The sequence below is a fragment of the Nicotiana tomentosiformis genome, chromosome 4 (genome assembly GCF_000390325.3).
Source record: "Nicotiana tomentosiformis chromosome 4, ASM39032v3, whole genome shotgun sequence".
In the NCBI taxonomy this organism is placed as follows: Eukaryota; Viridiplantae; Streptophyta; class Magnoliopsida; order Solanales; family Solanaceae; genus Nicotiana; species Nicotiana tomentosiformis.
In genome coordinates, this window is record NC_090815.1 from 106,260,685 (window position 1) to 106,331,934 (window position 71,250).

Genomic DNA, 71,250 nt, shown 5'->3' on the forward strand with positions numbered 1-71,250 from the left:
ATTCTGCAAACCTTTGGCAAAATTTCTAGAATTTGCCGGTCATTTGTTCTTTCTAAACAATTGATTTTGTGTAAAGACTAAAGGAAGTGTAGGTGTAGAGATATTACTAACATTTATTAGATTGTTGTTGTACATTTATTGTAACAAATATGTATTATATAATATATAATTTTGTTGATTATAGTTTGACTTGGTAATTAAAATATTGAAATTTATCACTAGAATTTGTCTAAATTTAGCTCAATCCAACTTCTTTGATTGACCTTACGTAACTTCCACAAGGAAATGATGGAAGTTGCGTAAGGAGACCCCAAGATCTTGGACATGCATCTTTTACTCCTAATTTTTCCTAAAATATATAGTACTCCCATTACGTTACTTCCAACACCTTTCTATATATAGAAATCCGGTCCCTTTCGAATAGAAAATTTTATACGAAAATGCATGTCTTTGTTGTTCACGTTTTTATAAAATTTAGTTTGTTACATTTTGCTATTCAAACACATAATCTTTTACGGTAAGATTTCAACAACTGGCCTTCATGTCCTAACAACATCAAAATATTAATGGAGTTTAACATAGTTAAATAGTTTCTTTGGTACTTTTGGAAAGAGTTAGGACTTCCCAAATAAATTTGCCAACTTCGTTACTATTTTTTCATTTAATACGGCTTGCATTAATTCATATGGTCCATATTAGAAGTGGTATTGGCGAAAAATACGTTTCCAATTTGTGCGACACTAACAAGAAGAATACTAAACCACTAGGTTATTATTTTTTCTCTTATTGTGATGTTCATGACAACCTTCTAGACTGACAAGTAAAAATACGATGTATATGTGTCACGACCCCAAATTCCCTCCGTAGGATCTCGTGATAGCACCTAGTCTCTAAGACTAGGTAAGCCTATCAATGCGGAATAATCATAAATATCTGAAATAAATAAACTACAATTCAAATAATTACAATTCCCAAAACCCGATAGAAATAAGTCACAAGCTTCTAAAAATTTATTTCCAATATTTCTATGTATCAAGGTCTAAAGAAAAATAAGGAAGCAACATAAAATGATAGAAGGGGACTCCGGAGTCTGCGGACGCTGGCAGATATACCTCGAAGTCTCCATGCGCAGGTAACTCACTGACGTCTAGACTGGTAAAATGTACCTGGATCTGCATAAAAAGATGTGCAGAAGCATAGTATAAGTACACCACAGCGGTACCCAATAAGTGCCAAGCCTAACCTCGGTAAAGTAGTGACGAGGTCAGGTCAGGCGCTACTGGAGAATAGATAATGACATGAAAAAAAATATTTAAACAATTTAATAAGATAAAATGATAATGGAAATGAATCAGGTAGTATGTCACATTTAATTACACCAAATAATGGTAAATAAATACCTTGTGAAAAATAAAACAGAATTTCTTTTCAACTTTAAGAAAAATCACAATAAAAATCAAAGGCAACTACGGCCATAAATCAATATCAACAAGGGCACTACCGAGGTACTGTCTCGTAGTCCCAAATTATAATTAAATTCACAATATCTCATTTTCTTATCTCACCGCGGGAGCCTTCAGAATTTATTTGAAAGAAAATATTTTTTCCGAAATAACATCCCGCGTTTTAGCCATCTTTATCACACCGCATGACTTCTAGTAGTTCCCCCTACTAGCCACGCGTATCAAGCCACCCTTATCTCACCGCATGCGTTTCAATACCCAAACCTTATACCACCGCATGCGTATCAATATCACAATATATCACAATCTGCACCTCGGCTGCTCAAATAATTTAACTTGCCAAAATAATTCAACAACAATATTTTTTCACAATAAAGAGCTCACGGCTCATGTCAAAATAATTGAACAATAATATTTTTCCACAATAAAGAGCTCACGACTCATGTCAAAATAATTGAACAATAATATTTTTTCTCAATAAAGAGCTCACGGCTCATGTCAAAATAATTCAACAATAATATTTTTTCACAATAAAGAGCTCGCGGCTCATGTCAAAATAATTCAACAATAATATTTTTTCACAATAAAGAGCTCAAGGCTCATGTCAAAATAATTCAACAATAATATTTTTTTCTCAATAAAGAGCTCACGGCTCATGTCAAAATAATTCAACAATAATATTTTTCCACAATAAAGAGCTCAAGGCTCATGTCAAAATAATTCAACAATAATATTTTTTCACAATAAAGAGCTCAAGGCTCATATCAAAATAATTCAACAATAATATTTAGGAATAAATAATTCAGAAAAATAATATTTCAAAATCTTTAATACGTTGCTTCAATATCAAGTTTAAAAATGTCAAATACTTCATATTAATAATATTTAATTTAAAGAAAATCAGCCTTCAAATAATGCACAGAATAAAAGAAACCAAGTTTCAACTAAACAAATAAAATAATTAGCAGGAAAAGGTCAAGAAAATTTAAAATATAAACATTAAATCAATAATGAAGAATATAACAAAATAAAATAATTTAATTAATGCGCAACAGTGATCTACACAATTTAAATATAATCTTTTACATTTAGCCTGTGTACACACTCGTCACCTCGTGTACACGATTTTTCACATATTACAATTATCAATCCTAGGAGAAATTTCCCCCACACAAGGTTAGACAAGTCACTTACCTCGACTTGCTCTAATTTAACCAAGTATTATATTTTTTCCTCGATTTTTCGACTCCGATCGACTCATATCTAGTCATAATTAATTCGATACAGTCAACATAAATTATAGTAATTAATTTCATAAGAAAATATTACATTTTCAATAAAATCTGAAATTAGCTCAAAATTTGCCCGTAGAGCCCATATCTCGAAATCCGGCGAAACTTACAAAATCCGATAACCCATTCAATTACGAGTCCACCCATATCAATTTTACCAAAATCCGATAACAACTCGACCTCCAAATCTTAAATTTTCATTTTTGGAAGATTTTGCAAAAATCTTGATTTTTCTTCCATAAATTCACGGATTCATGATGTAAATGAGTATGGAATCATGAAATATAATCAATATAGGATAAGGAACACTTACCCCAATGTTTTTCCGTAAAAATTGCCCAAAAATCGCCAAAGAACCGTGCTCCAAAAATCCAAACGAAATGAATGAAATGACCATTTTTGGTCCTTAAGTTTCTGTCAATCCGTCACTAAAAGTCCATTTTTCGTCAATAAAAGTCCATCAGAAACTGTTCTACCAGCCTTCCTTCAATCGATCATAACTTTATGTACAAATGTCCAAATAATGAATGGTTTAACTTTCTGGAAACTAGAATCAAACGACTACAACTTTTATGTTTTGAAAATTTTCCGATTCCTTATGAATTTAGAGATATAAGCTTCCAAAGTCGGCTCCACGCATCAGAAATTTCTGGTGAAACTGCTCTACTAGCCTTCATTCAATCTATCATAACTTTCTTTACAAATGTTCAAATAATGAATGGTTTAATTTTCTGAAAACTAGAATCAAAGGGCTACAACTTTTATGTTTTAAAAAATTTCCGATTCCTTATAGATTACGAGATATTAGCTTCCAAATTTGGCTCCACGCACCAGAAATTTCTGCAATAGAAATTTCCAGCAGCCTTCTTTGTCCGAAATCCATTTCGTTTACCTTCCGAAATCCACCTGAGACCCTCGAGACCTTAACCAATAATACCAACATGTCCCAGAATACAATAAGAACTTATTCGAGGCTCCAAACAACATCAAAACGACGAATCGCACCTCAAATCAAAATCTATGAACTTTGAACTTTCAAATTCTATATCTTGTGCCGAAACACATCAAATCAATTCAAAATGATTTTAAATTTTTCATACAAGTCATAAATGATATAAAAGACCTATTCCAATTACCAGAATCGGATTTCGACCTCGATATCAAAAAGTCAACCCCCCGGTCAAACTTCCCAAAAATTTAACTTTTGGCATTTCAAGCCTAATTCTACTACGTACTTTCAAATAAAATTTCAATCATGCTCCTAAGTCCAAAATCACCATACGGAACTGTTGGAATCATCAAAATTCTTTTCCGAGGTCGTTTGCACATAATTTGATATCCGGTCACTATTTAAACTTAAACTTTTAATTTTTCATCAAAATTCCATATCTCGGGCTAGGGACCTCGGAATTTGATTCCGGGCATATGCCTAAGTCCCAAATCACGATACGGACCTATCGAAACTGTCAAAACGCTGATCCGAATCCGTTTTACTCAAAATATTGACCAAAGTCAACTTAGTTGAGTTTTAAAGCTCTAATTCACATTTTAATCCATTTTTTTACCTGAAAACTTTCCGAAAAATTTTACGGACTGCGCACGCAAGTCGAGGAATGTAAATAGTGATTTTTAATTTGTTAGAACACAAAATTAATTATTAAATTTAAAAATAACATTTTAGGTCATCACAATATGATTAGGCAACGAGACAAGAAAGTAAAGCGTTTTATAAATCATAACATAAATTCATATGATATGCGTGCGTTTGGGCCCAATAATAACATAGTTCGAAGAACAAATACGTAAGATTTATTGGACTTAAATGAACAATACATGATGTGACCTTAGATCGTAACAATCATAGGCGTGGGTTGAGATTTGAACCTTATGGGTTTGAGATTATAATCTTTTTAAGTTATTGGGTTCTAAATTAATAATTTAGACATATTCATTGAATTTTCTAATACAAATACAGGGTTTCAATAGAAGCTACTGGATTCGACCAAACCTACAAATAATAATGTGGCTCCCCCTAGTGACAATTATTCTTTCATTTTTTTATTAGGAAAAGGAAAACGTCAATAATTGACCGCCTTGACTTTAATAAGCAAACATCGAAATGATATCCCTATTGAGGTGACAATTACAATCGCGAAAATAATGGTTAAAAATGGAGTTGTCATCTCATCGAAAGCTCCATAAAAGGCACATTTTTACTTCATATTTTAAGTGTTACTATTATTAGCACCCGCGCGAATGTGCGGACATTAATCATGTCAATTATTTAAATTATTTAGATTATATGTAAATAATCTTAAAATTTAAACATCCTCGATAAATATAGATAATCATTGAATATTAATTAAGAAACACTACGTGAAAAAGATTAATCATTTCTCAAATCTACTAGTTATAATTCTATTATCGTTTTTGGTACCATTCTCGCCGGTGTTATTGGATCATAAAAATAGTCATTAAGCAAAATAATAACTCATATTTATGGCAAAACAATCAAAGGTTGAGACTATGAAGGACTCTTTGGATACGACTTGACTCTTTCACTAATACATGAACTCTTATTTGGTATGTTGATATCTTTCAAAAAATATTTTTATTTTAAATTTCAGTTTCTAAAATTTTATTTTTTAATAATTATTATTTTTATAATAATGTAAGTGAAAATATTATTCTTAATTCAAAACTTATTTTAGCCAACTATCTAAAAATTTAAATAATTTTTTAGCCCGTGAATTTGTTTTCCAGTATAACTCCATTTTTATATATGACACTAACCATATTAAATAACTAATTTATTTGAATTATATTTAAATAAACTTAAGCTTTAAACCTTCTAGATAATTATAGATAATCGTTAGATATTAATTAAGAAACTGTGATGACCCAAAATATCATCTTTAAATTTAATAAGTAATTTTGTGTTCTAAGACCTCAAAAAGCGCCATTTATCAATTCTCGACGTGCGTGCGCAGTCCGTACAATTTTCTGAAAAAATTTTATGTGAAAAATGGATTAAAATGTAAAATAGAGTTTTAAAACTCAACTGAGTTGACTTTAGTCAATATTTTGAGCAAACGGACCCGGATCAGTATTTTGACAATTCCAATAGGTCCGTATCGTGATTTGGGACTTGGGCGTATGTCTGGAATCGAATTCCGAGGTCCCTAGCTCTAGATATGGAATTTTGATGAAAAATCAAAAGCTTGAAAGCTTAATGATTTTTAAAAAAATACTGATGTTGGATTAATTGACCTCGGGTCCGTATTTTGATTCCGAAATCCGGTGTAGGTTCACTATAATATTTATGACTTGTCTGTCGAATTTGGTGAGAATCGGAGTTGATTTAACGTGATTCGGACGTCCGGTTGTAAAAATATAAGTTTTAAAGTGTTCTTGAGAATTTCATTTAATTTGGTACTAAATTCGTAGTTCTATGTGTTATTTTGGCGATTTGATTGCGCGAGCAAGTTCGTACGATATTTTTAGACTTGTGTGCATGTTTGGTTTGGAGCCCCAAGGGCTCGGGTGAGTTTCGGATAGGCCATGGGATGTTTTGGACTTTGGAAATCTCGTATTTTGCTGCAGCAGCTGTTCTAGCATGTCCTTCGTCGCGTTCGCAAAGGTACTCTCGCGAACGCGAAGAGTAAACTGGGCAGCTGAAGATTTTTTCTTCACGAACGCGAAAGCTTGGTTGTGAACGCGAAGCAATGGGGGCGTTACCCTTCGCGAACGCGACAAGCCCATCGCAAACGCGTAGTGTTAGGCACTGGGGAGGGGGAGTCAGCCGTTCTTTCATCTCGAAGACGAGCAATGCCTCGCGAACGCGAAGGCCAGGGGGAGTAACCATCGCGAACGCGAGCTGGGTCTCGCGAATGCGTAGGCTTGGCAGCCAGTACCCTTCGCGAACGCGATGAACACTGTCGCCCAGCACTTAAAACATAACCAAAACGGAATTTTTCTTATTTTTCACAAACCCTCAATTAGAACTCGGTTTAGGAGCGATTTCAAAGGAGTTTTTTTACGATTTCGAACTGGGTAAGTGTTCTTCATCATATAGTGATTGTATTTCATAGATCTAAATCTATATTCATCATTTATTTCGGATTTAGATGGAAGAAATTGGAATTTTTATAAAATCTTCCAAAAATAAAAATTTAAGATTTGAAGGTCCATTTGACATCGGAATTTGATAAATTTTATATGGTTGGACTCGTCTCGGAATGAGTGTTCGAATTTCGTAAGTTTTTTCAGAATTTGAGATGTGGGTCCCACTACCAAATATTTTAATGAATTTTGAATTTTTATCCGAAAAATTTATAAATTCATATGAAATTAATTCTTATGATTAGTATTGAATATATCGAATTGTTTGTGAATAGATTTGAAACGTTTGGAGATAAATTTAGAAGGAAAAGTTGTGGTTGAGTAATTGATTGGAATTTGCAAAGCGAGGTAAGTATCGTGGTTAACCTTGACTTGAGGGAATAGAACCCTTAAATTATTTGTTATGTGAAATGCATGTGAACGACCAATAGGCGAGGTGACGAGTGTCTATACGTCGTCAAATTAATTGTTTGCATAATCACTTGAAAAATCATAAATTGTTTTAAATCATGAATTAGTTATTATAGTAATTATTGCTCTCCTATTCTTTGCCAAGTATTAATTCTTGAATTCCTGCATTAATTGTTACATGCTACTTGAATTATGTATCTTAATTGTTATTTGACATTTAGCATATCAAATATTAAAATGCCTATTTTCACCCTGATTTCTATAATAATTTGCTATTTGACATTGTCTGGTTCATGATTAAATCATAATTATTGTATGCTTGTTGTTTTATAATTTCATATTAATTGTTGCATTTATTTGGAAAATTTCTTCTATAAGAATTGGTAAAAGAATATACTGGAGGAGCGGGTTGTACGCCGCAACAGAATTGATTGAAATGAATATATTGGAGGATCGGGTTGCACGCCGCAACAGACTTATTAAAAGTCCATGTTGGAGGATCCGGTTGCACGACGCAACAGACTTATTTAAAAGTCGATATATATATATATATATTGGTGGATCGGGTTGCACGCCGCAACAGACTTGATTAAAATGAATATATTGGAGGAGCGGGTTGCACGCCGCAACAGAACCGAATGTGAATATATTGTGAGAGCGGGTTGCACGCTGCAACAAAATTGATGGAAATGATAATTGGTTATAATTGCTGAATTGACTTCAATTATTATAAATGAGTTACCTGATTTATTTCTATTATTGTTGTTGTTACTAATATTGCGTACAGGTAATGTAAGTGACCCGCATTAGCCTCGTCACTACTTCGTCGAGGTTAGGCTCAGCACTTACCAGTACATGGGGTCGGTTGTACTGATACTACACTCTGCACTTCTTGTGCAGATTTTGGAGTTGGTCCCAGCGGCGTTCCATCGAGTTGCTCGGATTTCAGCTATCACAGAAGACATGAGGTATAACTGCATGGCGTCCGCAGTTCTGAAGTCCCCGTCTATTTTACTTTAGCTGTGTGTTTATTTTCAGACAACTTTATTTTATTCAGACTTTATTTGTATTTATTCTAGAAGCACGTGCACTTGTGACACCAATTCTGGGATAGTATTTAGACACCGTTATTTTTATGGGTTATTTCACCATATTTCAAACTTTGCTTCCGCATTTGTTTCTTTGATTATTAATAATTTAAAGATTTTTTAAAAATTGGTTAATATTATTCTAACGTTGGCTTGCCTAGCAAGTGAAATATTATGCTCCATCACGGTCCGAAGGTGGAAATTTCGGGTCGTGACAGAAACACTATATGAAAAAAGACTAACATTTTCTCAAATCTTGTAGTGATAACATTTTTTTGCATAATTTTCATTGGTGTCAACGGAATCTAAAAATAGTCACGAAACGAAATAATAACTCGTATTTATGGAAAAACACAAAGGTTGACAAAATATGAACGACTCTTTGGTTACGACATGACTCTTTTACTACGACTTGAACTCTTATTTGGTATGTTGTTATCTTTTAAAAAATATTTCTATTTTGAAATTCCAATTTCTAAAACTTTATATATATTTCAATAATGATTATCTTTATAATGATGCAATGAAGATATTATCCTTAATTTAAAATTCACTTTAATCGGCTATCTAAAAATTTAAATAATTTTATTGCCGGTGAAATTTTATTTCAGTATGACTCTATTTTGAGCTTATCGATATTTTTACCCACGGATTTGAATTTTGAATACCCTATATATACATATTTTTTGTTCTTTGAATCATTAAATGTTAATTTAGGTGATTTTTTTTATATAACATTGCGCATATTGTCTTAAGATTACCAAGTAAATTTCTCTCGACACCACACTTGGCTTAACCTCAATGCAAACAACTCAAATTGCATTTAAATTCATATTCGAATATCATATCAGTTTGTTAGTAATAGTGATTTTTGAAAAACGACACACAATATAAATTAAAAAAAAAAGCCTTATCTTATAATCTATGTATTCGAGTTGAAAAAATATATATTTAAAATCAATAAGATCAGCTTCTAAATTTTTGAGAAATTTATTGTCATCTCTTATTTATGATTTTTAGATTTTCCATACATTCTTTTCTATATTTATCTTTTATCTTATTTGTTATGTTTTTTTTTCTGTTACAAAAAATTAATTTATTTCGCTATAAAAGGATGAGTTATAATAGAAATTATCTACATAATAAATTTATTTATATTTTTTGTCTTTCGTTGAAATTCTTTCATATTTTCCTTTTTGATTTATCTAATCAACCTAAATAGGTGCTACAACTACTTAAATTTAAAAATTGAAGGATATGTATTTTATATATAATTCATATGTAATAAGTATATAATCACGTTTTTCGTTATATCATCTATGTATATCAGCTATAAAAAGTAAAATATAAATCTGGCCAGATATTTATGAATTATTCCATAAGATCTTGGTTACTTGATTTTATCTATGATATGTATAATAATTAAAAAAACTCTACTAAAATTCAAAAGTATCTTATCCTTTTTTTTTAAAAAATTACATTATATTTTAAAAAACAATCCCATTTCGAAATAATTTATTTAATTTTTTTGAAAAAATATTTCACGTCATACCAATTTTATTAAAATATATATTTTGTTATACTTGAAGATCGATATAGAAACTATCAGTTAGAAAGCCAATATTCCTCTTGTTGAAATTCGAAAAAAAATATTTTTTATATAATATAATTATTCAAAATTAATATTCTTCAACAAAAAAATATTATACCATTGCAGTGTTGACTGCAGCTAAATGAAGAGATTTCAGCTTATACCCTTCAATTCCTAGAAGGTGCTAAATTAAAATTAATTATAACAATTGTACAGCCAAAGTTTTGTTATTTGTTTGACATCCATTTATACAAATTGACTCTTCAAACAAGCATTCTTCAAAAAGAAAAAAAATAACTTTTTTTGAATATTGACTGATTTTTGTGATGTTTCTTTCTCTGGCATGTAGGTTTACTTCATTATATATGTAAGTAAACTTGTAATTGACTTTTTTATTATATGGATAAATATAGACGTGTACCCTATATAGTTTGTTACTAATAGTGATTTTTGAAAAACAACACACAATGTAAATTAAAAAATTCTTATCTTATAATATAGGTATTTGAGTTGAAAAAAAATATATATATTTGAAATCGATGTGATCAACTTCCAAAATTTAGATTTCCCATCTATTTTTTTCTAAATTTATTTTCTTTTATCTTATTTTTTTTGTTTTTCTTTATTTTGTTTCAAAAATTAATTTATTTCACTATAAAAGGATGAGTTATAATAGAAATTGTCTACATAAGAAATTTATTTATATTTTTAGTATTTGGTTGAAATTCTTTCATATTTTTGTTTTTGCTTTATCTAATCAACCTAAATAGGTACTCACCCAACTACTTAAATTAAAAAATTAAAAGATATTTAATTTATATATAATTCATATGTAATATGTGTATAATCACGTGTTGTCGGCATATCATCTATGTATATCAACTATAAAAAGTAAAATATAAATCTGGTCAGATATGTATGTAAATATTCCATAAGATCTTGGTTACTTGATTTTATCCATGATATGACTTCTATTATAATAATTTTAAAAACTCTCTACTAAAATTCAAAAATATCTTATCCTTTTATTTTTAAAATTATGTTATATTTTAAAAAATATTTCCATTTCAAAATAATTTATTTACATTTAAAAAAAAAATCACGTCATACCAATTTTATTTTTTAAAATATATATTTTATTACACTTGAAAATCGATATAGAAACTGTCAATTAGAAACTAATACCCCTCTTGTTAAAATTCGAGAAAAAAACCTTTCATATAATCTAATGATTCACAACTAATATTCTTCAACGAAAAAAGTATTATACCCTTACAATGTTGGCTTGACTGCAGCTAAATGAAGAGATTTCAGCTTATATCATTCAATTCCTAGAATGTGTTAAATTGAAATTAATGATAGCAATTGTATAGCCAAAGGTTTGCTATTTTTTGGGTGGCCTTTTATACAAATTGACTTGTCAAACAAACATTCTTCAAAAAGAAAAAAAATAACTTTTTTGAATATTGACTTATTTTTGTGATGTTTCTTTCTCTAGCATGTAGGTTTATTTCATTATATATATAAGTAAACTTTTATTTGATTTTTAAACTCTTTTTTGTTATCTCGATAAACATAGACGTGTACTCTATATATTATATTTATTTTAAAAAAATTCCCTTTATTCAAATCTAGTTATAGTATTTTAAAGAACTTTAATTATATGGTTTTAGATGTGAAAGAGTTTTATAGTTATATGAGTAGTTTTATTATTATTATTTTTTGCGAGAGGCGAAGTAATATTTAAATAATGAGAAAAGATAACAAAAGTTCCTAACATAATTGCATATGATCATTAACCGAATTAAGTATGATTCCAAAAGATAAATTTATTTTTTATTTTAATTCAAATTTAAAAATTTTATCTATCAATTAAAAATTATCCTTTAATTTAAATTTAGTTATATATATATGACTAACATAGCCAAATATAGAATAAAGTTACCATATATTATTGGCATTTATTAGCTTGCCACTTGGTTTAACCACAATGACAATTATATATGGTAACTTTATTCCTTTATATATATATATATATATATATATATATATATATATATATATATATATATATATATATATATATAGATAGATATAGATTAACCTGCCACTTGACTTAACTACAATGCCAATTATATATGGTAACTTTATTCCTTTAATATATATATATAGATTAAGGTGCAACATTTCTATACATAAACGCACTCTGGTTTTTCTTCTTCCATTATATATTCACAAGTTCCCTCCTACTCATGAAAAAATATATAAACATTTTTTTTGAAAAAAAATAAAATAAACTTAAGGAAGAGTAAGTAAATGTACATTTTTTTAATTCTGAGAAATTTCTACGTAATAAACTTATGGGCCGAGTTTAATTGAGTACAAGTTTAAAACTTGAATATTGTAGATTTTATTCACAACAATCAAATTAATGAAATGTTTAGCTCACACGTATCAAGACTAAGACTTAGTAATTAACACTCCATTTATCTTAATTTTTGTGTCTATCCCAATAAAAATTATTTCGAAAATAATTTAATTTTAAATTTTTTATTTTACTCTTGGGGAGATGATTAAAAATTATATAAATATTTATAACTTGATTTAGACAATAAATTTTAAAAAATAATTCTTATTTAAATTTTGTGTCTAGTCAAACATCGTGACGAAGTGAATATTGCGCGAATCCGTGAATGTAGTTTTGACACGTCTAAAAGGAAGTTGAGGCATTCTCTTTGCCTTGGAATTGGAGTAGCAGAAAGGCACCACATATGCCATTTCCGATAACTAATTACTCACGCTTCTATGAATGCCTTTCCTTTACTTTTTAGAAATTGAAATGTGGATTTCACCATACTTTTTCTTTAACTACTTCTTCTCAACTTCTTATTGCAGCGATTTAATAGTCTGTTTGGCCAAATTTTTAAAATTAAATTATTTTGAAAATTATTTTTAAAAAAAATATTTTTCTCAAAATTAATTTTGCTAAGAAGCAGTTTGTGTTTGATTAATTAGTTTAAAAATTACTTTTGAGCAACAATTTATGTTTGGTCACTCTTTTAAAAAGTGCTTCTAAGTGTATTTTTCTCAAAAATATTTTTTAAAAAGTACTTTTGGGGAAAAACTGTTTTTTTCTGCTTCTTCAAAACTGTTTTTGCTTCTACTCAAAATTATTTTTTTATTCTAAAAATTTGGCCAAATACTTCAATTTTAAAAAGACATTTAAAAAAAAAAAAAAACTAAATACTTTTTGACTTGGAGAAGCTTGAACAAATATGCTTATAAGTCTAAAAAGAAAAGATAGGGAGTTGATTTTTGTACAATGCAGATTGCAAGCATCATAATATTTGTAACGAGCAATTAGAGTTGATGTTCACTCTTAGAATAGAAAACTATAATTTATTACTTTTGATTATTACCTACTTTTTACGTCAGACAAACAAATAATAATGTATTGATCGATATTAAACAGTATATACTATTTAAAAACTTAATCGAGTGCAAGGTCATCTTTTTTATTATTATTATAGAAAAATACTCTTGTTATCATTGCTACTATTATGAAGCATTTCTGATATTATATCAAACAGAGATTAGAATTATAATTAATGTAGATGTGTGCTCCATCTTCACATAAATAATGCAGAGCATAATCCTACAAAAACTTCTGTCCTCTCCCATGTTTGTGAGTCAACTTCATCAAAAGAATTCGAAAAGGATATATATGGTTAAAATCATTGCAAATTTAGAAATATAATAATAGGTACGTGTAAGTTGAAACAAGTTGATACTAAAAGTTTGTAGTATATTGCAAAAAGACAAAAAAAGCCAATTACGTGAAAAACTCAACAATTATTACCAGCACATATAGTATAAATATAATGCGTGTTAAATTGTTATGACATGATAAAAAGCAATTTCAGATCCTAACAAAATAAAGGTAGTACTATTTATTTTAAAAATTATAATTTGAAAAGAGATATAAATATTTATACGGCTGTTAATTATCTAGTTAAAAATAAAAAGAAAAGTCTAAGTTAAATTATTTTAAATATTATAAAATTTATATTTTTTGAAATAGACAAAAAAACAAAAAACAAATGTAATACTTATTACTAAAATCATTTGAAAAAGTTGTTTTTCAATATTATTAGTGAAAAATCCAATAATAATCACTTTTCTTTAAAAAAAAAAAAACACAAAGAAGTGATTAGAAGCTTCTCATTTGTCAACTACCCCAACCCCCGACCCCACAAAAAGTACAGCTTGTTTTTTCTTCTCTTTTCAGACAAGTCACAACAAAAATTCAGCAAGTACTATTTTTCCTTTTCTTTTCTCTCTTTATTTATTAATCAAAAAGTCTTCTCCTTTTTCCCCTTTATTTTTTCTTTTTCTTTTTCTCCTTGTTTCGATTTAAGATCCACCCAAACAGAGCATTAAGAAAACTTCTGGTCAAAATCTCACACAACATAAAACCCACCACCACAACCAACCAGAACCTCCTCCTTCCTCCTCCGTCTCCTCCGCCGTCCTCCTCCACTCGAAAACCCTACTATTATGGACTCGAGTTCGGAGTTAGTGAGATCAATTGAATCGGCGTTAGGAGTGTCGTTGGGGAGCGATACGGTGTTGGTGCTACTGACGACGTCGTTTGCAGTCATCGTTGGGTTAGTGGTGTTGTTTTTGAAGAGATCAAGTGATCGGAGTAAAGAAGTGAAGCCTATCGTGTTCCCCAAGTCCTTACATGTGGAGTCGGAGGAGGAGATTGAGCTAGAACCTGGAAAAGTTAAGGTCACCGTATTTTTCGGTACTCAAACTGGTACTGCTGAGGGTTTTGCAAAGGTATATATATTCATTTTATGAAGAAAAGTAAAGATCTTTGCCTTTTTACTTGCGCTGTGTATATATAGAATTAGAAAGTTGTAGTAGATATATAGTTATACTAAATTCACATCCAGTATCACATATGAGTATATGAGTAGCAGAGTCGGATCCAGGATTTGAACGTTCGAGTTCGGAATTCTATGACTGTTACATTTGATTTACTTTTCTGAAATTTTAACACATATATAAAGTTTGAGCCGAAAGCTACTGGGTTCAAACGTTATCCCTTAAGTTGAGTAGTGGGTGCTGTGGTTACTTAAAGTTTTAGATCCCCTTTAAGCTTTGTTGGGTGGAGTTACCTGCCCTGTGTTTGGTGTGCGGGCGAGAGGTAGCAGGTATTTGGTGGAACAGTGGGAAGCTGGTCCAGACGACACTTTTATTTTAAAAAATAATGTAGAAAAAACTGTTATTTAAAAACGAAAAGAGAAGCTCCTAGATTCCCCTGCTGATTGGTTCATTTTATTGCTTCTTTGATGTTTATCTATATAGTGATTCTTGGTTTTTTAACTTGAGAAAGAGGGGAATGGATCATGTAGAAAGTTACTTATATTCTTAACTTTCTCATTAAAGTTCAACAGATTATGAGGTCTAGACAGAGGTTCAAGTCGGTTCATGTACAGTAGTCCAGAAGTTCTTCTCCAGAGTTGGCTAATCCATAGATATCTTTCTTGTTTCTTCTCCTGGGAATGATAATAATGTGTTTTCTGTAATCTCAGTGTTTCTGTTGCATTTCTCTTAACTTCCATTTTCTGATCACGGTATAATGGCTATGGAGATTCTGCTGGACACTGAACTTGTTGATCGGATTATTCATTCCCTCCCCCTCCCCCCCCCCCCCTTTTTCTACAATTAAACGTGATTCGGTTTCTTAATGAGCAAATTGCTGCTGCTTAAGTTTGAATTCTCATCCTTAATGCACGTTGCATAACCAAGATGAAGTTATGTAACTGAGTCTGCCACTGGCCTTGTCTACTGCAGCAAGGCCTTTAAAAATCCTGGTCTTTCTGCATGACGGAAATATCAAATTGCTTGCTTGAAAGTTTGAATTCTCATCCCTAAGGCACATAGCAGTAGCAACATAAGTTATGTAACTAAGATGTGGCACAGTCATGTATCCACTTCAAGAGGCTTTCCAAAAATCTCATCTTTTCTGCATGCTCATTTCAGTCTAAAGACTGGTGGTCTGCATGTTCTTGATCAATAATTTAGTATTATGTTTCCGGTCAGGCTTTATCAGAGGAGATAAAAGCAAGTTATGAGAAGGCAGTAGTGAAAGTTGTAGACATGGTAAGTCGAATTGAGTGATATATCTTGAATTCCTTGCTTTGTGTCTCCTTTCTCTGATAACATAACCTTCAACCATAGGATGATTATGCTGCCGATGATGATCTGTATGAGGAGAAACTGAAGAAAGAGACAGTAGCATTTTTCATGGTGGCAACGTAAGAGATATGTTCATTTGGCATCTGTCAATTTTGGTTTTCTATTTGCTTTAACTTAAGAAGACAGTTCATGCAAACCCTTACATTCTTACACCTGATACTTTAGTTATGGGGATGGCGAGCCCACTGATAATGCTGCAAGGTTTTACAAGTGGTTCACTGAGGTAGAAAAAGGAGTTATGAGCATCATTGCACTTTCAATACGCTTCTTTCAGAGCAACTTCTTATTTTTGTGCATGGAACCTTATATTTGTGTTTTATGTTTAGGGACAAGAACGGGGCACGTGGCTGCAGCACCTTACTTATGGTGTTTTTGGATTGGGTAATCGCCAATATGAACATTTTAACAAGGTATTTGCTAGATGTTTGTTACTGTCTTTTCCACATTCCTGTTTTGTTATCTGACAAAGATCTTTTGGAACAGATTGGGAAGGTGATAGATGAACAATTAAGTGAACAAGGTGTGTATATATGGCCTTTCCACTATGGCATATGTTCTACCATTCTTGCGTCAACTTTCAACATACGAAGAAAACATCTGCTCGAAAGTTGTTGGATGATATTGCCAAATAAATTATGCCTCCAGTTTTTACCCAACTAGACTGTGTTGTGTAATCGCGATTGTTTTTGATTCTATGCATTTCCCAACTACCAGGAGTTAGTAATTTGAAATGATTTTTAATTTGCTGGCATTTCTTGGAGCACCTAATTTTTGTCTTTTGAGTTGGGGTTATATAGTCCTGATATGCTCAATCTTATACTTCTTTAAGTGAAGATTGGTGCAGTTTACTTTTCAGTTATAGGCGCTTTATGAAGATATTTTGTTCCCAGAGGCTTCTGTTGAAAAGCTATTATCAGCCGATTCTCAAGTTCACTTTCTTGCTATTTGTTAACATGTGATGATCATTTTAATACAAACTAGTTCATACCTTAGTTGGACTCACTGTATCACAGGTGCAAAACGTATTGTGCCTGTTGGCCTTGGCGATGATGATCAGTGCATTGAAGATGATTTTGCAGCCTGGTAATTAAACCGACCCTTCTTTGTTTGTTCAATTTGTTATGTTATTTGAATCATTCTTTATGCATCTCTGAGATGATATGACGGGACAAACAGACAAAGTTTGGTGTTTGGTTATTTACCTTGATTTGTGTTCTTAGGCGAGAACAACTGTGGCCTGAATTGGATCAAATACTTAGAGATGAGGATGATGCAAATTCTGCAGCCACTCCATATACAGCTGCAATTTCTGAATATCGTTTGGTTATCCATGATACCACGTCGACTCATGAGGATAAGCATGCCCGCATGGCTAATGGAAATACTTCGTATGACATCCACCATCCATGCAAGTAAGTAATCAAATGAGCATTCTATTTTTTGATTCAGCCTTTTAGCTTCTTACAGATAGTTCTCCCTTTTTTACCTGCAGAGTAAATGTTGCTGTTCAAAGAGAGCTTCACACACCCGATTCTGATCGCTCATGTATACATTTGGAGTTTGATATATCTGGCACTGGGATTTCGTAAGTTTGTACATTTCTTCTGTTTATATGGTTGATGATATTGTGTGCCAAAATATAAGAGAAAGGTCTTAGGTAGGTGAAGCAGTTAACGAAGGATTTCTCTGTCACGCGTGCCATTCTATTCGAAGTGTTCTATCTTATTATCATAAGTCATAAAATGTCCCATCGGTACAGTTTACATATAGAGCAAATTCATACTTTGATATGCTTTGCAATGTGTTGAAGATACAGTAAAGATTTTCTCGCTGCATGTGCTGACCGAAAGGCTTTATTCTTAGTGGAGGAAGGTCTAAGGGGTAGTTTTGGTGGCTCCCTCTCCTTTAATGGCTTGCCATAAGAACTAGATCTTTCTCTATATTTTATGCGGGTGTTTTGTAATAAAATTTTCTATCTTCTGTTAGTGAAGACAAATTAGCATGGTTAGAGTTCAATTGCTTGTTGTGTGCTTACTCTTCTTATCCATGGATGGTTATGCTAATCTATCTCTTTGTCTATCATTTTTCATGAAGTGCGTGAGCTGTTGTACCTTTTGTTGCATACCTGTGCTTATGATGATTGTATATAAGCTTTGTGGTGTAATGCATCATTTTCTTCCAATTCTCAGCTATGAAACAGGAGATCATGTGGGTGTTTATGCTGAAAATCCTGAAGAAATTGTTGAGGAAGCTGCGAGATTGCTGGGGCAGTCATTAGACTTAATATTCTCTATTCATACTGACAAGGAGGACGGTACAGCTCTTGGAGGCTCATTGCCCCCACCTTTCCCTGGTCCTTGCACACTGCGTGCTGCACTTGCACGTTACGCAGATCTTCTGAATCCTCCGCGGAAGGTCTGTCTTCATAAGATATTACATTTTACTTATTATAGCGGTTAATATTGCATTGCTTTACTGGAGATTCTAAATTATGTGTTTTCAGACTACTTTGATTGCATTGGCTGCTCATGCAGCCGAACCTAGTGAAGCAGAAAAGCTTAAGTTCTTGGCATCTCCACAGGGCAAGGTGAAGTAATTTTGATCATGCTGTTAATCTTCTGTTAACAATGAAGTAGTTCTGATTATGCGGTTCCATCTTCTTTCATTTTGTTCTGGCTATATTGCTGATTCACCATTGACAGGAAGTAGTTCTGTGGACTTTCTCTGGGTGGGGGTAAACCCACGAGGTTAAATTGACACACTAATATGCCCTTGTTTTTGGTTTCATCAGGATGAGTATTCTGCATGGATTGTTGCAAGTCAAAGAAGTCTTCTTGAAGTAATGGCTGAGTTCCCTTCGGCAAAGCCTCCTCTTGGTGTATTTTTTGCAGCGGTTGCCCCTCGTTTACAGCCTCGTTACTATTCAATCTCGTCATCTCCTCGGTGTGTAGTCTTGTCTGATTACTGTGGCAGATAGAACTTTACAAATCCATAAAACATAAGTGCAGTATACTTGGCCTCAGCATTGGTGAATTAAATTGATGGAACCATTTTTTGTCATCTGTAGATTTGCTCCTGCTAGAGTCCATGTGACCTGTGCACTAGTCTATGGTCCAACTCCCACTGGCCGGATTCACAAAGGAGTGTGTTCGACTTGGATGAAGGTACTAAAAGGATCTTATACATGTGTCGTCACAATTCAAGTCCTTGTTATGTTTCCTTGCACATCTAATTAGTTTTGCTCTTTATACAAGCACATAGGTTTTGTACTGACATCTTGAGCGCATTAAAAAATAAACAGAATGCAGTTCCGTTGGAGAAAAGTCAAAATTTCAGCTTTGCTCCCATCTTCATTAGGCCATCTAATTTCAAGTTACCGGTTGACCCTTCAGTTCCAATTGTCATGGTGGGACCTGGTACTGGTTTGGCACCATTTAGGGGATTCCTGCAGGTGCGACAGTTGCCTTTTTGTTTTTAAATTAGTATTGCTTGTTCTGGTGCAAGTGCTCTAAGACGGATGGATTTTTCAGGAAAGGGCAGCATTGAAGGAAGATGGGGCTCAACTTGGTCCTGCTTTGTTGTTTTTTGGTTGTAGGAATCGTAGAATGGTAGGTTATGACTGATTACAAATTTATATATTTGTGATGTCTGATAAGTGATACCCTCTGGTAAATATCCTTACTTTGATATTTGGTTTTAGGATTTTATTTATGAGGAGGAGCTTCAGAGTTTTGTGGATCAAGGTGTAATATCAGAGCTGATTATTGCATTTTCAAGGGAAGGACCCCAGAAAGAGTATGTTCAACATAAAATGCTGGAAAAGGTGAGTGTGCTGATAAAATAAGACTTGAGCTCTATTGTAATAAGCTAAGTGATTCTAATGCAACTTATGACGTATGAGCAGGCTTCCCATGTTTGGAGTTTAATCTCCCAGGAGGGATATCTATATGTTTGTGGGGATGCGAAAGGGATGGCCAGGGATGTACATCGTACACTCCATACCATAATCCAGGAGCAGGTATATGCTTTATTCATCTGCTGGACTTGAATACATCATTTGCTGTAAATCCAGCAATTTTATCTGTCTGTTAAATGGTGGATGATTTGATATATGACTGTCCTGATAGGCAGGAACTTATGTTCTTATTGCTTTTGCTGTATCTTATTTAGTTATTTTGTTTAAATGAAATCCAGGATAAGGTCGACTCAACCAAAGCTGAGGCTATTGTGAAGAAACTCCAAATGGATGGAAGATATCTCAGGGATGTGTGGTGATCTTATTAAGGCCAGCACGTTTGGTACCATTTGTTTACTTTTAGCAAAGCTTGGCTGTCCTCTCAGTTGCTTTGAGTTCCAGCAGCTAAAAAGATTATTACAGTCAATAGCCAAGGTCTGGATTCACTGCAGCATCTAAGTTTTGTCTATTAGATTTGTTATTACTCTTTTGTTGGAGCAGATATAAATTGCCTTTAAAATTCTGATTATTTTTTTATAAGAGATTCAGGACTGATACAAAATTGTTATATTTAGTTGGTTAAAACAATCCCAAATCATGTTGTAATATGTACGGAAGACTTTTGTAAGAATAGCTGTATAAAAAAGGGCGGGTAGAATAAATGTGTTGGTACACATTTGTGCTTGCCAGTTTATTTATTTATTTATTTATTTATTTATTTTAAACACCAAATCAGATATCACAATATTCTTGTGCATTCGTTGTGTTCACGTATTCCCAGTTTGTTTGAACACAAGAAATCCTCAGATTCAATCTGATAAGCATGTTGGTTACTATCTTTTTACCATGCTATCAATGAATGTTTATTGTACAAGTTTTGCTTGTAATTTTTCTCATAAGCAACCTGATTTATACAAATTAATTGTTGAAGATAGTATATACTTTTTTATCGCTAAACTCCAAACCACTAAGTATATCCCTTCTAATCTCTGATTGTATCAAATCATTATAACAATAATGACAAAGCCATATAACATTAATGATGATGATGGATGACACGACGATGATTATGATGTTATGAACCCTTAATCCTAACGATTAGCAATCAATCTAATTTGAGGGGAAAGGTCAGTCAGAACATCTCGTGATAAATATTGACTAAACAAGTTTTGATTAAGATACTCCATGCTGTAGGAAAATAAGATAGATGATGCTGGATATACATTGTGGATAATAATTGAACGTATAATGTTTTTTAGGCACTTGGGGTTAGTCCACCAAAATTCTTTTGAAAGTAATGATCGGTTATTATTTTTTTTTTATAAGGTAAAAGTTTATAAAAAAACGTACCAAGATGGTACAAAAAGAATGATCGGTTAAAGATTTTAAGATCGTACCTTTCAATTCAGGTTCTTGCTTCAATTTGATTTTCTTCAAAAGTCTATTGTCTTTGAAATTTATTACTTGATTAAAAACAAGGTTCTTTATTTTAATTTGTTTATCGGTTTTTGACTGAAAATAATGGTTAAAAAAGTATTAGAAGACTTTGCTCGCTAAATATGCATAAATACCAACAGTACTATTAGTCCCAAGTAACTCATTTGTATCTAGGAGGACTACAATAAGTTACGTCAACGAAAAAAAATAAGAATATCAATTCAATTATTTTTAATATAAAAATATCCCTTTTAAAATAAAAATAAAAAAATAAATAAAGGATGACAAAAATACTGGAATGAAAAGATTATAACTTTATTATCTCAATTACACAAAAGCAAAAATCTAATTTTGAGTTAGACGAGTTAAGTTATAAACTTTTTCTTCACTCATTTTGAGTTAAATAACTTAACGACTAATTGAGTTTATCACCCTTTTCGAAAAAAAATCCAAAATAATATATTATCTTTTATTTTAGACTCAAAGTCATACATATTTTTTCACGCAAGGAGCTTTCACACTTAGCACTAATAGTTCATTTACTTTAACAAAATAGTTCACTTTTAGCGGTAACACCTGGAAAAAGCATAAAGCCATACATTAATTTTCTAAACTTCCACTTTCCACCCTTTTGAAGAAAATTAATACAGCTGCCCAATTTTTCTTCACTTCCCCTTTCCACCCTTTTGTTGCTGCTGTGTGAGCATATCCACCATCTTTGGCCGCTCACTGCTTGTTTCAAACGACACAATCGTAGAACTTATTTGAACTACAAAAGACCAAAACTTGAAACCCAGATTGAGTTGGGTCATTCCAAATAATCACCAAGAATTTGAGAGAAGTGGAATTCCACATAGTAAGCATTTTCTTGATCTATTTTCCTGCTATTCATCCCTTTCTTTGGTAGTATAACTTTCAATATGCTGTTTATTTTTAGGCACTATTTTGCACATTCCTGCTCAAAATTAAGTCTTTTCTGTATTAAAGATCCCACCTTTAATAAAATTACTTGTTTGAACATTTTGTATTATCATTCATATGTGTACCCTTTTAGCTACAGTTCAAGAAAATTGTGTTCTTGGCCTCAAATTTACTACCCATCAAATCCTAGACCTCTTTTAGCTCAAACCCAATTTGTCAATTTCTATTGTTCAAGTGCACCAACATGGCTAAGAGGACCTCCCTCAAGATCTTTGAGGAAGAGGATGAACAGGAGAGCAAGAGCTGCATCAAAGCCTGTTCTTGACGAATCCCGATTTCAAAGGGCTGTAACTCAGCTTCCACCTAGATTTACTCCTGAAGAACTGAGGGATGTCATGACTTCAGAAAATGATCCTTTAGTGTGTTTGGAGTTGTTTAATTGGGCGTCGAAACAGCACAGGTTTAGGCATGATGTTTCGACGTATCATATTGCTATACAACGGCTTGGTGAAGCGAAAATGTATGAAGAAATGGATCATATTGTTAATCAAGTACTTGCCGTTCCATCTATTGGGTCCGAGGCGCTTTTCAATTCGATGATTTATTATTTCACGGAAGCTAGGAAGTTGACTCGAGCAGTGATGATATATAAGCATATGTTAAATAGTAGGAAATTGGATTGTAGGCCGTCGATTAAAACTTATAATATTCTTTTCGCGGCTCTTCTTAGTAGGAGGAATAATTCGTATATAAATCACATGTATATGGATACTATAAGGTCTCTCTTCAAGCAAATGGTCGATAATGGGATTGAACCAGATATCTTTTCCTTGAATACCATGATAAAAGGGTATGTGCTTTCGCTTCATGTCAATGATGCCCTTAGGGTATTTCACCAAATGGGTGTGGTTTACCAGTGCCAGCCCAACTCATTTTCATATGATTATCTGATCCACGGGTTATGTGCGCAAGGACGAACAAAGAATGCTAAGGAAATTTATGATAAGATGAAGTGCAAAGCATTCATACCTAGTAGTAAATCGTACAACTCGCTGGTGAACTCCTTGGCTCTTGGCGGAGAGGTTGATGAGGCAGTGAAATTCATGTGGGAGATGAACGAAAACCGAAGAACAATTGACTTCATCACCTTCCGAACAGTAATTGATGAAGTCTGCCGGCAAACAAGTGTGAAAGACGCCATTGGCTTGTTGAAGGAGTTGCAAAATAAGGACATCATCGATGGTCTTACTCATAGCAAGCTTCTGTGTGAACTTGAGGATGATGTTCATAATTTAAATGTCAGAAATCGGTACAGGTATTGTTCAACATTCCTTGATTATTTTCTTTCAGTGGAATTTTTGTTGCTTTTTGTGGTGGGTCCACGAGGGCTTTACCTTCCTTGTCTGATGCTTTTGCAATAGAATTATAGATGGTACTATTTCTCCTATGTAAATTCAGAAATGATGGATTTCTCCTTTTAATTGGTGAAAATATGCTGCCTTTTAATGCATCCAAAAGCTCTGTCGGTGCAATAGAATGTGGCCTTCTTAACTTGGTGCACTAGTAGTCAGCTGGCTGTAAGTTCACAAGAAGATAAATCTCGGATGAACTTGGCTAATACGTTATATTGAACTAGTTTAGTATACTCAGATTTTAGCTTGAGCACACAAATACCTCTAAAACAACCTCTGCTTTCTGTAAGTTTAAGCGAGTGCGATGAACAAGACGAATAATAGATATTTTGAAAGTAAAGACTCTCTTGTTCCCCATGTGAAGTAATTGCAGGTCAGACTTGCAAATTGTTCAGGGACTCTTAATTGAATAAAGTTTGGTTAAATCGATGTCGAGTTGATCAGCATTAGTTCATGTAAACTTTGACTTCCCCTTGCATCGTGTATGTCAATTGTTTATCCATCTGATGGTTAATTACAAGACTCACTTAATTATCCTTTTTAAACTAGTTGTCATCTTGAGACATCTGCTTTTGCAAATTTCATTGAACTGATAAGAGATGTCTTAATGCGCTAACAATAAAAATGGTGGTCGTCTCAAATACAAAGGTTATTGACTATTTCGGTCATACATCTCAAGTTACAAAAATTAGAGAGGTGCCAGTTTGGCTTAGTAAATATATGGAATGGTTTAGTTCCCTTAATGGATAATTGCATGCCATTTGAATGTGCCCATTAGAACCGGTTTTGGGTGATCGTTCTGTACTCTCACTCACTCTCTTTGCTGTGCTTTTGGTTTATTCTTGTGAAAACAGAAAATCTTTACTGCATGAAATGCAAAGTTTGCAAAATTGGTAGTGTCTTGCTCTTAGATTGGATACTGTTGCATGAGAAACAAACACTGCTAAAAACTGCAAACTTCAATCAAGGGAAGTTTCTGTATGTTTTGAAACTTAAAGGACTGGCTCTGCAATTATCAAACACCTCAATGGGTGAAAGTGAAACTGTTCTAGTATTTATCAAGTTAAAAAAAAAATCGGGGATGTCACTGATTGGAAAGGGATAAAAGAACCTCGAGGACATGCTAGAATTTCAAATTCATGTGAAATTTTTGTGCGGGTTTTAGACTTCTTGTCTTCTTAGAGTTGTAGGCCTGGGTAACATACTGTATTTTTTCTAACCAAACACAGCAAATGTGATGTTGAGAAATTTCTGATGCTGCAGCTAAGGTAAGAAAATCACTTTGACATGGTGGCTCTGAGAAAGCAGTTTCAATTGACTAGAGCAGAACCTAATGAGTGCTTGACTTGAAACATTGGCAGGTAACTTATTTATTATTGCTTTGCAACTACGGTTTCTTCCAGCTTTTCTTTCCATCACTTGATAACTTACCTGGAGATGAGGAGCTGTTAAACTCTTTTATCTGAAATTTCCTCTTCCTTTTTCTAGAAAATGTTATAAGCTACAATCAAGGGTCTGGTCTAGTGGCCAAATGAAATGAGTGCAAACCTTGGAAACCGATGTTTAAATCCTAGCAGAGACAAAAAATACTAGGTGAGTTCTTCTAGGTACTTGTGTTGGTAGGAGGTAATAGTCGAGGTGCATGCAAGCTGGCCGGATACCACCGCTATAACAAAAATGCTGTGCTGCTCGGCCCGGCCAGTCTTGTCTCACTTTGTTGTTAGTGTTAAAGTTAAATGATGTCTTCTTAGGGAGGAGGCAAAACATGCACTTGAAGGACTCCTTCCTGAGTGTAAACTTTGATATAACTGGTATTCTTGAGAAATGCCGAAGCTTGAAATGTCATGCTAAGACTTGAACTCTATGTTGGTAAATGTTATATTCGGTTATGTCTATGTTCCGCAACGTGATCACACCTTTACGTTGTCACTACCTCTCTAGACGAAGTTCAATGGCTAAACAATATCTGATGAGATAAATACTAACTCGTGATTTGGATAATCTGCAGTTCATTTCCTCAAGTTAAAAAGGAAAGATACGTTTTGAAAGCCAGAATATCAAATACGTTGGTGCCTTTTAGTTTCTTTTGTAGCTGTTAAAATACAAATTTAGAATAGATTGGGTGGAGAAGACGCATGGAGGACAGAATCGCAATATAGCAGGGAAGGGGAAGCATATTTAAATTTAAGTGAGCGCATTGGAACCTGATCAAGTATGATTAATGCAGGATAAGGATCTTCCCATAATATTTCTACTTTTTAGGAGCTAGTGACCTTAAATGTCTGTATATGAACCTTTCCAAATGGCAGAACTCCAAAAGATGACAATGCCGAAGGAAAAGTAGTAACTAAAACATTTTATTCTTTGACCTTCTCGTTAAATTGAATCCAATATTTTACATGTGGTGCATACTTGTTAGAATAGTTTGCTGGTTAAAGTTTCCAAAATGCAGTGAGAATGTTGTAGGAGTATCATAAATTGATGAGTTAAGCCTCTACCTATTCATCTTTCATCCTTTTTTTTTTCTAGAAAAAATAACGCCGGTTGGTGTTTGGGCCAAGTTTGTGCGACCTCGACTATTCCACAGGATACTTGCTACCTCCCATCAACACATGTACTTCGTAACTCTGCCTACCAAGGCATAGGCAGATGAGAAAGAAATTTCCAACCTATTCTTCGGGATATAAATGATAAAAAGAAAAGTAGAGGTAGTATTCTTAAGTTGCAATCTCTAAATATCTCATATGCTCCTTTTGTACTTTTGTAGGTTTCATGCAGCATGGACCCTAATTTATGTTGGGGTAGCAAAAAAATATCTGGTTTTTCATGGAAATGAGAGATAGCTGCAGAAATAAGCAGAATTCCTTCATGAGAGATGTATACTGTATCTAAATGGAATGAAGAGCAAAAGACAAAATATTCCCTCTTTAAAATCTATTTCTTGAGAACTGGATTTGATATATACATCAGTTGTATAGTCGCTTTCCTTCTATTTAAGCCAAATCTAATTCATAACTAATGTTGCTAAACATTTTTCTTATTGAAAAGAAAAGAAAAAGTGTAACTAGTGATGATGTATGAATTTATTGTTTTTATTATTCTTCCAATTTTTCAATCAAATTTCTATTTAGTCCGATTCAATGCTTTCTTATCTTGGATTGGTTATTATATATTTATCAAGTTATCTTTCCACAACTTAAACTTTTGAATTTTCTTTCCCTTTACTTATTGTACTAATATGAATGTTAAATTACATGATCTTCGCATTAAAGACATGTTTATCCAAATTTAGAAAATTGACCTTCCTTCCATTTTTCACATTTACTTTTTGAAACGTTTTTCAATGAAAAATTCTCAAACATAGAAGTGTTAACGTCAATCTACACGCAAGATTGTACCTTAGCTAAATTTGGACATGATTGCATAATTGTAGAGCAATTTAATGATATAGTGCATGACATGTAAGCATGGGCGAAGGGAGAGTGTCAGTTAGGGTTTGGACGAACCCAGTAACTTTTGCTTCGATCTTATTTGTATTAAAAATTTATTAAATATATATAAATATTTAATTACGAACTCAATAACTAAGATTAGCTATGAGTTTGATTACAAGATTAAAGTCCAATAAAGAATGACTAAAGACTCAACTAGATTAACAATAATCAAGATACCATTGAATTGAGTCTTTTGACATGAAGTTGGGAATTTAAGGATTTTTAGTCAAAATGTTCGTTGACTTGTCTTTCAAAAGACTACTTTCACACAAAATAAGAAGCAAGAACATTTATTTGAAATGATGTTTGACAAAAAGATGCGAAAACAGTGGCATTTTGCGGAAACGAATTTAATCATAAACTAAGGTAGAAGTAATTAACAGCTAAGCACAAGCTTGAAATCTAGATTTCATCAAGTTGAAGTTTTAAACTTTTTGTTGATTAAAGTAGTTTTGTAAATATTAGCAAAATAATGTGAAAATATATTCTCTCTTTTAAACCTCTCTCTCAAAAGACATATTATTTCTTGAAAAAGACTGATATATATAATCTTCATTAACTTGTCTTTATTAAAAACTACGTAATTATTTCACACACAAAAAACATATATAAACATATTCAAAATGTTGACAAAATGATACGAAAATAAGGATATTTTGTAAAATTTTGTGCGAACAAATTCAATCAAGAATTAAGGTAGAACTATCAATTTTCAATGAAAAACGTGATGTTGACTTATCATTTTGTTTAATTTTGTCGATTTGATACTTTTTGATTTACGAACTGACTTTATTATTCCCTCCGGTTCACAATAAGTGATTTTTTGGTCTTTTTTTTGTGGTCCAAAATAACTGATTTTTCCTTTTTTGAAGAATGAAGTAATTATTTTTTTCCTACATTGCCCTTGGAGTAAATAATATTGGAATATGTGTTAGGAGTATTTATGTGAAAAGATAGTTAAGGTTAATATGGTCAATTTCATTGTTAATTAATGTTAAAATATGAATTTCTTAATTTGTGTAAAAATATCAAAAAAATCACTTGTTGTGAACCGGAGCGAGTATCGGAACAAACATTCAATGCCTATGAGGAAGACATAAGAACCTGAGTCTCACGTCCTCAAATCCAAGAAAATACCAATTGGAGACGCTTAAGTACATGCTTTATTTTGGTAAGAATCTCACATACAAGAAATTAAAAGACGAAACTTTGTATAACATTAAAACAGTTTGTGTAGTGATGAATGTACTTAGCATGGAAATTAGAGTTCATCAAATCAAAATCTTAAATATTTTGTTAATTAAACTAGGCATTTTCATTATTAACAAAAATTTGTAAAACCATTTCTCTTTTTTCGTTTGAGATATTGTTGGCCCAAAATTAATGTGGATTCGGATGCTTGGAATAGAAAAACTCAAATATTCACTTTGACTTGGTCTCTCTCTCTCTCTCTCTCTCTCTCTCTCTCTCTGTGTGAATTGGTGCCACCATTGCGGAGTGTTCGTGGTGTCCACGCTCTTCAACGGTCGGTCTTCCTCCTCCTCCCTTTACTCAAAAAAACGCAGTTGGGGTTTTTCTTTTTTCTCTCTCCTAAAACCCTTCAAAAATTTTGGAGAAAATTGCAGTGGGGTTCTGAAAAAAGAAGCCAAGAATTGAAAGAAAATGGTGGAGAAAAGGAAGTTACAGAAAAGGGTCTTTATTGGTGAAGATGATGTATCCTCTCTCTTACAAAGGTTGGTTCTTTTTTGTTTTCAAGTTGGTTCTTGAAAACTTATGTGTATATGCGTGTGTTTGTGTGTGTGTTTGTGTGTGTGTATTTGTAATGTTCTTGGATCTATTTTTTTAAGTTGTGCTATTGCCTTTACTGCACTACACATATACACATATGTATGTATATATGTATCTATGTAATCAAAGGCGAAACCATGATTTCAAACTTTATGATTTCTAGATTTTAGAATGATGACTTTAAGTGCTACTAACTTGATTCTAAATTTTATATTTATACATATTTATATTGTTTGAGCAAAAGTTAGGGTGTTCGGCTGAACTTGCATTCAGGCTTCTAGCTCCGCCCCTTATATGTTTCATGTGTGTTTGTATTGTTTAGTGAATATATTATGCATATTAATTTTGGTTGTTTTGTAAATGTGGGTTTGAAAGGTATACAGCAATGACTGTGTTGACGGTGTTGCAAGAGGTGTCACAAGTTCAAGATGTGAAAATTGACTGGAATGAATTGGTGAAGAAGACCACAACTGGGATTACAAATGCCAGAGAGTACCAGATGCTGTGGCGCCATTTGGCTTATCACCATGGTTTGCTTGACAAATTTGATGATGATTCTGCTCAACCTCTAGTCAGTCCTACTCCCAGAAATTAGTTCATTTACTTCTCCTACAACTATGTGTGTGTGTGTGTGATGTTTATGTGAAGGACTTGTTCTATGATGATTATTTGAATTTGGAGTTACCGATATGCTTTTGAGGAGCTATAGGGCATTTATTTGAATTTTTGCAGGTTTTTTTCCTTTTTGTTTTCTTTTAAATCAGAAAAAGATGTATGCTTTCTAGGGAGTAGTTTAGCCTTTGAGAGATATATGTTTAGAAAATATATAGAACTTCTAATTTGAACTTGCATAATATTGGCATGAGATGAGTTAAATTGAGTGACATAGTCAATGAGGATTCATATGGCCGACCTAAACTTCCTTGGGACTGAAGCGTAGTAGTAGTTGTTGTTGTGATTCAGCAAACCCCTAAACAGGCCCATATAGAGCAAATTGGATAGTTAAGATTCATATGGCAATTGCAATTAGCTTGGGATTGATGTGTTGTAGTAGTAGTGGTTGTTGATTTGGTAAATGGAAGAGAAGAAAATGTAGAGAGATTCGGCACGGTGCTCACTGAACCTCCGAAATATCTAACAAGTCGAGTCTCATGTTGGTCATATAGAACACCAATACATAGAAAAACGGCTGAAGAAACCAGTCCACAACTTGACATCGGTAGAATGCTACCTCCAATTCCCTGTATGTTCGACTTCGACAACGCCCCACCTCCCTAGTCCCCCCTCATCAGACGCCAAAGCTGGTGAGAGGAGTTGAGATGAGCACTTTCGTCCAGCTTAGTATTGTCCTTTTTCTGCAGTGTTGGCTTTACATTTCTGTATATTATCAAATGCTTTTGCTTCTTGTATATCTGTTAGTGTAGCATGGAAGACGTCTCCCGTGGTCTGTTTCCCTACAAATTGGGAATGGAATGCCACAAATCATTACATTTCCTGGCTAAATTGGGGTAAACTTTGTGCACATATTGCCTAAGCTTGGGATTATAAATCTGTGAGCAGCTTCATTTATCTGCTCTTGAGAGGATCCCATTCTTACTGTTTCACTATTGTCTACTCAATAAGTGGCAGCAGAAAATAATTTTGCATTGAATCTAGTGTTTATTGTGATCTGTGTTGAAAGCATTGAATAATGTATATTCTCAAATACTACATATTGGTAACTAATGTATGGTGGTCGATATCCATTATCTGTTGCTCAGTGAGATGAATGATCCACCTTATTTTTTGAACTTGCACTGTGATTTTTTAATTTTATGATTTTATGGTTTGATTTTTTTTTCTTTGATGGCAGGATGACGATAGTGATCTAGAATATGAATTGGAAGCTTTTCCTCCCGTAAGCAGTGAGGCTTCAGCAGAGGCTACAGCATATGTGAAGGTAAACGAACAAGACCTGCCCAAAATGGTGATTTCCTTCACCATTTTTCCTAAAAATGTTTTTAAAGTGGCTTCATTTTAAAGTTTGGTTGGCCAACCTAACAGCCGGACAGCTGCAATTTAACTTGTACTAGTAAATTAGTCATTTTATTCCTGCAGCACAATATGCTTCTAGGTGAAGGTCTAACAGATTTCCCGAAACTGCTGAAATTTCTTAAGTCAATGAACTGTGCTGATGGATTTACATTTACCTATGAAGGATCTTGAATTTAGTCCATTACATATATGATGAAATACATAAATGGGTTAAGAACCTGAGATATAATTCCCCAGGTCTGGGAAATGCACCTCTTTGGCGATAAATACTTTTTGACAAGCTCATTTTGCATGGTTTAGAAATGGAATTAGTATGTGGCGTGCATTGGTTATTTATGTATTTGGACTTGCTTTTTATTTTTGAAACAAAGAAACATTGCACTCGCTTTTATTTGACTATGCTAGGATGCCACCCTCTACCCTTAAATGCATACTCCTACCTATTACTAGAATTAGTCGTTGATATTCGGGGTGACACGCATGCTTCTCTCTTTTCTCATACAGTCAATTTTTGTTGCTTTGGGCTTGGATAGGTATTAATTGCTTCTGGGGTTCCATGTGATTCACATATGTCAAATGGAAATACTATTGAAGCTCCATTGACTATAAGTATACCCAATGGCCAAACATCTGGAACCGCTACAGAAAATTCACTCCATGGTATTTCAGCTTATGGGACGAAAATTACTGTCCCAGTTTCTGTGGAAAAACAACCACTTACATCTGTCATGGCTGCTGAGGTTGTGGACACTAATGGGCCAGCTAATTCCAACTTTCCTCCCAGGCGAAGACGAAAGCCTTGGTCTGCAGCAGAGGATATGGAACTCATTGCTGCAGTACAAAAGTGTGGTGAAGGAAATTGGGCAAATATATTGAAAGGGGATTTTAAGGGAGACAGAACAGCATCACAACTATCTCAGGTTTAATCTTGTATATACTTGGCAATTTATGTTCTCTGGTCATATTTACACTCTGGTTTAGCAAATTCTTTTGGCCTTGTCCTTAACAGGAGTTAGCATAAGTATGTGCTGTTCTGCAGATCGGGAACTTTTTCCTTTCTCATTTGCTTTTTTTTTTTTTATGAAAGTAATTTTGGTAGATGATAAATTAACGGTCAAAAGAAATTTCTTTTGATAGAGGACAAATTCAGTCTCTTATTATACTGATAAATCCTCGCTTGGAGTTAAAAGAACATTAATCTTTGGGCTACTTGCAGTTGCAGTTTACTAAATGGATCTCATCCAAATAATTACGACTTCTAAATGCAGCAAATGGTAAATGACAAGAAAAGATATTGTCCAGTGCAGCTAATTAATTAATCTGCGCTTGAACACTTGTTTTTATTCATTAATGCATCCTTTTTGAAAAGCAAAATTCATGAGCACTCAAGCCAATATTACAGATTGCTCAAGTCTGGACCTATCATCAAAATGTGCAAGGAAGGTCAATAAATTGAAAATAATCAGTTGTTTTCTGGAAGACTATGGAAAAGTAAATAGGAGAATTTGATTTAATTGCAAAGTAGTCTCCTGTTTCTAGTTTCTTCCTGATGTACCCATGAGGTTCCTATGTGTATAGCTGACTGGGTTTTTTCGTAGAGAATCATATTGTGGGTAGGTTCTCTATCTTTGGTGCAGGGAGTGTATACAGGGTTTCACCCATCATTGATAAATCATTTACTTTATCAAAATTAAGAACTAGATTTAAACGAAAATTAAGTAAAAGGGCCCCACCTTGTCAAATGGTAAATTTTGTAAGGAAGGTAAGTATGTCATCATTGTGTATGCTTTTTCCTATTTTGAACAGTGGAAGCAACTGAATCATGGCTGGCAATATCCGAAGTTTCACAGTTTGAGGATATATTGTTCTTCCACTCACACTTGCTACATGGATGTTAAAGACATTAAGCTTCCTTGCAAAATTGTAGCACTGTTATATTAATTTGAGGATATCTCGTCCTCCATTCTATTCCTCTTCGGTCGTAATGAATTTATTAAGTGCATGAAGGAGATTTAGTCGGGAATGTTAGTGTTAATCGAGCTAAGTAAATATGGTGAAGTAATGTCTAAATACTGTTTCTCCCGGTGTTTGAAAAAGCGCTCGCTTCATCGCGAGAAGCGAGGCGAAGCGTGAAAGGCAGCGCTTCAGCTTGCTAAAGCGACTCAGGTCAGTAAAAGCGACCGCTTCTCTGTAAAAAGCGAGAAGCGGGGAAAGCGGAGCGAAGAGAAGAAGCGTCCGCTTCTCTGTATTAAAATACCCAACCCTATTTTATTAAAAACAAGTTTTTTGGATTAAACACTGATCATCAACAACAGCGACTAGTATTCTTCAACTTCCAACAGCAGCGACTTCTTCTTCATCTACTTCTGATTTCTTAAAGAATCTCAAATCATCAACTAGGGTTGTTCTTCTTCTTCTTCAACTTCAAGTTCAAGACTTCAACAGGTATGTTCTGAACTTCTGATTTCCATTCTTCTTCTTATTCTTTTTCTTTCTAAACGTCCAAAAAGCAGCAAAATGCTGGCGAATTTTTTCCAGAATTTTACTGCCCAATTTTTCCAGTTATTAACAGAGAAGTATTGAACATTTGCTTACAATTACATGTGTTGTCTATGCAATATTTTTTTTTTTTTTTTTTTAAATTTCGCTTCACTTCAAAAAAGCGAGCGCTTCGCTTCTCGCTTTAAGCTTTAAGCTTTAAGCGAAATGGGGTTTGTCGCTTTTTCTCGCTTCACGCTCTTCACAACACTGAGTCTCACTTTCTCCATGTCATAGTCATAGCCTCATCATTTTAATTAAACTGAACACTGCTAGCGATATCATGTTTCAACCCCCCCACCCCCCCACCCCCTCAACCCCTCAAAAAAAAAAAAAAGAAAGAAAAAAAGGTAGTCACAAATATGCATTGGAAGTCCACCGTCGTCTTGTATGATTTGGATGTCTTGGTTTTCCCAGGTTCCGTTGGTTCAAATGCTGGAAAGTGACTGAGATGCCAAAGTGTTTATTTGTGGAACTAGCAAGAACTAGATGTTAACAAAGCAGTTAACAGAACTTGTAAAATAATTTCTGCCTGTTATAAGATCTGCTACCATGATCTGCAATGTAAATCTACTTTAAGATAATGAGTATTTCATTGTGCAGAGATGGGCAATTATTAGAAAGCGACATGGGAACATGGTGGGGAATGGCTCACAGCTGTCGGAGGCTCAGCTTGCAGCTCGTCATGCAATGTCCCTAGCTCTCGGGGATAACTTGAGAGCAGCTTGTCCAATCAGCACTAATGGTAATTGTCTTAACTGTATGTCATCTATAATGACCATAGCTGCCTAGATGGGGGCTTGTAAGCGTGTCATATGATAAGTCGAAAGTCTGATGTCTTTGACCTTATCTGCATGTGGTTTATACATTTGATTAAAATTCAATAATTAGGTTAGCTAAAATCTGAATTCCTTCAATATGCCGGTACGTTGCACTATGGAAAACCAAGGGTTTAAGTCTTTGCAGATGTAATGAAATATATTCTTAAAGGTGTCCACTGTACTGACTTCGTTTACTTCCTTTCCAAGAAGACTTTGACAATCCAAACTCCAATTGGTAATTTCTGCATGCTACCTTTAGAAAACAACAGTTCTATGCTAAGTGGAGAATCGGGAATTCAAAAATTTTAGTAGCAATTCTGTTTTCCAGCATTATGCCGAGATATTTTTAGGTGGTTCCTAGAACACGGCTCTTCCCTTTCTTGACTCCGCCTTTGTGTATTGTATTTTAATGGTACTTTGAATATCCAAAGTTAATTTACTCACCTCCCCAATTGTTTCATCCATTTGTGCAATCTCTAGTTTTAAACTAAATTGTGGTATTGTTTCAGTGGGGCCAAATTCAGGCAGTGCACCAAGTAATTCTTTGCATTTTGCTGCTGCCAATAATGCATCTGGTGGTCCAAAATCCGAGCATCAGCAAGATTTAGTACCTTCAAAACCTCGAGTAATCCCAAAAAATCCATTGCCAAAACCTGCTATTAACCCAGATTCAATGGTCAAAACTGCTGCTATGGCTGCAGGCTCCCGAATTGCTACCCCTTCAGGTGCTGCTGCCTCACTGCAAAAGGCTGCAGAATCTAAAAAAGTCGTCCAAATCATGCCCGGAGGAACTCCAGCAGTCAAATCATCTGTGCCAGGTAGCACTAATGGTTTGCCCAGTAATGTGCACTTCATTCGAACTGGCCTGGTCTCCCGTCCCCCAGGCTGTGGTCCCTCAAATGCATCACAATCTGCAGTTCGACCTAACCCAATGGCTGTCCCATCCAGAACAAATGTGTCATCTGGAGTTCCCGCTGGCCCTACATCTTCTTCAGCAAGGGTACTTGAAGCAAAAACTAAAGCAGTCGCTACCCAAGAAATTCCAGCTGCTATTCTGTCTAATGCACGGAGAGAGAAAGTTGAAATTGATCAAGCTGCTTCAATGGAGAATGCACAACAGCAGGTCCGAAAAGGTCAAACTTTTGGTTCAGGCAACCTGTTGACAGAGAAAGTAGAAGGTCAAACTTCAATTTTAGGTCACACAGTGAAAGAGCAAGGAGGAGAGAGTAAAGCTTCAAGAGTTCTAGTTCAAGAAAAGTTAATCCCAAGTGTAGAGACTGTCAGCAATAATAGCATCAGGAACCAGGGCGAGAATAGCAATAAGAATGAGAACACTAAAATAGTTTTGGCACTAGAAAGTAGTGGTGTTTAAGGTCCTGCACCCGAGACATGTAAAGTTTTCAAAGGGAGTTGAGATAGGGGATTTAGGTGAGGCACTGAGGATGGGGAAGAGTTAAATGGAGTGACTGGCTGGACCTGCTTTGTATGTAATGTCTAATTTGCACCTGCTATTTTGTGCTTCAGCTTTCATCTATGTAAATGTGTCTTGTCTATAATTAGGTGGCAATTCATAAATTTTTTTTATATGTTCTCTTGTTGAGGGTTGACTATCTCCCTATGTTATTATTAGTAAGTTATTTTGGCATGTGTCGTTGTGTTGCTGAGGTACTAGGTTAGAGACTGTATTTTTTGTGCTTTCAAAATGTTGTGCTAAAAATTCAATGAACAAGATTTGATCAGAAAATCGGCTGCATCGACATATTGCGGCAATTCAATGCAGATTATAACGATGGAACCTTGTTTAAATCTATATATTCAGCATACGTAATTGAAGTAGGCTTATTAAATATGTGAAACCAGGTCTTAAAGAAAGGGCTGTGTAGTTTGCAGAAATAGGTGGATTTGAGAAGTACAAAATAGTTGAAAATAAGAACATGGCAATTCTTTAAGCACGACAAAATCTGGCATCCTTTCTACTCAATAAAGGCAGGTCACTTTTAAAATATTAAGAATTGACTGCAAGAGAGCTAAAGGGGAGAGAAAAGAAGGGAAATGAGAGACATCTATTTGGCTACTGCTGCTAAAAGCATCTATTTTGGTACTGCTGTTAAATCGCTGTACTGTTTCTGCAATGCTGGATTTACACAGGAAAATATGGACGGCCTCTTATTCTTCAACTTCACTCCAAACAGGAAGGACCTCAGGGGAATTCTAGATCGAGGCCTTGCTTGTTGGTTTTTCAGCCCAAGTTCTTCGTCCAGGTTTGACAATGTGCTCCGGATCTCATCTTGGAGTTTCCGTATACATTCAAAGCCTACTTCGAGTTCACCTGCTAGCTTATTGTTCTCCTGCTTCATGTTTAAAATCTCTCCTTGAAATTTTGCTGCTTGATAGGCATTCAGCACTGGATCATTCTCTTTAGACCCTGACTTTGACAATCTTGTTATCACATCGAGAATATTAGATAGAGACGACAACCTGTGCTGTAAGTCATCTTTCAGCATTGCATTATGGTCCAACCACAATGTCAACTCAGTTTGTATCTCTCTTAGATGTCTATAGATTGGGCGGATGCCTGAGAGTAGCGACTGTGGCTGACCTGTACCTTGATTGCACTCTTCCTTCACTTTCTTTATTTCAGCTTGTAGATCCTGAACTGAAGTTTGAAACTTATGAATTTGATGAAATGATGTGCTAAATCTGAGCCACAACTCTATGTTTTCCTCCAGCAAATCATCAATGTCCATCCGTACTTTCTCTTCAACAGTAGTGAAGGAGTGTGTTTCATCGACATCAGTAACTTTGATGTCTCCGTCATCCCCCCCAATACGTAAGATTCTTGTCTCTTCTGGTATAGTTTCTTCCTGTCTGATGTCAGTGGAATGTGCGAGTGCTTTATCCAAGAACTCTGTTTCAACGTCTTTTGACTGAAGCAAGTTCAATCTGTGCTGTAACGACAGAATCTGTGCATCCTTCAAGGCATTAGCATTCTTTAAAACTTTCATCTGCACAACATATTGGAAGTGGCTCGCTCTCCTTTTCTTCTCCGCATCATTGAGCTTCTTCTTCACACCCTTGAAATTTCTAAGGACTGATGTGTACTCCTCAAGTAGTATCTTCTCTCTGTCATCCAAGCTGTTTAGGAACAGCTCTCTCCAGTTTGGTTGGTCATCCTCTAATCTCGATTCTTCTTGTTCCATGTAGAGCCCATTGTGGACGGTCCTGAACTCTTGATTCCCTGCAACAACTTCCATAGGTTAATTAGTTTAGAAGTTGACAAAGAGAGATAGTATTTTTTTTACAGCTTAAGAGCACAGGTACCTTGATCTGGGAATTCATCCTTGTGTAGGTCTTCTCTCTTACTATCTCTTAAGACGGATGGAAGATTATCTAAAATACTTTCCCATTCTTCTAGCTCGTTATCGGGGCCAGTGCTTGGAATATCTCTCACTTGGACCTTTGCTGAATGTTCTTCAAGTTGGTTATGCCAATTGGATAGTGGAAAGTCGCCATCTGTTTTTACTTGAATGAAATCATTGTTTTGCTCCTCTGACTTGATATTGTTCCGGAAATCCATATTTCTTAAAGAATTGTCTGATTGCTTGCTTTCATTCAATTTGGAGAGGCTTTCTGTGGCAGATCCAACCGCTACTTTGACATCATGATCATCACCTACCTTCTCTCTACCTTTATTGTTCATAGCGATTGAGATCCCTGAGCCACTAATGGATGCTCGTGTACCTTCATCTTGGTCTGGTTTTTCTGGAGTGGACTTCTGAAGAGTGCTTCCTTGACCTTTCACATGGATGTTATCAAGGTAATTCTCTGAATTGAGAGGGTCATATTCCAGCTTCTGAATTTGTATCTCTGTGTCTTTAAAGAAAATTGAATCATGACGAGGAGGATTCATTGTATGAACATCTTCCTTGGATCCCCTTCCTGAAGTGTCATCTCGAGTAGCTCCAGATGGACTAACCTGCAATAGATCATTGAAATAACTTCTTTGGTCGGAAGAGATTTTTCCCTCTTCGCTTGTAGAAGAAGCACACTTGTCTGCAATGTTTATTCTGCTTGCTTGCTGTTCCATTCTAACATCTTTTGAGATAGCTGAATCATTGGATGAACTCAAAGACAGACTTTTGTTGGATTCCTCCATCTCTGCATGTGGATCGTCCCTCACTGTATTGTTCGGAAAGTTAGAATGTAAAAAAAGCTTCTTTTTTAACTTTGACAGAAATTAGAAAATCACCAGTAAAATCTGCAATATCTTTGCTTTACCTGCTAGCTCCTCTGTTCTCTCTTCTCTGATAGCTGAGAAATCATCTGAAATATTTATGTGTTCCCTTTCACGATATGCCTTCTCCATCTTGATGTCGGCAGCATTCCTTATACGGAGATCATACTGGTAATTCAGATGGTCGGATTTCTGAGAATTTTCATCTTTACCTTCCCGGGGAAGGTGCAGACAATCACTTTTCTCTGTAATAGCTGTGGTGCCAGCTTGCTCTTCCATTCTCATATCTCTTCTGATGGCGGATTCATTATCTGAAACATGTAGATCACTTTCACCAAACCTCATTTCCATCTCAACCTCTGGAGAATCCCTCAATGGAGAATTTTGGGAACAATCCATTGTATAATTTTGGTGGTAGCTTTTGTAAAGCTTTTCTTCTTTACCTTCAAGAGACATGTTCAAATGATCATGCGTGTCCGCAGCATCTAATGTCCTGGCTTGCTTTTCCTTCTTCACATGTCTTTTTGCGGCCAAGTCATCGTTTGAAATATGAAAGCTTCCACTTCCAACAAATCCTCTCTCCATATTGACATCTGGAGAATCCGTTGATGGCGCGTCTTGGAAAAAATCATTCAGAAGATTCTGATGGTTGGTTTTATAAAGCTTTTCTGCTTTATCTTTGATAGAACTGGGAAAATCATCCCTTCTGTCTGCAAGATCATTTGTGCCCGTTTGCTCGACCTTCCCGACATTTTTCCTGGTGGCTGAGCCGTGGTCTGTGACATGCACGTCTTGACTTTTGTCAAACCCTTTTTCTATCTCAACTTCTTCTGCATCCTTTGCCGGACCAGTTTTTGTTAAATCGTCATGATCATACTGAAGGTCGGATATGGACAGCTTTTCTGCTTTACCTTTGATGAGGTTATCCCAAATATCCTGTTTCTTTGCTTCCTCTCCCATTCTGACTTGCTTTGAGATCATTGCATCACAACCTGGAGATGTGATGCATTCACTTTCTTTGGAATCCTTCTTCTGATTAACAGGAGCAGAACCGGGAAAATCATCACTTCTGTTAGCAATATCATTTGTCCACCTTTGTTCGACATGCCCATGTTGACTTCTGTCAAAACCTTTTTCTATCCCAACATCTGCTGCTTCCTCCAAAGGACCATTTTTGGTAAAATTGTCTTGGTCATGATGATCGGCTTTTGGAAACTTTTCTTCTTTACCTTCAAATGGGATGAGGTTATCTTGTTTCTTTGCTTCCTCTCCAATCCCGATTTGTTTTGAGATCATAGAGTCATAACCAGGAGATTTGACATTATATTCAGTTCCTTTGTAATAGTTTTGTTGATTGGCAGCAGCATCTTCAGATTGAAAACTATTATGGGTATTACCAAAGTTGGAGTCCACGTACATAGTATATTCAGCTTTTCCAGAATGATCTTGATCTGCACATATGTCTGTCTTCAATTTCTCCCTCACACATACACCTTGTGATGCCACCAAATGCGTAGTAGTGGTCATCATCTCTTTGTCTGTCAACCCTGATCCCTGGTTAGCTTCTAAAGTGCCACCCATCTGTCCATCTCGAGGATCATTGCTCAAGTGGCTTTCAACAAGCTTTTTCTGGTCAACGTCAAGACAAACCTCCTGTTCATGCAAAACTTCTTTCTTCAGACCGTCCTCACTATTTACACCTTTGGTGATACCTGGAACATTTGCTCCAGGAGTGATGGCTTCATGAACCTGAAACTGCTTTTCCTTGTCGACACCTGAAATGCCCTGGTTAGCTTCTGACGTGCCACCCATCTGTCCCTCTTGAGTATTGTTGATTGAGTGGCCTTCAACAAAGTTTTGCCAGTCAATTTCAAGACAACGCTCATGTTCTTGCAAGACTTCTTTCTTCAGACCCTCTTTACTACTTACGCGTTTGGAGATACCTTGAACATTTTCTCCAGGAATGACTTCTTCATGAACCTGAAACTGCTTTGCCTTATCGACACCTGAAACTCCGTGGTTAGCTTCTAGAGTGCCAACCCTCTTTCCATCTTGAGTATCGTTGCTTGAGTGGCTTTCCGCATAGTTTTGCTGGTCATCTTCAAGACAACCTTCCGGTTGTTGCAAGCCTTCTTTCTTCAGACCGTCGTTAGTACTAACACCTTTGGAGATACCTAGAACATTTGCTCCGGGAATGACTGCTTCATGAACCTGAATCTGCTTTGCCTTATCGACACCTGAAACTCCGTAGTTAGCTTCTAAAGTGCCAACCCTCTTTCCATCTTGATTATCGTTGCTCGAGTGGCTTTCCGCATAATTTTGCCGGTCATCTTCAAGACAACCTTCCGGTTGTTGCAAGCCTTCTTTCTTCAGACCGTCGTTAGTACTAACACCTTTGGAGATACCTAGAACATTTCTTTCTGCAATGATCGTTTCATGAACCTGAAACTGCTTTGCCTTATCGACACCTGAAACACCCTGGTTAGCTTCTAAAGCGACACCTGTCTGTCCATCTTGAGTATCATTGCTCAAGTGGCTTTCGACAAGGTTTTGCTGGTCAACTTTAAGACAACCCTCCTCTGCTTGCAAGCCTTCTTTCTTCAGACAATCCTTACTGCTTATACCTATGGAGCTACCCAGAACATTTGCTCCAGGAATGGTTGCTTTGTGAGCTTGAAACTGCTTTGCCTTATCGACAGCTGAAACACCGATTACTTTATTGGATAGCAAAGTATCTTTGACATCTTCATCTTGCTTCTTATTGAGCAATTTGTCAGAGAGATCATCAAAACTGCAACTTGCTTCAGTAAGATGAGGTTGGCGATGATAGTCTTTGAGATTCTGAACATTGAGAAGTTCTTCCTCTAGTTGTCTTATCCTCTTGCTCATGCTCTCTGAATCTTCAACCAAACTCCCCTTCTCCTCTTCCGCTTTGGTCAGATGTGAATGAAGTTCATTTGTCTCTGCTCTTAATCTAGTTACATAAGCATTCTGGGAAGAGAGAGCGCTTTCCAAATATATGACTTTATCAACAAGTTCATCAACCTTCTCTGCCAAATCGGACATGGAAGAAGTGGCAGAATTAGCTTGCAACTCCTTAACTTTCGAATGCACTTTCTCTGGATTATACTTCTTTGTTTCAGAAGTTTCCACTTGTCGGTTCAACTTCTTCAATTCCGAATCTGGATTAGAAGACTTATTTACTTCAGAGAGGACTTGTGGATGTGGCAGGTGACTTACAAATTTTCCCTTTAGAGTCTCAAATTTTCCGAGGACCTCTAAAATTTTTTGATGCTCAGCGATGACATCTTCCACTGATTGCTTCTGCTTTTCCTGCAACCGAGCCAAGGTCTCTTGGCAAGAGTTCAGAGCTGTGGCAGTCATCAATGTCCGAGCTTCGTCATCCTCAATCATCGTGCCAATGCCAAACTCATCTTGCAAGCTGCTAACTTTTGTTTGCATCTCGGTGACATGTTCTTCAATTTCCCAATACCTCGCTAGCCCATTTTCATATGAGCTCTTAATGAACTCTTTCTCAGTCTGAAGTCCCAAAATTTCCTTCTGAAGCCTATCGATTTCCTGGAGTGCCTCAGACTTTTTAAGACCTGAAGTCGGAGGAGCAGCAGTAGTTGCATTGTCAACATTGAATTTGATCAGTCCCTTCTTTGACATTAATCTTGAAGGTTTGGCGTTTCGTTTGGCAAAAGAAGGAACTTTTGGGACACTTAACTTTGGCGCGGCTGGTAAGCTTTTGGGAGGCTCGTTAGATTCATTATGAGGTTCTATTGCAGCAAGAAAATGTTCGCCATCTTCATCCTCCATCGACAGTTGAACTCTCTCGGGGTAAACAGTAGCAATGGTTCGATTAGCAGTCTGAAGATCTTTGGATAAATGATCAAATCTCTCTGCCAAAGCTCTGTAACTCCGGAAAAAATCTTCTATGAAGTTCAAAAGCTCAGGCCTTCTTCTGTAATACATCTCTGCGCGGCTTGCAAAGGATTCTCCATCCTCGTCTATGATTTTGAGTACGTACTCAACCTTCTCCTCCATATCTGCAAATAACAAGCAAAATAATCAGCTCTTTCCTTTCACTTCATTTCTTTCTCTTCTGTATAAGCAAAGCATCATACGACGACAACAACAACAAACCCAGTGAATTCCCACAAGTAAGTAAAGCATCATACATCGTTTTTTTTTGGAGAAAGATCATTCATGTTTTTTTTATCAGCGCAAAGCATCATACATGTATGAGAATACTTTAGCATTTTTTTAGTAACAGACACATTCCCAGTGGCAATGGCGCACGGTTCGAAACTCAGTGGATAACGGACCCGCCCCTCCAGTTTAGCATTTATAAGACAACAGAAGAAATGAATAAATGTCAAGTCTGAACTATACTGTTATAGTTATCCCAGAAAAATCCTTTGCTATCATTTTTTTTCCTACTTTCAATGCCTTCCAAGACAAATAGTAGTAAGCTAAATGTATTTGTATTAGCTAATGATGCCTTAGAAGAGGAGTTAAAGTCAAGGCCTTGTCAAGTTGCCTCCATTTTCAGGTAACTATTTATAGAAAACATTATCTGATAACCCGGAAAATAACCTGATATAACAAGCTAAATTACACTGATAGTGCGAAAATCCTGAAACTATCAGTGTATATAATTTGAACCCTTTGTTAATACCCCAAACAAGAAGCAACTATAGTAGTTTTATATTTTTTGGTCCAACATTCTAGTATTCTTTCTTTTATGGCTCATTGGAACAACAAACATTTGCAGTACAAAACACTAGTAGTTCAAGATTCTGTTATTTTCTTGAAAAAATAACCTGTTATGGCATAGTTGATGACTTTACAACAACAACAAATCCAGTATAATCCCACAAGTGGGGTCTGGGAGGGTAATGTGTACGCAGACTTTATCCCTACCTTGAGAGTAGAGAGGTTGTTTCCTACGGACCCCGGGCTCAACAAAAGATGAAAAGAAAGCAGAAGCAACAAGCAATACCAACAAAAAGATATTAAGAAGTTGAAAAGGATTGCATCATAAGAAGATATAGAATATAAAGAAGTGACCTTGGAGGTTTTGATCCAGCCATTTTGACTGCTTTGTTCTAATATGGCTAGCCCACCACCATGAATATGCATTTCTTGCTGCTCTGTGTAACATTCTTTCCCTTCCTTTTTTCACTCACTATACAATTACTTGCTTCTCTTTATTGCCCATAAGTTGTGAATAACACATTGCTTTTCACCATCTACCACAAGAGATGAGATCCACCATATAAATAAACACAGTTATGATTATTTGGAATCTGTATTCTTGAGAGGCAAAAAAAATAAAGAATTTTTGTAAGGAGAATGTACATGATGTGTTGAGCAAAAATGCATGGGAAACATAACATACTAGGTCAAAGAAAGGGGTGTTAGATCTCTTTAGAAACAATAAGCACAAGTGTAGGAACCCCATTAACTAACTCAACAATTGGCAATTCCTGGATCTGCCAGATAACTAGTTTAACATAACATTATGGCTTGCATGTCCTTCCCTCTTCTTTATATCTTTTTATTTTATTTTATCTTTTTGGTGAGGGGTGCAATGGTTTGACTTTCTCCTCTCTTTTTTTTAATTCTAACCGAGGGTCTATCGGAAACAGCCTTATCCCTTTCAGGGTTAGGGGTAATGACTTTTTCCTCTCTTTTTTTTAATTCTAGCCGAGGGTCTATCGGAAACAGCCTTATCCCTTTCAGGGTTAGGGGTAAGGTTGAGTACATCTTACCCTCCCAAGACCCCACTCGTGAGAAACTACTGGGTTTGTTGTTTTTATTGTTGTATCCGTCAATATTGCTACATCCCTTCCATTTTTTTTTCTTTTGAATGTTGGAGGAGGAAAAGAAAATGTTGAAAGCGTCCAGAGCTCAAGGATCAGACTCTCTAATTCTTTATCTTAATTTGAATATCAATTTCTTAACATTTTAAAAGAAAATTCCGCATAATTAGATATAAAAAATACTCTGAGTAACAACATTTTTACTATTTAAAATAGTTGAAAATATGTGAAAAAATTATGGTGAAAGGGAAAGAAAAAAATTGTTGGACTCTCAAATAGTAACAATGAAACCTATGCTAATGCCACTCCCTTGAGTGGAAATTGACCTACGCTTCGATGTGCTAACAAGGTGGTACTGGAGCTCAAAAAGCAAGAGAATTTCTTTTGTTGAGATGTTTAGTGGGAGTTTCCCCCCTCTTTTTACTCTTTATACATATTAAAAGTTCTCCTTTCCTCACCCATTTTGATCACTTTTTCTCCTCTTCTTGAGTAGTGATAACAAGGTGGTATTGTAGCAGATTAAGGCAAGTTTTCTGTCATTTCTTTCCACCCAACAACTTCAATAACAGCATAGCCAACAAAAGTTAGGAAGTATTGGATAACAACATGGGGGATATGAAAATATCACCATTAAACAGCAGTGCCATTTTTATGCAATCATAAGTTTCCAATTATTTACAGTATACTTATGAAGGTTATCAATCAAACAACTTATCTACAACTGGATGGACATATTTACAACTGGATGAACATATTTACATATTCACAGATATTTACATAAAAAATGATAAAAAGCATAACACACAACCATTCCTTTTGCTTCTTTTGTTTTCAAGAATTCTGTCTTTTCCGTCATCCGTTTCTTTACTTCTCCTTCCACTGCAAATTTACACCAATGTTCAAGAAGCAAGTAGAGGTCACACATCTTCAAAGCCAATTCTGGAGAACAGACACAGAAGAAACCATATTATCCATGACGTACCAAAGGGAGGTTCCCTTTTCTTTTTTGAATTTTTATAAAAAAAAAATTTGTTTTTGAGATCTCAAGTGGATAGGAAACAGCATTATTTCTCTGTCCTCTGCTGTTTCTTCTCCCTAAACATTAATGTCCTTCAAGCCGAACTCTTTTTACAAATCAAATTTTCCCAGATTATTTTTTCTTTTCTTTTTAGTGTCTCATTTTGTTTTCAATCTTAGATTTCTACAAAGTTCATATTTAAGATTGTAATGAGCAACAAAGAATCAGCAGGAGTAGCAGAGCACCACCGGCACTGCTAGATTTCAGCGATTCCTCAGAGATGAGACCCAGTGCTCCATATACTTCTTATTCTCTGCATGTAAATTCCAAAGTCAAGAAAGAATCCTAAATCATACAAAGTACACAGCTAAAAGAACTGTGTGATGGAAAGGGAAAGCTACCAATAGTTTACTCTATATAGATTTTTTTTGTTTCTTTATCTAATTCAATGCATTATTGATAACTTTATGCACAATCAGAAAGAAACTAAATGGTTTTAAGGAAAAAATTTCATATTAGAATACGTGTAATAGCAAAAGAACAATGTTGTAGAAAACATGAGGACTTTCAAATAACAGCGAAGTTAAAATCTTTCATGATCAATAACAGCAAATTTAGAATCTAACATATATAAAAGGTCTAGCAAAGTAAGAATCACAGATTCCTTAGCAACAAGGAATAACAGAATCAAGCAAATCTACGCACCTACTATCGATAATAAAGACATGGTGCTAAATTCCTATTAACTGATCAAGTGATGGACAAGACCAAGATCCTAATTATACAGAACATAGAGTACAGTGCGAGAAGAGTTCAAGGGGCAAGTAATTTATTGCGTTGGAGATGCTCCTTGAATGTAACAAGGGAAAATGTTCCATTTCTAATGTTGGTTGGCCATGGCACTCTTGTCTTTTCTATTACTAGTTAACACTGCCACCTTTCTGAAAGAGAAAAGAAGAGGGACAAAGAACTACAACCTAGTTTCTCTGGATTACAGAAACCTATAGGCAACAAGATGACCATTCAATAAACAATCTAAATGAAAGTAACCTCATTGAATAACCACCTTACTGCAGGGAAGCTTTTGGCAAGCAAGACGGCGGATTTAAGAGGAAGCAAAGCAGCAAAACTTAATTCAACTGATTATAAGCTTGAAGAAAGATTACAAATTTTTTTAACAAGCTTGTAACGCTCCCTTTAAGGACGAATTCTAAACTGGAAAAAAAAAAATAGCAAAAGTGAAAGCATTTCAACTTTCAAAAGTCTTTCCAGCTAACCAAATACTCAGATTCGTAAACACAATAAGGAAACTAAGACATTCATCAAATTAGTTGCTTTAGAAGCATTGCCACATTGCTCTCTTGGTGTCAAGAAGCAACACATACTGTATCAATACAGGTTTTGGAAATTTTGAACTCCTTTGATCAATGAGGTCCCCAGGGAACAACCTAGCGGCAAAGTGTCACGAGGTGGAATTCTAGCCTCCTGACATCTGCTACTCACTCAGGCCTTCCATACTCTTGTTAGCTGCAACGACTACTACTAGTACTGCTATGCCTCAACCCTAATCTCTTGCTAACTATGTGAATAAACAAACGACAAATATTTGGCATGAGGAACCAGTAAGGCATTGCATTCGTATAAAGAAGATTAATGGTATATATTTGCATAATCCACTTAGTTATAGTGAGTGTAACTGAGAAATTGGATTGAACTTTTCAATGAATAGAGCCTCTGTGAGTGAAGTATCAAAAGCAGCAAATCTGAATGAATATTAATACTTAATGGCCAAATTTACCAGCAATGAATGATTAACCCAAGAGAAGCCTTTTATAAGGTCTTTAATAGTAAGGTGTTTAATATTATTCAAAGTTCATCGGTAAATTTTCCACGTCATACAAGAGATACAAACAACAATAGCAGAAATCATATTCAAATAACAAGAACATAACAGAAAGAGACTCTTACCAGTAGCATATATATCATTCAAGTTTCCCACGGCTTGCAGAAACTTGTCTTCTGCATTTTCTTCCACATTAGCACAACCACAGCCATAGCAAGGAACAAGCACAGCAAAACTATCATCTGAATCATCGTCACAATGAAATCCAGGGCCGTGAGGTTCCAACCATCCAACCGACCAGTCTGAATCATCAGACTCAGACCCTGAAACACATCCTCCGTCCGATGGAACAATAACAATATCATATTCCCTGTCAATCTTTCGCTCCTCACGACTCTGCCATTTTCGCTTAACCTTTCTAGATGAGGAACTCATGTTCCTCCTTCGGTCGAGAGGGAACTTCAAAGTATCCAATTCCCACAATCCTGAATCAGGTGATGAATTTGAAGATGAACCATTTGAGATTTTAGGTTCTTGATGCTTTCCACTCCAAAGCAACCATGACAATGGGGTAAATGTCAAGGCCATATTTTCCTATATCCAAGAATTTATCAAAATTAAACGATTGATTTGTTTCTGTTACAAGAAAGATAGGGTAAGAAGATGAACACAATCAAAACAATATCAAACAAACATTAACACATGCATGTTATGCTTAAGCAAATATCAAGAAAAGGGATGGAAAATATTATTATTGGTTATTATTAATATACAAGAGTACAGAAACCTTGAATTTTGAATTAAAATAAAGCCATATAACCCCAAAGAAAGAGGGATCTTGTTCCATTGAATCTGGCCTACAATATTGCTATTATTCAAGTATAAGGCGAGACACCAGCACGTTTCCTAATTAAAATAAATACACAACATAATTCAAATTCTTCTCCTTTTATTTTCTACATTTTTATTAGCAATCAAATCTAACCAGTCAAAGCATGTTCATGTTCAATTTGAAACAAAGCTTCATAATTTGACAGCTAATGAAAAGCCCCAAAAATAGGTCATAAAAGAAAAGAACAACAAACAATTGACCCTGAAAAATAGCTGAATTTAGCTCAATTAATGGGAATATACAAGTTACAACCTGGAATTTCTGAAAATAAAAATCAAATCCCATTTCAACCAGCTCAACAAAATCCCACTACCATTATTCAAATCTAAAATTCAAAAAAAAATGAGCTTTCCAATTACCCCATCATAACTAAACAGAAAAATAAAATCTTTTTAAGACAACTCAAATATTCAGAAAATAATAACAACAAAAAAGGTAACTTTTTGAGATTCCAATTTGGGTATTTCCAAAAAGAACCTTAAAAACTTTCCTTCTCCATCTAACTTGGAATATTGAAAAAAGATTCAGCACAGATAACAAGAAAACCCCGTATAAGGTTAAGGCTTAAGCCAATGTATATACCTTGTAAACTCAAAACAAAATCAGAATTTGTGCAAACCCAGAATTTACACCAAAAATTCAAAACCCCACTTCTTCTTTTTGCTCCTTAATCTCAAAATCATAAAAAATTAGGGACAAGATATTATGTATTTTTTCCCTTCAATAATTCAACCACCGAACCAGAAACAGAGATATTTAAAGCAACTATAAAAACAGCTATAAAACAAGAGTTTAAGCAGAGATTTATCCTCTCTTTTGAGGTTTACGTGAAGATAGTGGATTTGATTTTTATTTTTTATTGGCCTTTAAATTAGGGAAAGGGGTAGATATGGAATTTTGTGGAAATTTTGGGTGTGTTGTGCCGATAAGATTGGTTATAGGAGTTAAGAAAATAATATTATTAAAAAATGTGGTTGCCAGGTCAGATAATAGTGCCAGAGTGACAGTGGGACCCATGGAAAATAGATAGCGTGGCTGCTGCTGTGGCCAGTCAATTTCGTGTTTGTATAGTTCAAGTAATTTCGGCAAGAAAGTATTTAGAGGGCGTTTAGGCAAAAGAATTGTGAAATTCCTAAAAAATTAAAAACAAAAAAAATAAAGTAAAAATAATATTTGAAACTTAGAGTTGTGATTGGACATGAATGTAATTTTGAATTTTTATAAGTGATTTGAAGTAACAATTTTGAAAAATAATTTTTTGGAGTTTTTCAAATTTTTTGAAAAAATTCGAAAGTCATCTTGAAGCGAAATTTGAAATTTTCATGGGCAAACAATGATTTCGAAAAAAAGTAAAAATAATTATGGCCAAACGGGCCCTTAATTTTTTTGTTTCTCACCCGGTATTAGGGGTGTTCGTCGGTCGATACGGTACGGTATTTAGACGTTTCGATTCGGTATTTTCGGTATTCTGTATCCTAAAATGTTATACCAATACCGTACCTAATTAAATTCGGTATGGTTCGATTTTTTGCCTTTCAGTTTCGGTTTATTCGGTACGGTAACTTCGGTTTATTCGGTTCTAAAGCAGCTTCTGAACGTTACATTTAGGGGAGAATAACACCTTAACTAGCCAGTAAAATTAAAATTATAACTAGCCACCAAAATCAATCTTATGAATGCAACAACACTACACATCATATATGTGACTTCTATAAACAAGAGCATAAGATTAGAATAACGTTTACAGACTTCATCAACATGTAAGTATGTATGGTCTAAAGCTCTAACTTGCATCTCCGTAAAATACCAGACACTAGTAAGCTTCTCAAATGTGACCAAAATAAGTTTTTCATAAGTGTTGTTTACAGAAATCATTCGGGTAACATCCATTAACCACATAGATAAAAATAGGTGGCGCGCAGGCTTTAACTAAAGAACATGGAACTAGAAATATTCTCCTTAAGCTCTCTGGTAACTGGGGACTGCAAGGATGAGAGGATATTTAAAATTAATCCAATATATATATTTCGGTACGATATCAGTATTTCGATATTTTTAAAGAAAATACCATATACCATATCTAATACTAAATTATTTTTAAAATGTAAACCAAATACCATACCAAATACCAAAATACCAAATACCAAATACCAAAAATTTCGGTTTTGGTATGGTAATTCGGTATTTACTAAATTATGCACAGTCCTACCTGGTATCTAGTAGCTACACTGGGACCCGACTAAATATGGAGTCACACCAGTAAATGTCACATCAAGCGACTACATATCCAAGACTCGAATCGAGACCTGTGGTTAAGGATGAAGGAGTACTTATCACTCCACCACAACCCGATTGGTAAGAGAAGATATTCACACAATTCAGGTGCAAATTCATTAATATTGATATCAACATTAACTATGGAAGTAAGTAGTGGAGTTTTAAGTTTTTGTTGTTTAAATCGAAATTATTAAAGTGTGATTAACCTTATGATAATGACAATGTTAATTGAATATCAATCACTTTCTTCTTTGATGTATTCAAACTTGCATTTCATACATGCCACAAAGATACCAAACGTCATACCAAATAATCTTTCACAAGAAAATAAATAAATAAATAAAAATCATAATTTTTTGAGTAAAATATTTGCTGCTTAGTGGGTTTCAATGTTTCATTTCAAATCCATGAGCTATGATTAGGACTAGCACATGATAAGGACAGAGAAGCAACATGTTTTCAATGCAAATAAATCACCTAGATTCTTTTCTAAAAAGATAATTTTAAAAAAAATATATATCTTCCTGATCTTAAGCTATATATACTTATATAAAAAATATTTATACAGTCAATACTAGATTCAATTGTATCTATAATTACCAATAAAACTTATAAGAAGCGCAAAATGATAATTTAATAAAAGTAATAATTAACCTACTATTATAAATTTAATTACACCACTAATAAATGAGTATAACTTAAATCCCTTCCCCAATCATTAATGACAACTGAAATGATTAATGTCACTATAGACAACCAATGGGTGAACATGGCAGTTTTTGGTTTGATAGGGACAAAAGCACCACTAATTGGTTATTTATGAAAATAATCAAGGATTATGACTTCTATTATTAAGTAATTTCATTTGTATAACATGCCACATAAGCTCTAACATCTTCATATCAATCAATTTTTAAATAAGAATTGATAACTTGAGATAGTTCTAGAAGGGATTGACATTCATCTTCAAACTTGTATGATACAAATACACAAAACATATGATTTTTATTTTTTATTAGAGAGAAATCTCAAGTGATTCTATTGAACTTATAAAGAGGAGGAACACATGGCAGTTTGTGGTTTGATTATGACTTTTATTTCCTAGCCTTTTCCATGTTCTGGCCTGAATTCATGATCATGTCATTTCATGCCACATTTTTTTAAATCAGAAAGTTCTAGAAGTGATCAATATTCCTCTTTAATATTGTATGTTGATAATATTATAGATTTAGATGGTTTTGCTTCTTTTTTTTTAAAATTGCATAACAATAAGTAGTGATATATTAGAATTTTTTACTAAGTGATGTCGACATTTATAGAAGTGAATAAATAAATAAATTATAATTAGATTAGAAATTCAAACTTTAATATGCGGAGTAACTTTAAAAGTACATGAGACAACTTAAAATTTTTTGTACTTTTTTGTAACTTAAATGATGGAAACTTATGAATACAATAGAGTTTAACAATATAGATATGATTCTGGAAGTGAATGAAGATGGTTACTTTGATTAAATTGGAAAAGTTAGAACTCTTTCAACATTCTTCTAATCGTATTCAACATATTTTCCTAAGGGACGAGTATGATAACATGTTCTATCAAAAATTTATTGTTGATATGTCTCTTTGTCAAAAAGAGTAAGACAACTAGTAAATTTTTCATGTGCCAGTATTTGTGGTGTGACAGAGAGGAACGTTGACTCTTCTCGAAATTGACCTTTTTATAAGTAGCATAACGTACTATCACTAATAGAATAAATGAACTGACTTTAATAAAAGTGTAGTTACTTCTTTATATTTGCTTAGTGTTATACAAAAATCAAATTATGGTGGATGTCTACTCTTCCTCCATGATCTTCTCAAATGCTTAATGACATATTCAATGACATATTTCTATACTTAATGACATATTCAATGACATATTTTTCTTCACTTTTCATGCCTATATAAAGGCCTTGTAATAGATAGGAAAATACACACAATTGAAGAAGAAAATCTCTTCCTTCTTTCTATCTCCATTTCTTGTTCATGTTTTACTAAATTGCTTTTATTTCATAACAACATGTCTTGTTCATGTTTTACTAAGTTACTTTTATTTTATAACACGTTATCAGCACGAATTGCTCATTTCATAATCTTTTATGTCAAGACTATGTAAGTTATAAGCAGGCAATGAGATCAAGTACAATGAAAAATGTCTTGGATGATAATATAAAGATAAGTTTTACATCCATCTAAACCCATTCATATTTTCATATCTTTGCATTAACTTTATGTGCAGTGTTTAGTAAAAATATTTGTTTCAATTGTATCCAGTGAAATAAAGAACTGAAAAGGTATGTCTTTATTTGCTACATCTCTTTTAGGACAAAGATAATATTCTAACGTATATATATGTTCTGACCTTTTACATACTATGATAGATAATTATTAAGGTAATTTAGTAATAATATTTTTACCATCACATGATGTATTTCATTGAAAGCAAAATTATCAAATATGTAGGCGATTTTACAGTACCTTGCAAATTTGGCATTCGAATATACAATCAATATAAACTCAATATAGTTATAATTTATAATAGTCACAGTTATGCATTAAGCCTGAAATATTTTTGCTGGAAACATAAGGCTCATTCCTCCGTATCGAATATTTTTGGTGAAGTTCTTATAATCTTTGAAATATAAGTGGTTATAGGTTATCTGCACCTTTCCCCTAATTAATTTATTAAAATGTAAAAGTGATTGTATCATTTGAAAATAAAATGACATATATCCTAACTAGCATTTTTGTTGCAGAGGAATTGTTTCAAGATTGAAATAGTTATATATGTCTTCTTGAAAGTTAATTTACTTATGCCTATAATTATGAAGTAATAATATTTTAAAGGCTCGAGTGCGAGTCCTAGTGAATTTTGGCCCATTATGCCAAAGTTTGAGGGTAAGACAATGGGTTCAAGTCCCAACGCACTATGTTGATGAAACGATGTTGGATTCAAGTTTCAATGCATTATGGCCCAGCATGCCTTTATATGGGTAAGGCATTGGGTTTGAGTCCTAATGCACCATATTGATAATAATAATAATTAAAGAAAAAATAATGTAATTTTCATGAAAAAGCATGAAGCTTGTCCCACTTGATTTGCTCCATTCTTGAAGTGAATATGATAACAGTGCATGATAAGTCTAAATAAAGACAAGTGGTTGACCAATGAATGTGGGCGTGCGAAAGGCCAAAATAATAATAGTTATCACTATGGTAATTATAAAAAGGGAGAAATTCTTTGAAGAGAATGTGACTTGTGATAAATATTGAGATTGCATACTCATTCCTGAAAGTGAATGTGAAAATATATATATGATAAAGATTATGCATAATAATGTACTTGTGCATAATTGGATAAATACTACAACTCACCTCTAAGGGAGGTTTGAGGCAAAGAAAGATAATGAATATTATTATGTAGTTACATAAATATATCATTGATCGCATGCATATGATACGCCAAAATATATTTTGCCATGCCTTATGAAAGTTATTAAAAGCAAAATTAAAGCAAAAAAATTATTTTGCTTGTGATGATTTTGAACATTACAATTATTATGATATGATTCTCTTTGTGAAGGAGACATTCATTATATGGATGGTGTGACAAAAGATCTTGTAGTACAAAAACAGTTAAGAGTTCTGAACGAACTAATTTGTTACTACCCGGATGAATGAAATTATTCATAACATTAATATTCTAGTAAGTCTCAAAAGAAATATTTTGATTTACAAATATATTAGCCAAAGTGGTTGGCATATTGAGACTATAAATGAAAAGAAGATTGAATATCTTTATATTACTATAATTATATCGGGTAAATATGAAAGGTTACCTGACTTTTCTTTTATTTGTACTACACAAGTATAAGCATGATGATGCAATCACAAGCCACAAGTAAACTAGAAGTTTACTGAAATAAATATTAGTTGGCATGACCGGTTGACCATCTCGGTTCAATTATGATGCGAAAAAATTAATTGAGAATTACATTGGCATATATTGAAGAAATATAAGATTCTTCAAGAATTCTCTTGTGCTGCTTATTCTCATGATATATCAGTTAAGGTTAGGGATTGAATCCCTTGATTTCTGGAACGAATAAAAGGTGATAAATATATGGGCCCAGTCACCTTCCATGTGGACCGTTTACTATTATATGATTTTCATAGATGCATCTATTTTATGGTCACATGTGCATTTGTTATCAACTTGTAGTTTGGCTTTTGCAAGATTGATTGCTCAAATTATTAGAGCATAGTTCCAGAATATAAATTATGATAATTTATCTTGATAATACTGGTTTAAATCCAAGTTGGTTTAGTAGAAATTGTATGCCTCCAATTATATCTAAACCATTGGTTATGAGAACAAAATTGTCAAAATAAAATTTGGTATTTGATGTATTATTTAATATACAACAACACTTGTAAGCATCTAGCCAAGTTATGATAAGTTCTCCCTATCACAATCGGTTCAGGGTCATGAACCAAATAATTTTCATATAGAAATATGAATGTGCTATATGATTTAATTGTTCCACCACAGTGCACAAAGATAGATCCTCAAATAAGGCTAGGGATATGTGTTGGTGATCCCAATAATAGGGGAAGAAAATGGGCAGCTGAAAAAGTAATGCATGTAATGAATTATTATGAGTACATCGAGATCCTCGTACGAGAAAATGTGAACTTGAAGTTCAAGTGATAATTCATTTGCAAAATATTGCCAGGCGTATTTGCTGACCCAAAGCTAAATGTCATATTCAGCTGCTAATGCTCCAAATAAAATAAAGTCCATAATGAATAGAGTCTATGGCATGCATAAAGCATAATAGACTAATCGGTTCCAAAAATAAAACTTCTTGAAGAAGGAGAGGAGCAAATGTTCAAGATGGTCATAATAAGGAGGCAAGTGCTCTAGAAGAGCACCACGACATAACACTTCATAAGACCTCATGGGAGAGGCTCAGGTACCTGAAAATAATAAGATAAAGAGATCTCAATAAGTTATGTCTTTATTGAATAATAGTAGAACCGATATAAAATGATCGTCGACGATATTATTAATATAATGTAGCGCTCAATATTATTAATATTGACGAGGATCTTGAGCGCAAATCTGTCATGAAATTTGGACAGATAAATAATTGGCCAAATGAAAAATACGCAATGAAAATTGATTTCACATGAAAAATATGAAGTTGGACGGATAGTCCCAACACCTGAAAGTATAAAGCCAGTTGAGGTATAAATGTATTCTTGTGCGAAAAAAAGAAGAAGGTCAAGTCGATAGACATAAAGACGGCTTGTGTCACAAGAAGATTTACAAATATCCTGGCATTGATTATATAGAGACATGTTCTCCTATGATGGATGTCGCCATTTCAGGTTTTAATCTGGCAATACAAGAAAAATGTGATATGCGTATAATGGAAATCATTGAAGGATTTAAATTGTTCTGAAGCATATTAAGGTTTCCAAGTAATTTATTAAATAAATCTTCAAAAATCCTTATACAGATTGAAACAATTACGGCACATGTGGTATAATCGCCTGAGTGAGTACCTGTTGAAAGAAGGGTACAAGAATGATTCAATTTGTCCTTGTGTCATTATAAAAAGATCTGGATCTAAATTTATTATAATCACCGTGTATGTTAATGATTTAAATATCATTGGAACTCCTAGGGAGCTTCCTAAAGCAGTAGAGCTTCCTAAAGTAGTAGACTATCTAAAGAAAGAATTTGTAATGAAATCTTGGAAAGACTAAATTTTGTCTTGGTCTACAAATTGAGTATATGAAAGATGGAATTTTTGTCCATCAATCAACATACACTAAAAATGATTTTAAAATGATTTTATATGGATAAAGCCCATCCATTCCGACCTCATGAAAATAATGAAGAGATTCTTGGTCTCGACGTACCATATCTTAGTGCAATTGGTGCACTAATGTATCTTTCTAACATTACAAGGTCTGACATAACTTTTTCAGTTAATGTCTTAACAAGATATAGCTCTGCTCCTACAAGGAGACATTGGAATGGAATCAAACACATATTGCGGTATCTAAAAGGGACTATCGGTATGGGATTATTTTATGAAAATGATTACAGTCCCGATCTTGTTGGTTATGCCGATGCTGGGTATTTATTTGACCCACAAATGGTTCGATCTCAAACAGGCTATGTGTTTACATATGGAGGCACTGCCATATCTTGGAGATCGACTAAGCAATCAATCGTGACTACTTCATCTAATCATGATGAGATAATTGCTATTCATGAAGCAAGTCGAGAATGTGTATGGTTGAGGTCTATAATGCACCTTATTCGAGACAAATATGGTTTGAAGTGTGACAAACCACCCACAATTTTGTATGAAGACAATGCAACATGCATATCCCAGTTGAAGGGAGGATTCATAAAATGGGATAGGACAAAGCACATTTTACCAAAGTTATTTTTTACACATGATCTTCAAAAGAATGGTGATATCAATGTGCAATAGATCCGTTCAAGTGATAATATGGCTGATTTGTTCACCAAATCTCTACCGACGTCAACCTTCAAGAAACTAGTGTACAAGATTGGGATGCGAAGGCTCAAGGATGTGAATTGATGCTCTTATCAGGGGGAGTTAATACGCGTTGTACTCTTTTTTCCTTACAATGTTTTGTCCCACTGGGTTTTCCTTGCAAGATTTTTAACGAGGCAACCAAAAGGCGTATTTCTAAATATGTGTACCCTTTTTCCCTCACTAGGATTTTTTTTTCCCATAGGGTTTTTTTTCTAATAAGGTTTTAATGAGGTACATTATCTATGGACATCCAAGGGGAGTGTTATAAGAAAAATCAAATTATGGTGGATGTCTACTCTTCCTCCATGATCTTCTCAAATGCTTAATGACATATTCAATGACATATTTCTATGCTTAATGACATATTCAATGACATATTTTTCTTCACTTTTTATGCCTATATAAAGGCCTTGTAATAGATAGGAAAATACACACAATTGAAGAAGAAAATCTCTTCCTTCTCTCTATCTCCATTTCTTATTCATGTTTTACTAAATTGCTTTTATTTCATAACAATATGTCTTGTTCATGTTTTACTAAGTTGCTTTTATTTTATAACACTTAGAATGTTTCTTTTGAGCATATCAATTGCTACCAATCCAAAGTTGAGCAATGTTCATAGTTGAGAACTTGAGATGGAATTCTATTATGGGCTTGCTCTTAACCTTTGTAAAAGCCCAAATGAAACTGGGCCTTCTAAACCAACCCATGGACATATCGTTAGAGCAACCCAACTTCATGGACTACTATCAAATGGTTTTACGACGTTTGCGTTCAATAATTTTCATACATTTTATTTTTTTGTTTCTTGTTTTTCTTAGAGGATTTTCAGAAATCACTATTGTTTAGTGCCTATTAACTTCCTATGGCTACCATATACATAATTACTTCATATAATTACTACTCAGTTGTTACGATAGTGTATTCGCTGTATTCGCGTTGCTGTATTCATGAATAAAGCAGCAAAAAATGTCTAAAATCAAGGCAGTCCAGTTGTACGCGCATGTATTCACATGTATTCGCGCCATGTATTCATGAATATAGTAACGACAATCACCTTAAAATTAGGTATGTCCAGTTGTCTAATAATGGAAATAATATCAATTAGCATGATACACTCCTGATATAACGCAACAAAATCAATTCTAACAAGACTCATTATCAACCCAATTAATTAGAATGATTTTTCAGTTGTATATAGATGTTGTATTTAACTTTTGTATTTAGTGTATTTCAATTTTTTTTTACTGCTGCATTCATTAGATTCAATGTTTGTATCTATTGTATTCGCTTTTTTTTATATTGAGTGTATTCAAATGTATTTGTATTAATAATATTTTAGTTATTCTTAATACATATTATTAATGTTGTATTCAATATATTTTATTGGTTGTATTCATTGTATTTCTATTTGTATTCAGTGTATTTTATCGTATTTCACTGTATTTTAAAATTAAATATAATTAATGTTTATATTTTGTTCTATTTTAATGTTTATATTCAGTGTATTTCAATATTTATATCTTGTATTCATGCATAATGTATGTACAATATGCATGAATACAGGCGTATTCAGTTGTATTAAAAAAAATACAAATCTTTGAAATACATAAAATACATGCAAAAAAATATATCTATATAAAAATACAATGTGTTTGAGCGAATTTGTACAGAATACAATGTATTTGTATCATTGTATGTGACAAAATAGCAAAGAAGAGAAGAAAGTTCGTCGGAGATGGTGTTTTCCGACCAAGAAGAGAAGAAAGTTCGTCAGTTCCGTACAACAAATTTATGATCAGTGAATCAATTTTCCTTTTCTCAATAAAATACACAGTAGAAGTAGGTTACCAAAGAAAAATATGAAACCATGCCAACAAATGATAGTGAATCTTCATTGCAGCCCTCAAGTTAAGCAACAAACGCAAAAATAAAAACCAAAAGGGAAAAATAAATTGCAAAAGAGGAAAAATCCAGTAGGTAATTTGTAAACATCTATGTCGTATTGCTAATTTATAAAGCTTGTCAGGGGAAGTTGCTCGAAGAGAGAGAGATTCTTGTTTCTTGTTGGCCATCAATACTAGGGCTTGAGTTGCTCGAAGAGAGAGAGAAAGAAGAAAAAATATGAGAGGGAATATTGTGTTAATTAATAGAAAGAGAGAGAAAAAATATAAATAGCGTATTTCATGCCTCAATGGCAGTATATACTATAAATACCTATTTTGCTATAAAATATAAAAGGTAGCTATAGAAAATAATATTTTAAAATAATTTTGGTTTATAATAAATAGGGCGTATACCTTTGCTATAGGAGGTAAAATTTCCTTTTTCTTACGATATATTGTGATATCTATGCTTCAGTTTCGGTTATAAAAATCAGAAAGGTTTCTATTATAAAATTGATAATAAAAAGAGAAATTTCCATAAAGTACTACTGCGATGTAGAGCCTAATTACTATACGTAACTATAATTTGCCTAATTGTCATTCATAACTATTGTTCAATTGTTACAAGCTTGCATCACTTGTATTCAGACGCGTAACGAATACAACATGTGCCAACCGTATACAACCAAGACGAAATACAAAAAAATAGAATGCTCTCGTTGAGTCAAACTCAAGACTTCCGCTTACTAAGCGGGTGCTCTACCCAACTGGGCTACGAGAGCTCGTTGCTCTCTTGTTTCATTTCAAAAAAAATAATCTCTTATTTCAACACTACAGGTGGATTTGCTATAAAATTCAAAAATCTCCTTGTTTGACCAAAAAATGCAACTTTTGGTTAAACCAATTGAATTTGTATGATACTGGGTTAAACCTAGTTAATAATAATATTTTTAGATATGAGTTCTGAAAGAGTGACTAATGTTAAACAGATTTGGTAGTGGATTGATAACATGGTGCATTAACTATCCCGAAAAGTATGGGCAATAATGTAGGCATTTAAGCAAATGGGAGAAGCGGTTCACCCAATAAAGGATGAACTAGATGATTGTCTCTCCTGACAATGATGAGTGATAGACAAATCCTAGAATGTTCGAATTATTCTCGGATCTGATAGAAAAGTATGAATTAATATGAACGAGAATCTTGATGAAAAGCTCGTGTTTGTATCGTAGTGAGAGATAGAATCTTTTGTCAAAAGTCTGTTCTTATAAAATGAATGTCATATGCCCCATATCATTGTCTCTTTTTCTATTTATACAAGATATTTTTCTAATAAACCCTAATAGTACAAGTGCATAAAATATTTACTAGAATATTCTCTTTAATATCCTATTTCGAAAACTAGCCGTTACAGCTTTGTCAACGGTGCTCGACCTCGACCATTGTTGACATCTCGACCACGAATCTCGTTGCTTCCTAGTCGACCTCGACTGATGATAACCCGAGGACTCTTTCTTTAGTGGTATCTTATCTTAAATATTCTAGGGTAGATTTTGACCCATATATTAGTCCCTCCGCTTAATGAGGCTGGCCTCAGGCGGGCTTGATGAGCGGATCATATTTATTGTGGTCGAAACGATTGGACGAGCTGATCGGGTTGTCATGATTGGGGCGAGTAGGCAACGTGGCCCTTTGTGAACCGCAAACTCTGGAGTTGTACGGTCCATGAATCAGGGTGATGTCATAACGTCGTGCATCATTATGACGTGTTTTTCCAATGTATTGCTTCGTTTCGCGTGCGTCTTTTGATTGAATTTACCTCTTCGGTTACTGTGCCAGGTAATGATGAATCAATTTCTTGGTTTCGACGCTTGAATTTCTATAAATAGGAGTGTGTGGTTATAATTTCAACCTTCGCGAAATCCTTGGACCGAAACTCTAGAGTTGTGCGGTTCATGAATCAGGGTGATGTCATGACGTCGTGCGTCATTATGACACATTTTTCCGATGTGTTGCTTCGTTTCGCGTGCGACTTTTGATTGAATCTACCGCTTCGGTTACGGTGCCAGGTAATGATAAATCAATTTCTTGGTTTCGACGCTTGAATTTCTATAAATAGGAGTGTGTGGGTATAATTTCAACCTTTGCGAAATCCTTGCACCGAAACTCTGTACCTTCTTCTTCTTCTCCATTGTTGTGCATTTTTCTTCTTCTTGTTCCAACGATCTCTATTGTTTTTGATTCTCCATTGTTTGATACCTTCCTTCTTTTTGTTGAAAATATGTCTAACGTACCTTCTGGGCCTCACGAGGGAAGTGACCCGGTCCCTCTGGCGATTCCCTTTCCTCCTCATGCGGAGAATGTTCCCACTGCCACAAAGGACGGAGGCTTCCCGACTATAGAAGAGATAGTTCCTCGCAACCCCGATGCCAGGTCTAATTTCTCGAAACTGCCTGAAGCCGAAACCGAAACCTTTAAATCGGAGATGAAAGAGGCGAATTTATCAGAGCTTAAAGCGAAGTACGAACTTCCTGACCACGTCGAATTGATCCCCGCCGGGTGGGATGCGGTACAACACCACTGTCCTGGGTATTGCGCATTCTACGCCAACCCCTTTTATGTCGGCTACACTTTTTCTCTCCTCCCGTTGGAGGAGGTATTATGTTGCTTCTACGACGTTTGCCCGGCTCAACTTGCGTCGTATGTTTACAAGATCATAAGGATGCTCACCAAGTTCGTTGAGTTGGTCGGGGTCGAGATCATACTTCGACATCTAATGCACATATTAGCCCCCAGCTTTTATAGGGGGACGATGCTGAATCTCCGCCATAGAGGAGGCAAATGCCTGTAGGTGAAGATGGACAATAAGGCTAACCGCAAGTTCTGATCAACTTCTTCTTCGTTAGAACTGAAGACGTGGTAGGCAACGTCGACGACTTCCCTGAAGCTTGGAATTGCACTCATAAGAGCCTCGCTCCCTTGCACGTAGATATTTGGTTTACTTTTGTAAGGCCACATAAAATTTCGCAAAGGAATTTAAGTTTTTATGGTGCCGAAGTAGGCTTACTTTTGGGTTGAAGAATGCATTGAGGAGTGCATGAAAATTTTTGGCAGAAGAAGGCAATTCTGCGGTCTATTTGCGACCGCAGAAACATTTCGCGGGCCGCATAATGATCGTGGAGTGGAGCAGTCAGTTGTTGAATTTTTAAGATTGTTTTGTGGTCCATTATGCGATCGCATATGCACTTGGCGGACCACATTTCAGTCGCAAACTTGGCATGATAAAAATCTAGGAAATATTATGCGGTCGCAGAACTGTCACATACTGGACCATGCGAGTCCAGTTTTTGGGCGTCTTTTTCGCGGCCATTTTGCGGGCCACATAGTTTGCGATCGCAGACCCATTTTCGGCAAGTTTTAGTTTTGAAAATTTTACCCGATCCCATTTTTATAAAAGGGCATTGGGCCTCATATTTAAGAGTTTCATCTGATATTTTTAGAGAGAGGTGAGAGTATTTTAGAGAGAGAATGTGAAGACCTAGACATTTTGTTCATCAATTCTTGCTCAAGGCTTGAAGATTTCACAAGGATCTTGCTAGGGCTTCAAAGAGGTAAGAATTTCTTTTCCCAATTCTTCAATTTTGAGTTTGGGGTAAAAGATGGGTGATTGGGAGTATGATTCTTGGGTGTGAGAGTATCATGTATACATGCATGTACCAATAAGGTTTGTGGGAAGATTGTTGAGCTTAAATAAGTAAAGATTGGGTTATGGAATGAAGAAAATTTTGTAGAAGAACCTTGTAGCCAAATTTGCACACCTAGTGTTTGATAAAATATTCAAGTGAGCTGGAACTATGAACTTCTTCCTAATTTGTGTTCAATTTTGCTATACCTCTAAATAGATTGAAGTGGCTAAGATTTCCGGAACATCATAGTAACTTAAGAAAAGCTCAAGCAAGGTATGTTGTCTAAACTCCTATCTTAGAATTGAATCCCACGATATTCATGTAATTTATGTAAGTCCTGAGTTACTCCTTATAAATTGACTATTCCGAATAAGCATTGTGTCCAAAAGATATATACTCAATATGTATTCCAAATGTTCCTATTATGTTATGTGCTATTTGAAAATGTGCTCGAAGCATGGGTTGCATATCTAATTGTTATAACTTCAGGTCGTGGCCCAAATGAAAGCTATTGTGCCAAATTGTGTAAGAAATCTCAATGTGCTTAACACTCGTATTTGCTCACATGTGGACTTAAAGTCTTGAATAGAAATTCTTTGTTGTTGATGTTCCATGATGATGTTTGAAAGTGAAAGAAGTCGTTTGCCAAAGTGAGAATCGTGAGGCATTGTATGTTCCAACGGTTGCAACTATAGTTATATGCGTTTGAAATAATGAATGTAAATGACTTCGATGTTAAGTCACCGAGAATCATGAATTTAGCTAGTGACCTTAAGATGACAAGAAGGTATATAATGAGGTGGAAAAAAAACATCCTTTGCTAAATGATAATGAACCTTAAGAAAAAAAATTGGGTCCATGTACCATTGAAATCTACTTAGTGATTTGCCATGCATTTGTTAATGCAATGAGCTATATTTCTCCATGATGAGCATGGACATGAGGTGATCCAATGATCCGGGAACTTACGACCTTAAAAGTAGTGTTAGTCATGTCGCTTGAGTTTATATGTGGTTAGGTGAATAATGATGTATTATGTACCCTATGGACGGTCTATGAAACGCATAGGTGTATTGTGTATGTAACCCTATGGACGGTCTCAGAAATGCATATGTATATTGTGTATGGAATCCTATGGACGGTCTATGAAATACGTAGGTATATTGTGTATGGAATCCTATGGACGGTCCATGAAATGCATATGTGTATTGTGTATGGAATCCTATGGACGATCCATGAAATGCATAGGTATATTGTGTATGGAATCCTATGGACGGTCTATGAAACGCATAGGTATATTGTGTATGGAATTCTATGGACGGTCTATGAAACGCATATGTGTTTTGTGTACGAAATGTATAGGTGTACGGTATGAATAAACACTATGGACAGTCTATGAGACGCATATGTGTATAATATGATATGTGAACACTAAGAACGGTCTATGAAATATATAGGCGTAAAATAAGTGAGGGATATGGATGATCTAGTGAGACACATTATTAACGCAGACAATAGGTGCCACTTTCATTGGCCTTGTTTGTACATATTGTTTCAATTACATTATATTATGTATTCCACATATAGTTCGTATGGATCAGTTGATCCTAAAAGAATTTTAGAATGATGCAAGTATAATAAGACTTGAAATTTGATTCTATGGGAGGTTTCGTAGTCTCTTGATGTACTTTAATTGCCTCTTATTTGAGTTGTCGTATTTTCATATGTTGTTCTGTCTGCCTTACATACGAGTGCTATTCCACATGTACTCACGTCCCTTTTGCCGAGGGCGCTACATTGTTTAATGGATGTAGGTGGTTCCATGGCAGGTGGCATTGATCGGTGATAGCAGTACATCCTCCTCTCTGCTACTTGGTGAGCCCCACTTCATATCGGTGTCATGTATCTTTTGTTTCTCATGTATTGTGTTTGAGGTATAGCCGAGGCCTTGTTGCCGCACTATCCTAGTACTCTTTTATACTCGTTAGAGGTTCCGTAGACATGGTGTGGGTTGTACGTTGGTATTGGGCAGGTCAAATTAATGATGTTGTAATTGTATCACATGTTCCACCTCTAAACTATGGATGTGTAATATAATATTTGGGAGACTTATAAATGAAGCAGCTAGTAGTAATGAAATTGTTGTTGTTTATGAAATCCTTTCAATGTTTAATTAATGGAGTACATCTTCACTTTACTTATGGGCAAGGTCGGGTAGAAAAATATGCAGTAGGCTTGCTCGGCCGGGTTATCTCGGTTGAGTGCCGATCGTGCTCCCCGAGTTCGGGGTGTGACAACTTTGCTTAGTTGTGGATTTTGACCCCTCGTCCTTTTCTTATGCAGCCAAGAATTCGCCTCCCCTTTGATCGAGGACATTCTGGTTGGGTCGGCCAGCTCTTCCCTCGCCTCGTGAGAATTCGCGGGTGGCCGGGCTTTTTCAAGAGGTTTGGACCGGTGTCATGCCCCAAACCTGAAGAGGCGTGGACGGCACCAGGTGCCATACTCGGCCCGAGCGTACCACTATGTAATTGTGAACTCTGGAGGGTAACCCTCAACTTAGGCCGATGAGGCCATATTCTGAATCATCTGAAAATAACGTCTACAACCAACAATACCAAACTAAAAATCTACATAGGGTTGGTAAAGCCACATTATTGATATAAAAATGTACACGACTTGTCTACAAGCCTCTAGGAATAATTCAATTGTATCATGGTCAGGACAGGGCCTGGAGCTACCCATCAAACTTGTATATATAAAATGGACTCCAAGGTATCGATCTGGTAATTCCGAGGAAGTGGAGCTTGCCAACCAAGCTGATGTTTAACTTTGTCTACTGGTAAGATCTATCCAGTTGTCTATTAGTACCTGCATGCACGAAATGCAGCGTCCCCAGCAAAAGGGACATCAGTACGAAATAATGTACCGAGTATGTAAGGCAACAAGATAACTGAAATCTGAAACTGAACTGATAATATAATAACTGAAAGTATCTGGGAGTCAAATATAATTTGAAGATATGCTTACCTGCTGATACTGGCTCATCTCTCTCAATATAGTAAGTAAAATAGTTGACCGGCCCTATAAGGCTCGATATGTGTAACTGGTCTGCCGTAGTAGGCTCGCTCATAGGCGCTCGACCATACTAGGCTCTGTATCTCGGTCATTCTGGGCTTGCTCATAGGCGCTCGGCCATAGTAGAATCGGTATATAACTTACCATATGATCTGAGGTTGTCCAATAGGGGCCTGCCACCGATTATATCTCGATGGGTTTGAAAATACTGTAATACTATATATATATATACCCTTTGCTCTCTTGACTGAAAGAAGACAATACTCAATTGAATATAAAGTCCCGATAAGGGAGAATACTGTAACTTATGAGACTAGGATAATGTATATAAATTCGGGAGTATGAACTTCTCTTTATGTCTCGTTATCAAACACATGTAGTTACGGGAACATGCCAAAATGAAGAAAGGTTTAGCCTTAACATACATTTGCAATCTTCTCTCCAATCGTCAACCAAGCTCAATATGATCTTCTTACGTCTACAATGAGTAACCCGACTTCGTCGTTATCATATAAGCATTATAACTCTCATATTTCAAAACAAATATTCTACAAAAAAATGGACAGCACCTCCCCTATTTTTACTACATCCCATAAGTTACTAAAAGTCACCAAACAGCCCAAACAATATAATTCACAATAAACTCTCTTATTACTTCAACAACCATTTTGAGAGGCAAGCTCAATTTACAATTAACAAAATATAATTTAATCCAATTCTTTTTCCATGAATCTGCTTACAACTTGTATAACATCATACTTATGCTTACCATATCATTTTCACCCCAAAACATCATAAAAATAATCTTCAAAAATAGTCCACACGCCTAGCACCTTAACCTTTATCGTCAACCTCTTGTTTTTCATGTTATTTTCTTCAATCCACTGAATTAGCACATAGATAAGCTTAACAACAGCAGACACAACATAATCAAACTATTTATAATAATTTCCAGCCACAACCAACCATATATATAGCCTCAACACAGCCCACAAAAAAGATAATGATTCCTTATGCCATGTCAATTACTATCTTGAAGATTTTAACTCAAACAACTCAAACAACACATGATTAACCTTAAGCACAACCAATAATATGATTTACATACCTTAGGCAGTAGATACAACTTAAAATTTCAGCCATAACAACATATATATATATATATATATATATATATATATATATATATATATATATATATAGCCTTACAACAACCCGATAAAAGATAACAACAACTCTTTCCCTTTCAAGTGTTATCTTGTAATCTTCATCCAATAACTTAACCAACACATAAATAATATTAATAACCAAGAAATGGGGTGTTATACATATCTTAAAGAATCTGGAAAAACTCGAACCAAAACTTCCCTTATCTTACAACCACCCTTAATCACATCACGACACCATAGAGATTCTCTTCTTCACTTAGGCTAACTTTTGATGTTTGATTATGGTATATTACTTTAGAGTTTGTTTGGAGCCTTTGGGGAGCTGTTTGGGAGGGTTTGGAGAGTGCGAGTCTGGAAGGATAACGAAAAATGAGAAAATCTCATCCCAAAAATGAGATAAGAATAAGTGAAGATTGGGCCCCGACTAAGTGGGTCTCGTAGGGGCCTCCTGCGTAGTCTCACAAAAATGCAAATATCTCTTTACACTGATGTTGTATTGATGAACGGTTTGCAGCGTTAGAAACTAGACACACAGCGTTAAAAATCCATATTTCTTTACTCCGATATCGTATGAATAAATAGTTTGGACCGTTGGAAACTAGGTTCATATACCTTCATTTTGGTATAATATATGCCCCAAAATGACATCATAAAGCTTACGAATTAATTTCTCAAAATGGCTAGTTACAAGGCAAATCTTAACTCGATTTTTTCGCAACTTAAATCCGATTTTTCCCAAACTTTATATTCCATATCCAAACATCATATATAGTCATATCATGACTTTAAACTCATTTAAATAATGATTAAAAAGTCTCATATTCATCTTAACTTATGTAAGACTTCGGTAAACCTTTCTTATCCTTGTAGAAAGATTTCGTCCTTTTTGAGCTTACTTTAGATAATCCTATAATGACAGTGACATCTGAAGTACGGGGTGTAACAACATTTGTCCCCGAATGATAACTCTTAAAGGCTTGCGAAAATGGGACGTAACATCATTAAATCACTTTATATACTTTCAAAGAGAATCTCATTTTCAAGCATACATCAATTGACTCACGATGTAATTTCACGTACAAAACATGGGGTGTAACAGCCGGCTCCCACTTTGACTAGTAAGTTGCTCTTGTCTTTGTTTTGTTGGTTATTTCTCTTGTGTGGTTATTTTAGCTAACTCTCTTATCCTTTTGTGCTTCCCTTAATTTCAGCTAGGGGGTCATCGAGGAGGTCGAGAGCTCCCGCACCTGCGTTTCGTAAGAGAAAATCTGTCACCTCTTTGGCTCCTGCTCGTTTTACGACCCCGGCTGATTTTGGTCATTCCTCGGGCCCTCTTGCTGCTGCTTCCATATTAACTCCTTTTTATCTGTGGAGACTTCGGTAGCGGAAGCTTCAGCTTCTCCCTTGTATCGTCTCATAGACGACGAGGAGGAGTCATTTCCAGGTGGTAGAGGCCTGATGCCCCGTAAGAGGAGATCGGTGGATGTGGGCGACAGGGTTGCCCGGGCCGTTGACACGGTGATAGATGAATTCACGCTTCGTGAAACGGAGACTATTATCATAGAAGATGATGTCGGGTCGGCATCTGAGTTTGCGAGGTCGGCGAGGGTGTTTCTCTCCTTTCTGTGATGACGGAAACCGAAGGGTCGGCCGCTAGGACTTCTAATACTTCGCAGCAAGAGGGGCCGTCGACCTCGCATCCGGCTGATGATACTTCTTCGTCTGCCAATAAGAGAGACAAATGTGTTGTCGAAGATGGCTACAAGACGGGTTCAGACATTGACGTTGTAGAGCTGAGGATAATGGAGGAAGGGTTTACCCAGCTCGATGTGAGGCTGGAGGGATCTATGTGGACTATTGCGATCCACATGGATCGTGATTTATTGAAGAATACGGAGAACGTAGTCCCTGCTCTCGACCCTTTTTACTCCGACGTAGAGGGCAAAACCCTCAAATAGCTGGACGATATTACCTAGTCGAGGAGCATAGCCAGCCTTGCTCTCAGGGTAAGTATTTCAGGGATTTATTTTTTTGTCTGTTATGTTCAAAAAAAATTGTTTAGTGCTTTGCCTTTGTTAGCGGGGGAGTTCTCATTTTTGCTTTCATTATTTTTCTCTCTTTTTATGACTGCAAACCATGAATGATCTTAGAGATTTAAAGTGCCCGAAGGGAGGAGAAGCGTAAGGCAATATTTGCGAGATTGCAACGCAAAATACTTCGAGTACCGCGGCAAGTACCGGGAGTTTCGCAGGAGGTTTGGTGAGGGTGGTTTAGGTGGCCCTTGATGTTCGCGCCCTCTGGCTAAATTGGTTCTTCCTTTGTCGCTTAGCAGCTCTTTAAAATGTCCTTAACGTAGCATATCCACGACCTCCTACCTCTGGGAGATGCAATCTTCCATTTTGTGCCCTCGTTCTTGGTGGAACTCGCATAGGGCGTCAGACTTTCTGGTATTAGGGTCTGATCTCATCTTCGGCGGCCACTTCACTTTTGGTCCGAGCTTCTCCAGGGCGTAGACTATCTCTATGGGCGACACACAAAAAATGTAAGCAGAAAGTAAGGGGGCATACCTCGGTCGTTCCGATGAGTTACTGTCCTGGGTCTGGATGGACCTTCTTCGTAGTGAGGAGATGAGGCGATGACCGTCCTGATGTATGGTTAGTGCCGTTCCATGTTAGGTCGTGGGATCGAGTGATCTCTTTTGGCGTTGTGTCTTCGATCTTTTCTTGACTCCGCTTGTACTGAGGTTAACCGATGGGTTGGACCGTTGAGGTCGTCCTCATTTGCATGGACTTCGGCACAATAAGCATTGTGGATCTCATCCCAAGTGGTTGGGGGATACTTTATCAACCGGCTTAACAGTTTCCTCGTTGCTCTTGAGCCATCCCTGCTCAACCCGTTCTGAAAGGCTGTGACTGCCATCCCTTCGAACACGTTTGGCAAAGTCATCCTTACTCTGTTGAACTAGGCGAGGAAGTCCCTTAATACCTCTCCCAGAGATTGTTTGATGGCAAATATGTCATTCAGTCTAGCCTCGGCCTTTTTGGCTCCCGCGTGGGCCGTTACGAACTTGTCTGCCATTTCTTCAAAAGTTTCGATGGATCGTGCCAGTAGTTGTGAATACCATGTTAATGATCCTTTAGTGAGGGTTTCTCCGAATTTTTTCACCAAAATGGAAGACACATGTTCCTTGGCGAGGTTGTTGCCTTTTACGGCGGTGACATAATGAGTCACATGATCTTCTGGGTCGGTTGTGCCATCATATATCTTGAGGTAGGGCGACATTTTAAAAGTTTTTGGTATAGCATATGGGGCTGCATCATCACTGTACGGTTGTTCGATGAACCGGCCGGCCGGCGTCTCTTTGGTAACAGCTTGGGGGCGCCCGGTATTTTATCGACCCTTTCCTGGTGTTCTTTCATTTGATCTCAGAGTACATTGTTCTCATTCTCCATTTCCTCCATCCCTTTTTAAAATAGTTGCGAGGGCGTTGTCACATGCACTATTAATGACATTGTGAGTAATACCTATCGTTGGAGGAGGACGGAGTTGGTTGCACTGTTCGTCTGCTCATTGCATAGTGCAAGTCCTTTCGTTTTCTGTTGTCGCGTCCCGAGCGAGCTTGTTGAGGAAGCTAGTTAGCGTGTCAGTTAGCCATGCTTCGAGGAGATTTTTTTACAGCTGGGGGCGTCTCCTTCCCCACATATGTAGAGGCTCCTTTACCAAGAGATTTTGTGATGCTGCAGTGAGGAGGCGGTAACCCATCTCATCTAGGGGAGGCATTGGGAGTTACGTCTTCGTGTGCCATTTCATAGCTTTTATTGATGACGTACATGAGGTTAGTTGGGAGGTCACTTATTATTCTCGTCCTTTCTTCTCGGTTACCTGCCATGTTGGGATTTTGTACGTACAAAGAAAGGAGATCTTGTTTTTGTTTCTTTTGCTTTTTTTTAAACTACGTTAGTGACTCGTGTTGACTGTAGATCTAGAAGAAACTAAAAGCTTAACTAAGTAATCTCCACAGACGGCGCCAAATTGTTTGACCAAAAAATACAACTTTTGGTTAAACTAATTGAATTTGT

At 35.2% G+C, this 71,250-nt stretch overlaps 5 protein-coding genes across 20 annotated transcripts; 3 read left to right on the forward strand and 2 right to left on the reverse strand.

Moving 5' to 3' along the window:
- The first annotated feature begins 14,362 nt into the window (after window positions 1-14,362).
- On the forward strand, window positions 14,363-20,899 carry LOC104120053 (NADPH--cytochrome P450 reductase). Its single transcript, XM_009631728.4, has 18 exons — window positions 14,363-14,809; window positions 16,079-16,138; window positions 16,217-16,293; window positions 16,400-16,457; window positions 16,561-16,644; window positions 16,718-16,754; window positions 17,248-17,317; window positions 17,455-17,646; window positions 17,727-17,819; window positions 18,424-18,649; window positions 18,738-18,821; window positions 19,026-19,177; window positions 19,302-19,398; window positions 19,536-19,685; window positions 19,765-19,842; window positions 19,935-20,057; window positions 20,139-20,252; window positions 20,429-20,899. Exons 1-18 carry the CDS (start codon window positions 14,525-14,527, stop codon window positions 20,507-20,509), a joined length of 2,061 nt encoding a protein of 686 aa, XP_009630023.1. The 5' UTR covers window positions 14,363-14,524; the 3' UTR covers window positions 20,510-20,899.
- Window positions 20,900-22,195: 1,296 nt separating this feature from the next.
- Window positions 22,196-27,095, forward strand: LOC104120052 (pentatricopeptide repeat-containing protein At2g27800, mitochondrial). 6 transcript variants are annotated; one of them, XR_001973995.3, is made up of 4 exons: window positions 22,196-23,862; window positions 25,189-25,320; window positions 25,448-25,552; window positions 26,727-27,095. XR_001973995.3 is itself a non-coding variant. In XM_009631727.4 (3 exons), the coding sequence occupies exons 2-3, from the start codon at window positions 22,832-22,834 to the stop codon at window positions 26,800-26,802; spliced, it is 1,107 nt and encodes a 368-aa protein (XP_009630022.1). In that variant the 5' UTR covers window positions 22,197-22,482; window positions 22,687-22,831; the 3' UTR covers window positions 26,803-27,095. The 6 variants fall into 6 exon arrangements, 2 of the variants coding, with proteins under 2 accessions (XP_009630020.1, XP_009630022.1); XR_011415582.1 differs by having other exon boundaries at window positions 22,197-23,862; window positions 25,223-25,320; XR_001973994.3 differs by lacking the exon at window positions 25,448-25,552.
- A 1,753-nt stretch (window positions 27,096-28,848) lies between these two features.
- LOC104120050 (endochitinase A-like) lies at window positions 28,849-36,279 on the forward strand. 3 transcript variants are annotated; one of them, XM_033652532.2, is made up of 8 exons: window positions 28,849-28,978; window positions 29,079-29,186; window positions 29,617-29,812; window positions 31,094-31,180; window positions 31,809-32,195; window positions 33,676-33,720; window positions 34,417-34,558; window positions 35,144-36,279. In XM_033652532.2, exons 2-8 carry the CDS (start codon window positions 29,116-29,118, stop codon window positions 36,004-36,006), a joined length of 1,791 nt encoding a protein of 596 aa, XP_033508423.1. In that variant the 5' UTR covers window positions 28,849-28,978; window positions 29,079-29,115; the 3' UTR covers window positions 36,007-36,279. The 3 variants fall into 3 exon arrangements, with proteins under 3 accessions (XP_033508423.1, XP_009630017.1, XP_009630019.1); XM_009631722.4 differs by having other exon boundaries at window positions 28,873-29,186; XM_009631724.4 differs by lacking the exon at window positions 33,676-33,720 and having other exon boundaries at window positions 28,875-29,186.
- A 235-nt stretch (window positions 36,280-36,514) lies between these two features.
- On the reverse strand, window positions 36,515-44,752 carry LOC104120049 (uncharacterized). Of its 2 annotated transcripts, none has more exons than XM_009631719.4 (4): window positions 43,945-44,752; window positions 38,913-42,920; window positions 37,956-38,813; window positions 36,515-37,881 (listed from the first exon to the last, which is right to left on the reverse strand). In XM_009631719.4, exons 1-4 carry the CDS (start codon window positions 44,036-44,038, stop codon window positions 36,725-36,727), a joined length of 6,117 nt encoding a protein of 2,038 aa, XP_009630014.1. In that variant the 5' UTR covers window positions 44,039-44,752; the 3' UTR covers window positions 36,515-36,724. The 2 variants fall into 2 exon arrangements, with proteins under 2 accessions (XP_009630014.1, XP_009630015.1); XM_009631720.4 differs by having other exon boundaries at window positions 36,515-37,872; window positions 43,945-44,751.
- A 569-nt stretch (window positions 44,753-45,321) lies between these two features.
- LOC104120048 (uncharacterized) lies at window positions 45,322-49,297 on the reverse strand. Of its 8 annotated transcripts, XM_009631718.4 has the most exons (4): window positions 48,348-48,679; window positions 47,686-48,154; window positions 45,966-46,030; window positions 45,514-45,638 (listed from the first exon to the last, which is right to left on the reverse strand). In XM_009631718.4, exons 1-3 carry the CDS (start codon window positions 48,405-48,407, stop codon window positions 45,981-45,983), a joined length of 579 nt encoding a protein of 192 aa, XP_009630013.1. In that variant the 5' UTR covers window positions 48,408-48,679; the 3' UTR covers window positions 45,514-45,638; window positions 45,966-45,980. The 8 variants fall into 8 exon arrangements, with proteins under 8 accessions (XP_009630010.1, XP_009630011.1, XP_070056220.1 ...); XM_009631715.4 differs by lacking the exons at window positions 45,966-46,030; window positions 48,348-48,679 and adding an exon at window positions 49,035-49,297 and having other exon boundaries at window positions 45,322-45,638; XM_009631716.4 differs by lacking the exons at window positions 45,966-46,030; window positions 48,348-48,679 and adding an exon at window positions 49,035-49,297 and having other exon boundaries at window positions 45,322-45,638; window positions 47,686-48,196.
- Between the last annotated feature and the right edge of the window lie 21,953 nt (window positions 49,298-71,250).

Bases quoted from the DNA above. Each gene is read 5' to 3' on its own strand.
- LOC104120053 (XM_009631728.4), top strand. From the start codon at position 14,525: ATGGACTCGAGTTCGGAGTTAGTGAGATCAATTGAATCGGCGTTAGGA. The intron at 17,647-17,726 runs GTAAGTAATCAA...TTTTACCTGCAG, and splicing joins GACATCCACCATCCATGCAA to AGTAAATGTTGCTGTTCAAA. The intron at 19,843-19,934 runs GTAGGTTATGAC...ATTTGGTTTTAG, and splicing joins GTTGTAGGAATCGTAGAATG to GATTTTATTTATGAGGAGGA.
- LOC104120052 (XM_009631725.4), top strand. From the start codon at position 22,547: ATGCTGTTTATTTTTAGGCACTATTTTGCACATTCCTGCTCAAAATTA. The intron at 23,863-26,726 runs GTATTGTTCAAC...GTACTTTTGTAG, and splicing joins AATGTCAGAAATCGGTACAG to GTTTCATGCAGCATGGACCC.
- LOC104120050 (XM_033652532.2), top strand. From the start codon at position 29,116: ATGGTGGAGAAAAGGAAGTTACAGAAAAGGGTCTTTATTGGTGAAGAT. The intron at 29,813-31,093 runs GTCAGTCCTACT...CTTTGATGGCAG, and splicing joins ATGATTCTGCTCAACCTCTA to GATGACGATAGTGATCTAGA. The intron at 34,559-35,143 runs GTAATTGTCTTA...GTATTGTTTCAG, and splicing joins TTGTCCAATCAGCACTAATG to TGGGGCCAAATTCAGGCAGT.
- LOC104120049 (XM_009631719.4), bottom strand. From the start codon at position 44,038: ATGTTACACAGAGCAGCAAGAAATGCATATTCATGGTGGTGGGCTAGC. The intron at 42,921-43,944 runs GTCACTTCTTTA...TGTTATTTGCAG, and splicing joins GCTGGATCAAAACCTCCAAG to ATATGGAGGAGAAGGTTGAG. The intron at 38,814-38,912 runs GTAAAGCAAAGA...CGAACAATACAG, and splicing joins GAGAACAGAGGAGCTAGCAG to TGAGGGACGATCCACATGCA.
- LOC104120048 (XM_009631712.4), bottom strand. From the start codon at position 48,407: ATGGAACAAGATCCCTCTTTCTTTGGGGTTATATGGCTTTATTTTAAT. The intron at 48,155-48,347 runs GTTTCTGTACTC...TCTTGGATATAG, and splicing joins ATTTTAATTCAAAATTCAAG to GAAAATATGGCCTTGACATT. The intron at 45,639-47,685 runs GTAAGAGTCTCT...TCTGTTCTCCAG, and splicing joins GAATGATATATATGCTACTG to AATTGGCTTTGAAGATGTGT.